The following is a 72,089-nucleotide window of genomic DNA, read 5'->3' on the forward strand; positions in this document are numbered from 1 at the left end:
AATCCACTATTCCAGTGCTCCTCCTCACCCCAGGATTGCCACCCAGTACTGTAACCCAGATCCAAGCAGGGCAAAGCAAGGGAATGCTGCCTTAGTACCAGCAAAACATCCCTGCAATTGTCCTCTGCTCAGTCATGATTCTTCCACCATCTGTGGGCCCAGCTCTCCAGTAATGGCCACTGCTGCTATGAACACCACTATCTCTGCCACCCCAGCACTGGGAATAAATGAAGCTCTTTCACCCAGGTCTCACAGAGGTTTCCCACTGACCTTCTATGATTTTTTTTGCCATATGTGGGTGGACAAGTCTAGAAACTGCCACAGTTACCAGTGATTCAGCCTCATGAGAGCTGTCCCATCCCTGTCTGTGCTGGCATGGCTGATGCTGTATTGTGATTCACAATGAACCCAGTGTGATAGACCCTTTCTGTCACTCTTCCAAATTGTCTTTTTTTTTTTTTTCTTTGAAGGGGGGGGGGGGGTAGGAAGGCAGGGTAAATGGTGTTATGTGACTTGCCCAAGATCACATGACTAGTAAGTGTTAAGTGTTTAATGCTGGATTTGAACTCAGGTCCTCCTGACTCCAGGACGAGTGATATATTCTCTGTGCCACCTAGCCACCCCTCCAAGTTGTCTTATGCTGGAGATTTTATTCCCTCTGTCATTTTGTGGGTTGTGTAGCTCTAGCATTTATTTAGGAACATTTTTACAGGTATTTGGAGAGGTGTGGGTGAGAGCTCAAGCAACACCCTGCTTTTATTTTGCCATCTTGGCTCTGCGCCTGGCTTGCTTTCTTTTACAACATGATTTTTTTTTTTCATTTTTCAAAAGCTTTATTAACTTCTGATTTACATCATTCATTTCTGCCAGATTTTGAGGTACAAATTTTCTCCCAGGTTTTCCCTTAACCATCACCTCAAAATAGAAGTCCCACAGGATATCCCCTCCTCCAATCTGCTCTCTCCCATATCTTCTCCCATACTCCCTTTGACTTTTCCAGTAGGGCATTGGTGGATCTCTATGCCCCAGTGTCTGTAAATCTTATTTCCCAATTACATGTAAAATAGTATTAATGATAGTGTATATACATTTTAAATATTTGATTTTAAAACTTTGAATTACAGATTGATACCCTTCCTACTTTATCACCCACACTTACTGGGGAGATAAGCAGTTCAGTATAGGTTGCACATGTGTAGCTAATGCAAAACATTAACATAGTAGATATATTGTAAAGAACTGACTATATTTCCCTCCCTCCTATCCCACCTCTCACTTGTTCTATTCTCTAATTTGATCCCGTCACATTTCAAAAGTGGGTGTCTCCAACTTCTCTCCCCCCCTAGCCTTCCTTCCCTTGCATCATCCCCCCTCTCATTCCCTTCCCCCCTACTCTCTTGTAGGGTGAGATACCCTATTTGCTGTGCATTTCATTCCCTCCCCAAGCCAAATTCAATGAGAATAAGGTTGACTCATTCCCTGTTGCCTTCCTATTCTTCCCCTCTATTGTAACCATTTTCCCTTGCCTTTTCTATATGAGATAGTTTACCTCATTCTGTCTCTCCCTATCTCCTCTCAGTATATTCCTCTCTCATCCATTAAATTCACCTTTTAAGTATCATCCATTCCTACTAAATTGGTCCTGTGCCCTCTATGTATGTATACCCGTAAATATATATACACACATTAACATATGTATTCATAGGCCCGTATACTCTCTGATATAGAGAGATATAAGTTTCTATTCCCTTCAACTATTTTTATACAGAGAAGTTTCATTAATTACGATTATTGGTTTTCTATGTAGGAATGTTAATAGTTCAACTTTGATAAGTTCCTTATGATTTCTTTTCCCTTTTTACCTTCTCATGCTTCTCTTGCTTCTTGTATCTGAATGTCAAATTTTCTATTCAACTCTGTTTTTTTCATCAAGAATGCTTGAAAGTCCTCTATTCCACTGAATGGCTATACTTTCCCCTGAAACATGATATTCAGTTTTTCTGGGTAGGTGATTGTTGGTTTTAATTCCAGCCCCTTTGCCTTCTGGAATATCATATTCCAAGCCCTTCGATCCCTCAGGGTAGAAGCTGCCAGATCATGATTTATCCTGATTGTGTTTCCACAACATTCAAATTGTTCTTCCTAGCTGCTTGTAATATTATTTCCTTGATCTGGGATTTTCAGAACCTGGCTACAATATTCCTAGGAGTTTTCTTTTTGGGATCTTTTTCAGGAGGTGATGTGTGGATTCTTTGAACCTCTATTTTGCCCTCTGGTTTTAAAACATCAGGGCAGTTTTTCTTGAGAATTTATTGGAGGGTGATTCCTAGGTGCTTTCTTTGATCATGGCTTTCTGGTAGTCCGATATTTTTTTTTAATTATCTGTCCTGGATCTATTTTTCAGGTCAGTGGTTTTTCCAATGAGATATTTTACTTTACCTTATATTGTTTCATTTTTTGGATATGTTTAATAGCATCTTGTTTTCTCACAAAGTCATTAGCTTCCATTTGCTCCAATCTAATTCTGAAGCAATGATTCTCTTCAGTGAGCTATTGAAATTCTTTTTCCATCTGGCAAATTTGGCTTTTTAAGGCACTCTTCTCCTCATTGCCTTTTTGAGCCTCTTTTGCCATTTGAGTTAGTCTATTTTTTAAGGTTTTATTTTCCTCAGTTATACTGTTGACTCTCATTTCATAATTTTCATGCCTTATTCTCATTTCTCTTCCCAAGTTTTACTCCACTTCTTTTATCTGCTTCTTAAGGTCCTCTGTGGCCTGTAACCAGCTCATATTTTCCTTTGAAGCTTTTGGTGCAGGAGTTCTAACTTCACTGTCTTCCTCCTGTTCCTAGCTTTGATCCTTTTTGTCCCCAAAATACGAGTCTAATTTTGGATTGCTTTGCTTGGTTTCCTTCCTTTGCCTACTCATTTTGATACACAATTACTTGACTCTTGAGCTTTTTGCCACAGTAGGACTCTTCTACCAGACAGGGAGCTTCATTCCAAACACTGGTGTTTTCTCAGGTTTGGGAGGTATTGGTTGGGTTCCCTCTCTGAAGCCTCCAAATATTCTGGCAAGCTGGTCACACAGCCCAGGACCTCTTCCCTAGACTGCAATCCAGATCCAAGGAGGTCAAAGCAAGAGATATTAACCCTCAGATTGGTCACTTGGTCCCCTTACACTCTGCAGCCCAGGAGTTGTTGCTGTCATTTGGTGGGGCTGTGCCACAGCCCTCAGCACCTTCTTGCCCCAGGGGAAAAAGCTAACACACTCCCAACTACTGGGTCCAAAATTCCACACTGCACTGACCTTTCCCTTTGTCCTTAGCATCTATTTGTTGATAATTCTGGACTACCACAACTGCTGGTGATCTGGAGTCCATCCATCTAGCACCTGGGCAGGCCTGCGTTGGGGCTGAAACCTCTGGTAGGGCTGGGCTCGGCTCCCAGAGTGCAGCACTGGGTAATTCCTGCTGTCCTTCTGGGCTGTCCTCAGCAGGAGGTTAGCTTCTCTGTGTCATTTTGTGGGTTCTGAAACTTCAAAGTTTTTTCAGAGTCCCCTTTTACATGGATTGTAGGTGGTGGGAGCTGGAGCCATGTGGAGGTCCGGTTTTTACTCTGCCATCTTGACTTCACCCCCCCTACAATATGATTAATACAGAAATATGTTTTGCATGATTACACAGGTATAACTTATATCAAATTGCTTACCTTCTCAACAAGGGGTGTGTACAGAGGAAGGGAGAAAATTCAGAATTCAATTTTAAAAGTTAATATTTAGAATTGTTTTTATATATAATTGAAAAGATAAAATGATTATATTTTTAAAATATAAAGAACCATAGGGTGGGTCAAGTGCCAAAAAATGTATTATGTATTTCCAAATTCTCTTCTTCCCCTCCACCTTTCCCCTACCATTAAGAAAGAAAGAAATAAGGAAGGCAGAGTAGAAGCACTACTTTCCTGCGGCTCTGTCTTCCACCTTCCCCAATAAATGTTAAAAGGGGGCTCTAAACAAACTTTGGAGCTGCAGGACCCACAAAATGACAGAGAGAAGCTAACCTCCCACTGAGGACAGCCCAGCAGACTGGCAGGAATCCAGCGCAGTGCTCTGGGAGCCGAGCCCAGCCCCACATCTAGGCTTTAGCCCCAGGGTGGGCCTGAACAGCCGCCGGCCAGAGGGACTCCAGATCAGCAGCAGCTGTGGCCATTTCCAGATTTATCATCACACAGATGCAAAGGACAAATTGAGAGGTTAGTGCAGTCTGGACTTTGGGACCAGTAAGTGGGAGTGTGTGGCTTTTACCTCCGGTATGAGAAGCCACTGAGACGCCGGCACAGCCAGCCAGTGCCATGGGGCAGCTTCATCTCCTGGACTGCAGAGTATAGGGGGACCAAGCATCAGTCTGAAGGGTAATCACTTTTGCTTTAACCTGCTTGGATCTGGATTGCAGTCTAGGGTGGAGGTCCTGGAGTGTGTGTCCAGCTTGCCAGAGCATGTGGAGACCTCAGAGAGGGCATCCATGTAATAGCTCCAGCAGCTGAGAAAACCCCAGTGTTTGGGGCAAAAGCTCCCCTGTCTGGTGGCAGAGTCCTACTGTGGCGAAAAGCCCAAAAGTCAAGTCATTGAGTGGCAACATGACCAGGCAAAGGAAACAAATGAGACAGAAGATTCCAAGAATACACTCCTATTTTGGGGACAAAAAGGAGCAAAGCATGGAACAGGAAGAACACAGTGAAGTCAGAACTCCTGCACCAATAGCTTCAAAGGAAAATACAAGCTGGTTACAAGCCATAGAGGACCTTAAGAAGGATTTTGAAAAGCAAATAAGAGAAGTTGAGGAAAAATTGGGAAGAGAAATGAGAACAATGGCAAAAGAGACTCAAAAGGCAATGAGGAAAAGAATGCCTTAAAAAGCTGAATTTGCCAGATGGAAAAATAATCTCAAAAGCTCAATGAGGAGAATCATTGCTTCAAAATTAGATTGGAGCAAATGGAAGCTAATGACTTTATGAGAAATCAAGATGCTGTTAAACAGATCCAAACAAATGAAAGAATAGAAGGCAATGTGAAGTATCTCATGGGAAAAACCACTGTCCTGGAAAATAGATCCAGGAGAGATAATTTAAAAATTATTGGACTACCTGAAAGCCATGATCAAAGTGAGAACCTAGAAATCATCCTCCAGGAAGTTCTCAAAGAAAACTGCCCAGATGTTTTAGAACCAGAGGGCAGAATAGAGGTTGAAAGAATCCACCGATCACCTCCTGAAAAAGATCCCCAAAAGAAAACTCCTAGGAATGTAATAGCCAGGTTCTGGAATTCCCAGATTAAGGCAAGAATATTACAAGCAGCCAGGAAGAAACAGTTTGAATATCGTGGACACACAATCAGGATAACCCAGGATCTGGCAGTTTCTACATTGAGGGATCAAAGGGCTTGGAATATGATATTCTGGAAGTCAAAGGAGCTGGGATTAAAACCAAGAGTCACCTACCCAGCAAAACTGAGTATCATGTTTCAGGAGAAAATATGATCATTCAGTGGAATAGATGACTTTCAAGCATTCTTGCTGAAAAAAAACAGTGTTGATTAGAAAATTTGACATTCAAATACAAGAAGCAAGAGAAGCATGAGAAGGGAAACAGGGAAAAGAAATCATAAGGAATTTATCAAAATTGAACTATTAACATTCCTACATGGAAAAACAATAATTGTAACTTATGAAACTTTTCTCAGTAGTGGAAGGGATTAGAAATATATATATATATACATACATACATACATATATATATACATATGAGGGTATATGGGCATATGAATACATATGTGAATGTGTGTATATATGTTTACAGGTATACATAGATAGAGGGAACAGGACCAATTCAACAGGAAGCGATGATACTTAAAAGGTGAAATTAAGAGATGAGAGGAATATAATGAGAGGAGATGGGGAGAGACAGATTGGGGCTAACTATCTCATACAGAAGAGGCAAGGGAAATGGTTACAATGGAGGGGAAGAATAGGAAGGCAAAAAGGAATGGTTCAACCTTATTCCCATTGAATCTGGATTGAGGAGGGAGTGAAATATACACTAAACAGGGTATCTCACCCTCCAGGAGAGTAGGGGTGGAAGGAGATGAGAGGGGGGATGATGGAAGGGAGGGCACACTGGGGGGGAAGGAAGTTGGAAGCACTCAAATTTGAAAAGGGACGGGATCAAAGTAGAGAATAGAACAAGTAGGAGGTGGGATAGGAGGGAGGGAAATATAGTTAGTCTTTTACAATATATCTACTATGTTATTTTTTGCATTAGCCACGTGTGTACAACCTATTCTGAACTGCTTATCTCCCCAGTAAGAGTGGGTGACAAGGAAGGAAGGGAATGATTTTGGAATTGAAAGTTTTAAACCCACATATTCAAATATATGTGTGTGTATTATATACATTAATAATAGTATATATAGTATTATTAATTCTATTTTACATGTAATTGGGAAATAAGATACGCAGGCACTGGGGCATAGAGATCCACTGGAAATGTCGAAAGGGGTATGGGAGAAAATATGGGAGAGAGCAGATTGGAGGAGGGGATATCCTGTGGGACTGATGTTTTGGGGCGGTGGGTGGGGGAGAAACGGGGAGAAAATTTGTAACTCAATATCTGGCAGAAAAGAATGATGTAAATCAGAAGTTAATAAAGCATTAAAAAAAGAAATATGATATCCATTATACATGTAAATCTTGTAATACACATTTCCACATTAAATATATTAGAAAAAAGGAAGAAAAATAAAGAGTAAAAATATTCTTTATTTTGAGCTCAGAGTCCATTAGCTCTCTCTGTCTCTCTCTCTCTCTCTGTCTTTCTCTCTCTCTGTCTCTGTCTCTAAGTTGATATCATTTTTCATTATGAGTTCTTTGTACCTGTCTTGGATCATTGTATTGATCAAAGTAACTAAGTATTTCACAGTTGACTAGCATTAAAATAAGGCTGTTACTGTGTACAATTATCTCCTAGTTCTGTTCATTTCATTTTTTTCAATTCATATAGGTCTTCTCAGATTTTTTAAACTATTCTGCTCATCGTATCTTATAGCAAAATCATATTCCATCACAATCACATGCCACAACTTGGTCAGTCATTCCTAAAAAGCTGGGCATCCTCTCATTTTCCAATGCTTTGCTACCACAAAAGAGCTGTCATACATAATTTTATATATATATAGGTCTTTTTTTCTCTTGGATCACTTTGGGACACAGACCGAGTGGTAATATTGCTGGGTGATAGATTATGCACAGTTTTTATTACCCTTTTGTGCATTGTTGCAAATTTTTTTTCTAGAATGGTTGAACCAATTCACAACTCCACCAATAGCATATTAATGATATTGCTTTTCTACATCACCTTCAGCATTCATAATTTTTTTCCTGAATGCCAGTCAATCTGATCAACATGAAGTAGTCTATAAATTGCTTAAAATTGCATCACCTTAATCAATAGTATTTTAGAACATTTAAAATGACTATTGATAGCTTTGATTCCTTCTGTCTGTTCATATTCTTTGAGCATTTCTCAATTGGGGAGTGACTCTTATTTTCATGAATTTGAGTGTGTTCTTTGTGTATTTGAGAAATGAGGCCTTTGTCAGAAAAAATTTCTATAATCCTCCCCCCCAGTTTCTTGCTTTCCTTCTTAATTTGGTTGCTCTATATTTGTTTGTGCAAGGCAGAGATGCTGTGTTCCTTAAATCTACAATATTCCAGTTCTTTGATATTACAAAAACTGATAATTTTACCATGGTTCAAGATAAATGACTAATGGCTTGACGATCCTCCTTTCTTCTCTTTTTATAAACAATGGGACCCTCAACTTCTCCAGATTTATGATACTTCTAGAATTTCCCATGAGCTTGCAAGTATTACTTACTGACTCAACATCTATACCAACACCCCAACCCATTATGTCAGTCCCCTGTGATGTAATTACAACTCATTAAGGGCATTCAAATAGGTACCCTGCTAGTATTTACATTCTGGTGTTATGTTTCAATTCTTTAATAGCCATTTTTTGTTTTGTCTTTTTTAGTCCAAAGATTATTTACCATGGTGAGGAAAAAAGATGTATATATAAAGACAAAAGGAATAATGCCATTTCCCTTCTTTAGTTCATTATCACTATTCCCTCTTTTCTGTAGGAGGCGATTCTATCCTTTTCTATCTTCATAGTTCTTCCAATGTAGATTAAAAAGTTCCTCATCTTGGTTTTAGCTTTTCTTGTCTTCCATAGCCAATTCTGAACTTTAGGGTTCTTGACACTTATTCTTACAGAAGCAATCCAAACCTTTGTATTCATCCTTCACCACTTGCTTTGTACTACATATTCTAGACATTAAAAAAAATAAATTGGTGCAATCAGTTCATGAGAAATAGTTCAAAGAGGATGAGGAATAGTGTGTTGAGCAAAGAGATAGGTGTTCTTCAGTTGTTCTCAGTTGTGTCTGACTCTTTTTAATCCCATTTGGGGTTTTCTTGGGAAAGGTATTGGAATGATTTGCCAATTCCATTTCTAGCTCATTTTACAGGTAAGGAAACTAAGGTAACAGGGTTAAGTGACTTGCCCAAGTTGGCATAGCTAGTAAGTATCTGAGGTCAGATTTGAACCCAGGAAGAGGAGACTTCCTAACTCTAGGCCCCATACTCTATCTACTGAAACATCTAGCTACTCTATATGATCAGATGGATGAATGGCAATTTCTTAAATTTGTTAAAAATTTCCCTGCAGTTGTAAGCTCTGGGAATATTAAATGAAGTCAAACTGCATATACACTAAGAAATAAGAGTAGCTCTTTTTGTTGTATAAAGTAACTAGAACAAAGGTGATATCTATCAATTGGATACATTATGTTACATGAATATAATGATTCTTTACTATGCCATAAAACATGGCTTATATGAAAAATTTGAAGACTAGAAACATGTAAATAAATTAACACTAAAATAATCAGAAGCGGAATAAAATATTCACAATGACCATAAATATCCATAATGTAAATACAAAGAATCAAAGAATAAAATTTAGATCTGAATGATACATAATTGTAGTGACTGGGTTTAATTCTAGAAGCGACTGTACTTCCATTCCTTGAAGAGGTGTAGAATTTTAGGTATGTAATATCATATATTGTTAGTCATAAATAAAGGTTGCTTTTTTTTTTTTTTACAAATTGCTTCCCATACTTTCTTTTTTAGAGTCTCTATTATAAGAGGTAGAAAAGAAAGAGGAAATGCTTTCATAAAAGATAATGTAAATGTAAAAGCTTTAATTTTTTTTTAATTAACAAGCTTACTTTAATCAGCTAAATATATATCATTTACCTAGTTCAGGGGAAGAAGGTCAGCACCCCAAACTTCAGAGTATACAGACAGATTATCAAGACAGAGAAACAGATCAAGTAGATAGGTTTCCAAAATGTCCAACCATTACATCCATACCAAATCAACATCTGAGTTTTTCAAAGCCGGGAGGCTCTCAACAATGGCTTCCCAGAGTCTCATATGATCAAATCACAGAACACTTCTCAAAGTGAGCCCCCAAAGCTTTAATTTTCAAAAAAAATATTTCTTTAATAAAAAAAGATAAATGAGAAACACAAAACTCCTGCATATTGATTATTTCCCTTTCCATCCGTAATCTTCCCTGTAATTAATTTCCCTCTTTGCTTCTTTTTTTTAAGGCAACTGGGGTTAAGTGACTTGCCCAAGGTCACATGGCTAAGTTAAGTGTTAAGTGTCTGACACTGGATTTGAACTCAGGTCCTCCTGACTCTTTGTAATCCCATTTGGGATTTTCTTGGCAAGGTACTAGAAGGGTTTGCAAATTCCATTTCCAGATCATTTTAAAGATGAGGAAACTAAGGCAACACCCTCCAGGGCCTCAGAACTTCATTTCACGGAATCTTGTCTATGTTTTTTATAAGTTATCAAGAATGTTCTTTCTAAAATCTAGGATGCCTTTTAGTCTCTGCTTGGTTTTCCTTTCCTTCTCTACTACAAAAGTGATCAAATTAGTTGTAACTTCCTTTCATTTCTACATTATCCAAAAGTTGTAAAGAATAGGCTCTAAAACAGGAATTTCCATTATTGGCTCTTCTACCTTTTGAAGGACAGAATTATCAATTAAGCAAGTAAAGAAATTTTCAGCTGTTATGCTTTGGGTAGAGAAAAATCTCTCAAGCAGATGTCTGGTTTATGAATGAAACCCAGAGAGGGAAAGTAATTTGTTTAAGATCACACAGCTAGTTAGTGACAAAGCTAGGGGACTACAATTATCCAGACATTCAAGTCAAATCAACAAGCATTTATTAAATGTCTTATGATTGTTGAATTCATTGAATGCCTAAATAGCTAGAGGCCTTCATCTCTGCTGTAGCATGCCTTCAAACCAGACTTGTGATCCATTTCTTGAACCATTTTCTCTTGTATTATTTCTTTCATTTCACTTAGTCTATAGCATATTTGGGTGATGACATTGCTTCTCTTACTGTATTCATTGATTTTTATTCAGTTGATTTCCACTTCCCTACTTAGCTTCTTGGATTTTCTTATGTGAATTTATTTTCTAAGCATACAAGTCTCTCCATTCTTTCCTCTCTTTTAAAAATCATCCTATCATGTTTGAATAAACAATACCTTTACAGACCCACATTTCTGATATAGTTTTCATGTCACCAAGTCGTATTGAATCTTCCGAATTCAATTTGCTTTCTTTTCTTATTTTATTTATTTTAATATTATTTATTTTTACATTTTGAGTTTCAAATTCTCTCCCTGTCACTTGTCCCTCACCTTCTGAAGACAAGTAATGTATCAATTATACATGTGAAATCATACAAAACTTATTTCCATTTTAGCTATAATGCAAAAAAAAAAAAGAAAAATAGAGTGAGAAAATTATCTTCAATTTGCACTCAGTGTTCATCTGTTCTATCTCTGGAGTTGGATAGCATGTTTCTTTATATGCCCTATGGAATTGTCATGGATCACTCTATTGATCAGAGTAACCAGATCTTTCACAGTTGATCATCATTACTACATTGCTGTTACTATGCACAATAATGTCCCAGTTTTCTCACTTCATTTTGCATCATTCACATAAACTGTTCCATGATTTACTGAAAAAAAAAACTCCCTTGCCATTTCTCATAGAAAATAGTACTGAATTTAAATCATATGCTGCAATTTCTTCAGTTATTCCCTAATTGATGGGCAGCCTCTAAATTTCCAATTCTTTGCCTCCCCAAAAGAGCTGCTATAAATATTTTTGTACATATAGATCCTTTTCCTTTAATTTCTTTAGGATACAGATTCAGTAGTGGTATTACTGGGACAAAATACACAATTTTATAGACCTTTGTGCATAGTCCTAAATTGTTCTCCAGAATGGTAGGACCAATTCAAAACTCCAACAAGAGTGCTTTAATGTACCTATTTTCCCTCAATCCCTCCAGGATTTGTCATTTATGATAAGAGTGAGATAAGTTCAGAGTTGTTTTAATTTGCATTTCTCTAATCAATCGTGACTGAAAGTATTTCCTGATATGACTATAGATTTCTTTCATTTCTTTTTGGAAAGGGGAAGGCAGGACTATTAGGGTTAAGTGACTTGCCCAAGGTCACCAGGTTAGTATTAATTGCCAGAGGCCAAATTTGAACTCAGGTCCTCCTGACTCCAGGGCCACTGCTCTATTTACTGTACCACCTACCCATCCCTGATTTCTTCTTCTATAGACTACCTGCTTATATCTTTTGATCATTTATTAATTGAAAAGTGACTCTGTTTATAAATTTTATTCAGTTGTATAATAAATATATATTTATAAAATAAGACTTTATCAAATAAACCTGTAACTGTAAACTTTTGTAACCCTCTGTGTGTCTTTTTTTTTTCAAGTATGTCTCTTATAAACCATATTTTTTAGATTCCAGTTTGTAATCCATTCTGCTATCTACTTTCATTTTATGAGTGATTTCATCTCAGTCACAGGTTAGTTGTTTTATGATGATATATTTCACATTTTCTTCTATTTTTCAATGTTTTGACTTTGTTTTATTGTTTCTTGATGTCTCATGAAATCATTAGCTTCTACTTGCCCAATTCTAATTTTTAAGAAATTATTTTCATCAGTGAAATTTTGTACCTCTTATATTTGACCAGTTCGATTTTTAAGGATTTCTTCAGTTAATTTTTAAACCTTTTTTTAATTAGCTTATTCTGCTTTTGTTGTTGTTGTTAAGTGATTTTTCAGGCATGCCTGATTCTTTGTGACACCCTTTTGGAGGAATTTTCTTAGAAAAAATAGTGAACTAGTGTGCCATTACCTTTTCCATCTCATTTTACAAATGAGGAAAAACCAAGATAAATGGGGTTTAGTTACTTGCTCAAGCTTTCAGAGTTAGTGAGTGTCTGAGGTCAGATTTGAACACAAAGCTTCCTGACTCTAGGCCTGGCACTCTATCCACTATGCCATCTAGCTGTCTATTCTGCTTTTTTAGTTCTTTTTTTCAACAAATTTTTGTTCTTCTCTTACTATTAGGACAATTCTGCTTTTTTAAGGTATTTTTTATTATTTTCTTTATTTTTTGTTCTCCTTTTACCATGCTGACAGTTCTCTTTTTAGAATTTTTTTTTCACCTGATCTATTTTCCCAGTTTTTTTCTCTAGTTCTTATTTCTTTATCTCTTTTAGGAATTTTTGTTGGTTTCAAGTCATTTACAATTTTTTCTTTGAAATTTTGTTGTAGCTGTTTTCACAAAGCAATTTTTCTAAGTTTGTCTTGGTCTTCCCTGGACCATAGTAGAATTTTATGTCCAAATTTTATTTTGTTATTTATTCCCAGGCCATTTCCTCACTGTGAATCTCATGTTAAAGTCATTCTTTGCTCATGTAGAAGTGGGTGGGCCCTGTCCTAAGATATAGGCTTTTTTTTATTCTGCTGTTTTCAGAAGTAGCTCTGAGGCACTACAATTTTTGGTGCTTACAAGATGGTGTGATCCTGGGACAGGTATGATCACTATTCTTCTACACTGTGCTGTGATTTTTTCTCAGGAAGAGCTCCTGCTCCCCTTCAATTGCAAGCGATAGCACTTTTCTTTGTCTTAGAACTGAGAGTTTGGCCCCTGCTCCCTTGTGGCTGATCACCCTAGAAATGCAACTCAGAATTATTTAAACAATAAAGTTGCCAATAAATACTAGCATTGTCCAGTGCCATTAAAGAGTCCTCTGTAATCTCTTTCTGAGCAACTGTCTTATCTCCTTACTTTTTCTGGATTGAGAGTTTTTCCATTTTGGTTTCTTTACATTAGGATCACTGGGTCATCTGCCTTGTTACCCATTTTTGTGGGTGTGTATATTGACATCTGAAGTCCCAGGTTTTATTTCCACTTTTAGGTGTTACTTTTTTCCCTACAAATTTTTGAAAAAGCCTAATTCCTATTTTACCTTTCAGCCTTTAAAATACTCGAAGATTGGGGCAGCTAGGTGGCCTAGTGAATAGAGTCCTGGCCCTGAAGTAAGAAAGACCTGAGATCAAATCTGGCCTCAGACACTTAGCACAAAAACTAGCCATGTGACCTTGGGCAAGTCACTTAACCCCAATTGCCCTACCTTCCCCCCTCCAAAAAAAAAGAAGAAAATATTCTAAGATAATTATCTTGTCTTTCATAAGTCTTCTCTTTTCTGGGGTAAAATTTATGAGTTTTTCTTCACTGAACCTTTTAGGACATGGTATGAAGTCCCCTCACCAGACTCACTGCCCTCCTATGGTTGTGCTATGATTTGTCAATATCTTTCCTTAGATGTTCTACAAGAACTAATCACAATACTCCAGATAAAATTCACTACACGACTGTAGCTTTGTTCACATATTCAAAACATAGAGCTTAAAAGAGCATTGGACAGAGTTAATACCCTAATGAGGCAATGTTTTATATGGCCTTGGATAAGTCACTTCCCTTGTGAGGGTTTTATATGTAAGAAGTATGACTAGATAGAATTTCAATCATTTTCAGAACTCTACAGTCTCTTCTAGTTCTGAGATCCTGCTCTGTGTTCTCAGATTCATTCCAATTCTTATGTTCTCTATCTTGGAGGGTCTTCAAATTATAGTACTCTACATTCAAAGGCCCATACAAGCTCTGGTTACTATGTTCCAGTATAATTACAGCTGTATTTTGTTAAACTAAAAATTACCTAGTGATATGTCAGATACACCTTCCAATATCTTTTGTTACCACTTTCATTTTTTAACATGTTTAACTCTGATAATATATTTTAAAGGCTGTCACTGGAAAACATAGATATTTAATTGCTGGTTTTCTTTTTATCTCTTACCTTGGATTCCTGTGAAATATTGAATTAATTGATCCCAGAAGCACAGTCAAGGAAGAATAATGACTTTTCATCAACTTCAGCCATACGCTGACAGCAACACTTCAGGGGTTAGTGATTGATTTCTTCGGTTTTCTTATATCATCATCTTGCTTTCTGGACTCCCGTCAGGAGATAGGGATAAGATTACTGTGTACCCTTGTTAATTCAGGGATACACATTGTAGCATAATCTAGAAGGCCCTGTGTCTATGAAAAGAAAGGTAACTAATGCTCCAAGGGTCAGCCTACTCATTTGCTTTTTATTCATGGGTTTATCTGGATTTGACTTATTGGAAACTAATGATGACATTTCTAGAGACAGTGAGATGCCTTTGATAAAGAGAGCTTATGTGGAAACAACATAAAACTGTAGAGTCTTAAAACTGAGGAAATTCAGATATGGAAAAGATTTTAGAACATAGATGATTAGAGATTGCCTTGGTCTTTGAGTATGATTATATGTTGTAGAAGGATGAACTAGAAGAGATCTCAGGACAATATAAAACACAAAATTTTCAAAGATCTAAGAGATGATCTACTTTATCCTTTTTAATTGTTTAATTTTCTTTCTTTAAAGCCTTTACTTTTATTTCACATTCATTACAGAATAAATTATTTCCCCATCTCCTGTGCAGCAAATTTTCTTTTGTAAAAATAAAACAGTTCAGAAAAGACAGCCAACAAGTGACCAAAAATGACTATATATACAATAATTCATACCTACAATTTCCCTCCTTTTTAATTAAGTAAGGGAGGTATATATTCTCAACTCTTCTCCAGAGTCAAAATTGCTCTCTATAATTAATTATACACCATTCACTTTTGTTTCATTGTCATTCCATTTAAATTGTGTTTGTTACATATGTTTTCTTATTGCTACTTACTTCATCTGTCATGAATTAAAATATAATTCCCTTATATCTTTGTATTCTTCATCTTCATTGATTCTTTTTTATTCCTTTGTTTTTACATTGACTGTATTTTTCTTTGCATATTTCCTATCTACCCAGTCAGAGAATCATACATTATAACAAATTATTTTTTTAAAAAAGAGGAAAAAATCAATATAACTGACCAATACATTGAAAAAAATCTGATGTTATAGCCAATATTCCATACCTACAAGTTCCAACCTATACCAAGGAACATGAGGGAAAGTGTTTTTCTGATCTCTTCTTTGGGGCCAAGATTTTTCTGTGTAATTTCACAGCATTATATTTCAATTTTGTTTTAATTGGATATCGATTTTTCCACTGGCATTATTGTGTCCATTCAGAATATTGTTTTACTGCCTCTTACTTTACTTTGAATCAGTTCCTGTAAATTATCTCATACTTCCCTGCATTTATTATATTTATTTTGAAACAAAATACTTCATAACATTAATGTCCAATTTATTTAGCATTCTTCAACTGAGGGACATCTACTTTGTTTTCAATCCTTTGTTGACATAAAAAGGGAAGCAGTTAATAATTTGGTATTATTTCGATTGATTAATTCTTTTTGTCAGTGATCTTGGAAATATGTGAGTAGCAGGTGAATATTTGGGTAACAAGGTTATAAACATTTGAGTAACTTTATTTCTGGGATTTTACATTATTTTTCAGAATAGTTGTACCAATACACAGCTCCTCCAAGCAAAATACTAGTGTGCCAGTGTTTCAGTAACCTCTTAAAATTGGCTACCTTGTCTTTTGTCGACTGATTTTTCTGGGTGAAAGGGAAAACTTCAGGGTTTTTTTTTGATTTGCACTGCTCTTATCTTAAAGATTTGAAGTGCTATTCAACCTATAATGACAACAATATACAATTACAATAAAAATATTTAATATTATTAATATTGTACAATTTTTCTTCTAAAAACTTTTTGATTTCCTGTTCATTAAAGAATGTTTTTAAGTCACATATTTTTGTTAGTTTCCCAAATATCAGATTTTTTCTGATATACTTATCATAATTTACTCAGTCAAGTATTTTCTAGTGTATTAATTTTGTTCAAGCAAAACCTTTTCAATTTTAGTAAAGTAGAAATGATTTATTTTATCTGTTCTAATTGTAAAATGTGGGTATGTGTGTGTTGCAAGTATGAAAGCTGGAAGAATCCTAATATGACTGACACACAGGAAATGAGATAGTGTGAGAGGGTGAAATGTGACCTCTTTTAAGGGCTACTGAATGAGTGGTTCTTTTCAACTTAGTGATCTTTGATAGACTGCCCTATTCTCCTACCCATAACACAAAGGATTAGGGACTGGTAAGGGAGTTGCTTTGTTCTATCAATGTATAAATATTGTAGTACTAAAACACTGCGTGCACACACACACATACACACACACACACACACACCACCACCACCACCACCACCACCACCACCACCACCACTACCAAAAGGGGAAAAGAACATTTTCAGTCCTATATCCCAAATCCACGTTACACTATTATAGGTAAAATATAGACAAAACAGATGTGATGTGATTTGAGATGGGAGGAAGATATTAAGAGCTAAGAGGTGAGGATTAGTACAGTCTTAAATTTTTTTTGAATGGTATTTTACTTTCTCCCCGGTTACACGTGAAGAAAATTTTTAGGATTGTTTTTATAAGATTTTGACTTCCAAGTTGTTCTCCCTTCTTGCCTCCCCTCCCTCATGTGATTATGGTAGGCAGTGTGATAAAGTTTAAACTGTATTACAATTTCAAAATATTTCCATATTAGTCATATCTGTGAAAAAAGAAAGAAATCAAAAGCAAAAAATATGAAAAATAATAAGGTAAATGAAAAAAAATCATGCTTTGATCTTCAATCAGAATCCATCTGTTCTTTATCTGGATGTATTTCTGGATCATTGTCCTCTATGAGTACTTTCTACTTGTCTCGGATCATTGTGTTGCTGAGAAGAGCTGAGTCTTTCATAGTTGATCATCACACAATGTTGCTGATACTGTGTACAATGTTTTCCTGGTTTTGTTTACTACACTTTGCATTAGTTCATACCTGTCTTTCTAGTTTGTTATTTTTCAGAAATTTGTCTGTTCATTTTTTTTTATTATATAACAGTATCCCATTACATTCATATACCAAAACTTGTTCACTCATTCCCAAACTGATGGGCTTTTCCTCAGTTTCTAATATTTTGTCACCATAAAAAGGGCTGCTATAAATATTTTTGCACATGTTGGTCCTTATTCCTTTTTCATGATCTCTTTGGTATACAGACCTAGTAGTGTTATTGCTGGATCAAAGGGTATAAATAGTCTGGTTGCCATTTGGGTATAGTTCTAAATTGTTCTCCAGAATGGTTAGATTAGTTCACAACTTGACCAAAAATGCATTAGTAATCCAGTTTTTCCACATCTTCTCCAGCATTTGTCATTTTCCTTTTCTGTCATATTAGCTAATCTGATAAGTATAATGGGGTAACTCAGAGTCATTTTAATCTGAATTTCTCTAATCAATAGTGATTTAGATTATATCATCTCTCTCTCTCTCTCTCTCTCTCTCTCTCTCTATATATATATATATATATATATATATATATATATATATATATAATTTCTTTCTTTTTTTAAAGAAATTTGTCTGTTGATTTTTTTTTTATTATATAACGGTATCCCATTACATTCATATACCAAAACTTGTCCACTCATTCCCAAATTGACAGGCCTTTCCTCGGTTTCCAATATGTTGTCACCATAAAAAGCGCTGCTATAAATATTTTTTCCACATGTTAGTAACTTGCTCAAGGTTACACTGCCAGCTATTTTTGTGTGGGTGCCAAGTATCTGAGCCTGGAACCAATCCCAGGTCTCTCGATGCTGGGGTCAGCACACTTACTCACTGTACCACCTGCCTGCCGCTAAGCAATTGGGGTTAAGTAACTTGCTCAAGGTTACATGGCCAGTTATTATTTTGTGTGAGTGTTAAGTATCTGAGCCCGGAACCAATCCCAGGTATCCCGACTCTGGGGCCAACGCTCTTACTCACTGCACCACCTGGCCGCGCCTATTTAATTTCTTCATCTGAAAACCACCTGCTCATCTCTTTTGACCATTTATCAGTTGGGTAATGATTTGCATTCTTGAAATTTAACTCAATTCTCTCTATATCTGAGGATTGAAAATTTTATCAGAGACACTTGCTGTAAAGATTGTTTCCCATCTTTCTGCTTTACTTCTAATCTTGGTTGCATTGGTGTTGTTTACACAAAAGCCTTTTAATTTGATGTAATCAAAATTATTTATTTAATATTTTGTAATGCTCTCTATCTCATTTGGTCATGAATTTTTCCTCTCCCCATAGATCTGACAGGTTGACCTTATGTCCTTTATGTGCCCCCCTTTATGTGTAAATTGTGCCAAAGGTCTGTTACATCTAACTTTTCTAATATCCCATTTGCCTCTTTAGTTTCTTTCTTCATTTTTTGGTTGGATTTATCAAGTTCTTAGATGGGATAGTTGAGGTTCCCCACTAATATAGTTTTGCTATTTCTTCTTGTAATTAACCTAATTTATCCTTTAAGAATTTGGATACTATACCACTTGATGCATTTGTTTAGTATTGTCATTGCTTTGCTGGCTACTAATTAGGTCTACTTTTGCTTTTACTTTGTCTGAGATCAGGATTCCTACCCCTGCGTTTTTCACTTCAACTGAAGCATACTAGATTCTTCTCCAGCCCCTTACCTTTACTCTGTATGTATGCCTCTGTTTCAAGTGCGTTTGTTGCAAACAAATATTATAGGATTCTGCTTTTTGATCCACTCTGCTATTCACTTCCATTTTATGTGAGAATTTATCCAATTCACAATACAGTTTTGATTACTACCTCTGTATTTCCCTCCATCCTATCTTTCTCCTGTTTGTCCTCTCTCTCCTTTCACTCTTAGTGTCTTCACCAGTGTTTTGTTTTTTGGCTGCCCCCCCAACCCCTTTACTTAATCTCCTCCCTTCCTACTTTCCCCAGTTGGGTAAGATAGATTTCTATATTTACCTGATTATGCATGTGATTCCCTCTTTGAGTCAATTCTGATGTGAGGTTCAAGAGATACTTGTTGCCCAGCTTTCTATCTTTTGCTCCACTTTAATAGGTCTTGCATGCCTCTTCATGTGAAAAGATGTATTATTCCATTCTACTTCTCCCTTTCTTCTACACCCAGTGTACTATTCTTTTTCATCCCTTATTTGTCATTCCATAAAATTCCATGACCTCCAATCTCTTAATGTTGCAGTTTCCCAGTCCTGTATAATCATGAATGTGACTCCCTGATATTTGAATTTTTTCATTCTGGCCATCTGAAATATTTTTTTTAGTGACCCTGATAGTTCTGAAATTTGCCTACAATGTTCCTTGGTGTTTTTATGATGGGATTTCTTTTCTGAGGAGATAAGTGAGTTCTTTCTTTCCTTTTTTTCTTTTAAATTTATTTGCAGTTAGTTGACAACATTCAGTTCAACAAGATTTGAGTTCCAAATATTCTCTTCTTCCCTCTCCTCCCTCTTCCTCCTGCCCATGGCAGCATGAAATACCATATGGCTTCTACATATTCCTTCACATTAAACATTAGTAAAGTTGTAAAGAAGAATTATAACCAATGGAATGAACATTGAGAAAGAAGGAATGAAACAAAACAAAATAAAAAAAGAAAGTAGTTTGCTTCAATCTACATTCAGGCTCTGTAATTCTTTCCCTGTATGTGGATTGCCTTTTCAATCATGAGTCTTTTGGAATTGTCTTATAACTTTGCATTGTTGAGAAGAGCCCAACATTAGTTATCACATATACAATATGTCTGCAATTGTGTGCAATGTTCTCCCCATTCTGCTCCCCTCACTTAGCTTCAGTTTATATAAGTCACTACAGATCATTATGAAGTCTGTCTGCTCCTCATTTCTTATGCCATAATAGTACTCCATTACATTCATATACCACAATATGTTTAGCAATTTCCCAATAGAAGGACATCCCTTTAATTTCCAATTCTTTGCCACCACAAAAAAGTGCTGCTATAAATATATTTGTACATATGGGTCCTCCTCCCACTTGTATTGGGATACAGCCCTAGAAGTGGTATTGCTGGGTCAAAGGTATGCACATTTTTATAACCCTATGGGCACAGTTGCAACTTGCTCTCCAGAATGGTTGGATCAGTTCACAACTCCACCAACAATACATTAGTGTTCCAATGTTCCCACATCTTCTCCAGTATTTATCATTTTCCTGTTTGGTCCTGACCAGTGAGATGTCATACTTAAGAGTTCTTTTGACTTGCATTTCTCTGATCAATAGTGATTTAGAGAATTTTTCATATGATTATAGATGTCTTTAATTTCTTTATCTGAAAACTGCCTGTTCATATCCTTTCACCATTTATCAATTCAGGCATGATTTGTATTCTTATAAATTTGACTCAATTTTCTGTGCATTTTAGAAATCAGGCCTTTATTAGAGACACTTGTAAATATTCTTTCCCAATTCTCTGCTTCCCTCCTAATTTCGGTTATGTTGGTTTTTCTTTATACAAAATCTTCTCAATATTATGTAATCAAAATTACCAACTTTGCATTTTATAATACTCTCTATCTCTTATTTGGTCATAAATTCTTCCCTTTTCCTTAAATCTGTCAGGTAAACTATTCCTTGCATTCCCCAATTGCTTATAGTATCAGACTTTTTATCTAAATTGTGAACTCATTTTGACTTTATTGTGGTTTATGGGATAAGATATTGATCTATGCCCAGTTTCTGCCATACTATTTTCCAGTTTTCCCAGCAGTTTTTGTCAAATAACTTGTTCTTGTCCCAGAAGTTGGAGTCCTTGGGTTTATAAAATAGCAGGTTACTATAGTCATTGAGTATTGTGTCTTGTGTACTTTATCTATTTCACTGATGCACCAATATATTTCTCAGCTAGTAAAAAGTAGTTTTGATGACTGGTTTTCCAGTCATCCGGGTTTTCCCTGAAGGTCTAGTGCAGTGGCTGCCATTACAACAGAAGGTGCTTCCTGAATTTTCCCCAATGTACACTCCTGGAAATTCACTCTTTTCCCTTCCCTCCCTATACAGAGAGGATCTAGTGGAATTGTTTGCCCTCTTGGCTTATGGATAGAATTGAAGGCTTTGGAAACAATTACATGTAAACAGTTTCATCAGATAGTCCACATAATTCCTCTATGTTATTTCTGCTTGTCAATGAAGGAGTTGTTCATTATTTTTGTTCATTTGTTTGTTTTGGTTTGGGTTCAGGATAAAGAAGAAAAGGTTGGTAGAATGGTATTGGAATGCAAAGAAGCTTCTTCTTTTTTTTTTTTTTTTTGAGGAGAGGGAACTTACCTTTAATTCTCTCAAGAATCCTCAGAGGGCAAAGGAGCAGATATTGTTTGCCAACTGGCCATGCTTCCTATTTAGGCAGACACTGGGAATCTATTAGGAACTAAATAGTCACCAGTTTCTGGGCCAGGTTTCTATGACTACCTGGTCAATATGTGACTGCAGGTGCATTTTAAGTTTCTTTTTACCACTAGGAATCCTTCACTGGTTTGAGGTATTATGTGCCCTCTCTTGCTTCCCTATGTATGTATGATTTTATGCTGTAAAGTTCTCAGATAATCATAACCCCTTGTCTGTATATGGATTTTAGAATCTGTAGAACATTTCTACATATGTTACATATGCTACTATCTATAACTAGAAGGTAGGTTGTAATTAGTGCTAATAAGAAAGCCCCCAGGAGAGGTCTCTTTTTTTGAAGTTGCGCTTCATATTTCCATTGGGTTAGAACCAATTACTACATTTTACATAATTATAACCTCAAATAGTGTAAATTCAAAGAGATGAAATCACTTAAAGGAATTAATTATACAATGAAATAATAAAAAATACTTATTAAGCACCTACTATATGTCAGGCACTGTGTTAAGAACTGGGAGTGGTCAGAAACTGTCTTTATTTCATATTTGGTTCACTTATTTATTTACATGTATATGTATATAATATGTATTTTGTATTTAATTTTTCCCTGGTTACATGTGAAAACAATTTTTAACAATTCTTTTTAAAACTTTGAGTTCCAAAATTCTCCCCCTTCCTCCTTCCCACCTCCCTCATTGAGAAGACAAGAGATTTCATGTAGGTTATATATGTGTAGTGATGCAAAACATGAGCATAATAGGCATATTGTGAAAGAAATACACACCAAAAATAAACCTCAAGAAAAATAAAGGAAGTTTAAAAAAACAAAGCAAAAGTTATTTCAATCTGTATTCAGACACAAACAGTTTTTTCTCTGGGGATTGGATAGCATTTTTTATTTCAAGTTCTTTAGAGATGTCATGGATCATTGCATTACTGAGAATAGCTAAGTCATTCACGGCTGATCATCTTAAAATATTGCTGTTACTTTGCACCCTGTACATTTAACTTTTCATCAACCCATGTATGTCTTTCTAGTTTTTTTTTCCTGAGAGAATCTTGTCCATCATTTCTTATAGTATAACAGTATTCTATCATAATTACATACAACAACTCATTCAATCATTTCCCAATTGATCAGACTCCCCTCATTGTCTAATTAATTATCTGAAGATAAGAGCTGCTGTAAACTGTTTTGTATGTGTTTATATATGTGTGTGTGTATGTATGTATGTATGCATGTATGTATGTATATGTAATTTACTTTTTGTTTTTAATCTCTTTGGGGATACAGACATAGTAGTGGTATTGCTATGTCAAAGGGTATGCTTGGTTTTATAGCTCTTTGGGTATAGTTCCAAATTGCTATATAGAACAGTTTAATCAGCTCACAACTCTGACAACAGTACATTAATGTCTCATTTTCCCCACATACCCTCCAGCATTTGTCACTTACATCTTCTGTCCTATTATCTAATCTATTAGGTGTGAGATAATACCTCAGAATTGTGTTTAACTTGCATATATATTTTTATTTTTTAAAAATTAACATTATTTTAAATTTCTTTTATTAATTTATTTATTTTAGTCTTCAACATTCATTTCCACAAGATTTTGAGGTCCAAATTTTCTCCCCATCTCTTCCTTCCCCCCACCCCAACATGGCATTCATTCTGATTATCCCTTCCTCCAGTCTGCTACCTACTCTATCACCCCATTCTGTCCCCCTCCCCTCACTTTCTTATTGGGCAAGATACATTTCTGTACTCCACTGCCTACACATCTTATTTACCACTTGTATGTAAAAACAATTTTAACATTTGTTTTTAAAACTTTGAGTTCCAAATTCTCTCTTCCCTTCCCACCCACTCTCACTTAGAAGACAAGCATAGGTTATCCATGTGTAGTGTAAAGCTATCTTGAAGACTGATGGTTGTTAACAGCTTTAGGGATCTAATTGCAGAGTATGGTAAGCTATCTATTTATTCAGCAATAAACTAAAGCAAAACAATAAAGAAACTGAAATACAACATTCACAACAATATAATATAAGAACTTATTACTAAGGTGGTAACATAGTCTTGAACAAAACATGTCATTCAATAAGTCATAATTTCCTCAATCAATATAGAATACCCACATCAAGTCTTCTTTCATGTTGACTGGAAGCTGGCTTCCAATCATCCTTAAGCCAATCATCCTTACGGAGTAATCATCATTATTTCAATAGTCCTTAAGGGGTAGCAGAAAGTGCAAACACCATCCACCCCAGGTCACAATAAGTTACAGTATCATCAGTCAGCACTGAGTACCCAGGTCAAGTCTCCTTTAATCTTAACTTGAGGATGACTTACAAAACCCATGGCTCCTCTTCCACACTCCTAGTTCTTGCCAGGATTCACCTGACTATTTACTGGATTCACAGGTAGGTAGCTCTCTGCTCCTCTTCCATATCACAGCTCATGGGGACTGCTCCAATTCAATTCTTCACAGTTTCTTTTTCTAGGAAAAGAAAACCAAACAGGGCTACAACAACATTTATACACATTGCAGGCACTATCATCTCAATTCATTTTCTGTCTGAGACATCAATATAAATAAACAGACAGAGTGCTTCTGTCTGACAAAGTAACATCAACAAAGGCAGAATAGATGGACAGATTGCCAGCACCACAAGCATTCTCCCTCTCAGTTCTGCTTGGTCCCAGCTCATTCTTGAGCTTTTATCTGCTATAATTCTTCCTTTTCCACACTTCCTGGTCCACTCTTTCAGCAAGCTCCTTGCACTGTGGGTCCCATGTGATGATGTTAGGCCTATTAAGTGCATGCGCATTGTCCAAACTCTCTTAGACCTATAAAGGGCAACACAATGTCTACTGATTCTAAGAAAAACTTGAGACAATCAAAGATGAAGCTCAAAGTCACTTTAATAGGTGAAACAAATAGAAAAGTACTACCTTGCTTGCCATTACATGTGGCTATACAAAACACTTCCATAATAAGCATATTGCAAAAAAAAAACAACTAATTATATTTTTTCCATCCTATCCTGCCCCAAATTTATTCTATTCTCTCCTTTGACGCTATCCCTTATCAAAAGTGTTTGATTCTAATTACCTTTTCCCCCAATCTGCTCTCCCTTCTAACATTCCCCCCTCTTATCCTCTTCCCCCCACTGCTTTCCTGTAGGGTAAGACACCCAATTGAGGGTGCATGTGATTCCCTCCTTAAGCTAAGTACAATGAGAGTAAGGTTCATTCATTCCCTCTTCCACCCTCTTCCTCTGCATTGTAAAAGTTTTTTTCTTGCTTCATTTATGTGAGATAATTTATACCATTCTATCTTTCCCTTTTCCATTCTCCCAATGTATTCCTTTCCTTACTTTTATTTTTAGATATCAAATATCATCTTTCCATGTAGGAATGTAAACAGTTCAACTTTAATAAGTCCCTTATGATTTATCTTTCCCATTTTCCTTTTCATGCTTCCCTTCAGTTTTGTATTGGAAAGTCAAGTTTTCTACTCAGCTCTGGTCTTTTCACTGAGGATGCATGAAACTCCTCTAATTCATTGAAGGTCTATTTTTTTCCTTCTGAATTATTATATTCAGTTTTGCTTGGATGGTGATTCTTGCTTTTAATTCTAGTTCTTTTGACTTCTGGAAGATCTTATTCCAAGCCCTCTGATCCCTTAATATAGAAGCTACTATATCTTGTGCTATACTGATTGTGTTTCCACAATACTTGAATTGTTTCATTCTGGCTGTTTGCAATATTTTCTCCTTGACTTGGGAACACTGGAATTTGGTTACAATATTCCTGAGAGTTTTCCTTTTGTTCACTTTTTTTGGGAGCTGATCAGTGGATTCTTTCAATTTCTATTTTGCCCTCTGGTTCTAGAATCTCAGGGCAGTTTTCTTTGATAATTTCTTGAAAGATGATGTCTAAGTTTTTTTTTTTCTGATGGTAAATTTCAGGTAGTCCAATAATTTTTAACTTATCTCTCCTGATTCTATTTTATAGGTCAGTGGTTTTTACAATGAGATATTTCATGTCATCTATTTTTTTTTCATTCTTTTGGTTCTGTTTTATAACTTCTTGATTTCTCGTAAAGTCATTAGCTTTCATTTGTTCCAACCTAATTTTGAAGGAATTGTTTTCTTTAATGGACATTTGAACCTCTTTTTCCATTTAGGCAAGTTTGTTTTTAAGGCATTTTTCTCCTCATTGGCTTTTTGGAACTCTTCTGCCATTTGGTCTAGTCTATTTGTAAGGTGTTATTTTCTTCAGTATTTGGGGGAAGGTCTCCTTTAGCAAGCTGTTGATTCATTTCTCATGATGTTCTTGCATCACTCTCATTTCTCTTTTCAATTTTTTTCCCTACTTCTTCTCTTCCTTGATTTTCAAAATCCTTTTTGAGCTGTTCCATGGCTTGCCACCAATTTGTATTTTTGAGACTGCTGATGTTGGAGCTTTGACTTTGTTATCTTCTTTTATTTGTATACTGTGATCTTCCTTGTAACCAAAGTAAGATTCTATAGTCTTATATTTTATTCTGTTTGCTCATTATACCAGCTAAACAATTGACTTTCAATCTCTTTGTTAATGTAGGACTCTGCTTAGGATGTCTTGTCCCAAATTTTAGTAGTTTTGTGCAACTGTTTTCAGAAATACTTCTAGATGTCTATAAATTTTCATCTCTTACAAGGTGGTATGATCAATGGAGAGGCATTTACTCCTCTCCTGGCCTATGCTTTAGTGTGCGAATGACCGCAAGTACTCTTTTCTGCCTTGGAAATGTGAGGAAGATTCCCCCTACACTGGACCACAACGTCCACAACACCAGAGCTCCTCCTTGCCCCAGGAGTGCCATCCAAGACTGCAAACCAGATCAAAGCGTGGGCAAAGAAAGAGAATCATGCATTAGCACTAGAAAAGAGGTCCCTACAATTATCATCTGATCATTTGCACAATTCCCACACTGTCTAAGGGGCAGGAGTTTTGGAAGCAGCTTCTGCTGCAGCTGCTGCCTCTGCTACCCTGGGGCTGGGGTGGGGTCAAGGTCCTTTCTCACCCAGGTGCCACAGAGTTTTCCTACTGACATTCTATGCTGTTGGGTTGAGAAGGCTGAAAACTGCCACAGCTGCCAATGATTCATTCCAATGGGGTCTTCTACCACCCATCTGTTCTGGCATAGCCCATGCTGAACTGTGCACTCCTACCAGACTGGTGTGATAGACCTTTCCAGTCAACATTCCAGGCTATACTGGATGAGAAGTTTGTTCCACTCTGTCATTTTGTAGGGTCCCTTTCTCCTTTGTCATCCACCTTACTGAGAAATAAGTAGTTCAGTATAGGTTGTACATGTGTAGCTAATGAAAAACATTGCCACAGGAGATATATTGTAAAAGACTGATTATATGTCCCTCCCTCCTATCCCACCTCCCACTTGTTCTATTCTCTACAACCCTTTTTTTTCATTCAATAAATTAACCCATTTATTGTTGGACTATGGGCTACAGATATTTGATAAGATTTTAGGGGTCTTTCAATTCCTTCAGTCTTCTGATGGCAGATTTGACTGTGACTGCAGAGGTGGTATTGTAGGTCCATGCACCAGCAACTACTGTTTTCATACAGGATCCACAGTGCCAGATACCCACAGCCTGTCCCTTCATTTTGGTCTTGCCACAGAAGAAGCAGGTATACTTGGCATGCTGGCTAATTTCAATTTTCTCCACCATTTTCCTAAGGGATGCACCATAACGTGTTCCATATTTACCAACAATTCCGACCTTTTTGGTACTTTTAGCCATGTTATCGGCGCTGGGGCTAGAGCTGGGAGAGGGATTCCATCCCTTTTCAAAAGTGGGTGCTTCCAACTTCCCTCCCCCCCAGCCTGCCCTCCCTTCCATCATACCCCCTCTCATGCCCTTCCCCCCTACTCTACTGTAGGGTGACATACCCTATTTAGTGTGTATGTCATTCCCTCCTGAGCCAAATTCAAAGAGAATAATGTTGACCCATTACCTTTTGACTTCCTATACTTCCCCTCCATTATAACTATTTTCCCTTGCCTCTTCTATATGAGATAGTTAATCCCATTTTGTCTCTCCCAATCTTCTCTCATTATATTCCTCTCCACCTCTTCATTTCACATTTTAAGTAACATCCCTTCTTATTAAATTGATCCTGCGGCCTCTATCAATGTATACCTGTAAACATATATACACACATCACATATATATTCATATGCCCATATACTCTCCAATATATATACATATATACATACATACATACATATATACACATACATACATACATATATATATAGACATACATATTCCCTTCACCTATTTTCATACTGAGAAAAGTTTCATCAGTTACGATTATTGTTGTCCCATGTAGGAATGTTAATACTTCAATTTTGATAAGTTTTTTATGATTTCTTTTCCCTGTTTACCTTCTCATGCTTCTCTTGCTTCTTGTATCTGAATGTCAAATTTTCTGTTCAACTCTGGTATGCTTGAAAGTCCTCTCTCCCACTGAATGATCATATTTTTCTCTGAAACATGATACTCAGTTTTGCTGGGTAGGTGATTCTTGGTTTTAATCCAAGCTCCTTTGCCCTCCGGAATATCATATTCCAAGCCCTTTGATCCCTCAGTGTAGAAGCTGCCAGATCCTGGATTATCCTGATTGTGCTCCCATAATATTCAAGTTGCTTCTTCTGGCTGCTTGTAATATTCTCTCCTTGATCTGGGAATTTCAGAACCTGGCTATAATATTCCTAGGAGTTTCCTTTTTGGGATTTTTTTCAGGAGGTGATCAGTGGATTCTTTCAAACTCTATTTTACCCTCCGGTTCTGTAAGGGTTATGGGATTTAAAGATCTTCCATGCCCCATTGGACTTGCTGATGTAGCAGGAAGGGGAAGAACAAGAGGAAGCGGAAGCCAAGCTAGAGTTGCTGCGGTGGCTAGCAGTGGCGGCAATGGCGGCAGCAGCAGCAGAGGCAGCGACAGCGCGAAGCCCTTTTTGAGTTAGGCTGAGTTTCTGCAAAGGACTCCTGCTGAGGACTTCCAGGGGCTGTAGCTACTGGGAGCACGCTTCCTGGACGCTGGGTGGTTGCTGTGAGTGGGGAGAGGAGGACCTTTGCCTGAGGTAGCCTGTTCTGTTTTAAAGGCTTGAGAATGTGGGTGTTTTCTACTTTATCTACCTGTGCCAATGTTTCACTTTCTGGTTTTGGGACTCAGTCTTTTGGTATTTTAATAAATTTTCTAGCTTATTCCCCCATATGGCAAGCCTGATGTATTTTGTGATGTATAATTATATCAGCATATCTGTAATTTCCATAGGCATTGTGAATATGGCATTGCTGATATATTTGGCGATGAAGATGGGATCACAAAATGTCAGGCCTCTATTTGGAAGCAGTGGGGCTTTAGAAGGAGAAATGGCTATTCCAGGATGGGAGGATTTGCCTTATTCCTCTCTAGCCAGAGAATGGGCTAAAAGCACAGGGCCCTGTGAAAACTGGGAACCAAGGCTAAAAGAGGGAGAACCTGGAGATTTGGAAAGATGTTTGAAAGCAATACCCATAGAACCAGGCAAAGAACTGGCAGGAGTGTGCAGGAGAGGCTGGGTGCTGCTAACAAGTTATCGCCTTATGTGTAAAAGTAGGGATAAGCTGCTGGAGGAAAGAGCTCGGATGGCTAGGGAGTCAGCTGGTTTGCCTGAGGATTCTTCTGTGTCACAGCACTCAGAAGACCAAACTGGAGGGACTCATGTGGTCCAGGAGCAAGCTACTGTTCATGTAGCTAAAAGGAAGCAAAAAACTAGCCGAAGGAATGTGCATGCAGCTTTTGTACAGGCTGGGCAGAGTTGCCCTGACAGCTTCCAGGAGAATGTGTGTGAGGAGAATGGAGCAAGGTTAGATGAGGAGTCTCCTAATGTAGAAGCTCTCCCCATACGAAGAAGAAGGCAGGAGAACCACCGAGGCAAAACAGAGTCCAGGGAGATAATTGAGGATTTCACTCAACAGGAGATCACTGATATATTGAGTAGATTTGCCCAAAGAATGGGGGAGTCTTTAGTGTCTTGGATAGTAAGAATCACTGATGAAAGCACCGGAGGAATAACACTGGACAATGAGGACTGTTTAAAATTCATAAGTATAAGTCAGAATCCTATTGTACACCAGGCTTTTAGGGATCACCATATGCAAGGAGGTAACAACAAAACTAATCTGCTAGCTTTAGCTGCAGAAGGTTACAAAAAGCAATATCCTATTGAATCTATGTGGCCTAGGGGAGATAGACCCTGGTACTCACTTAGAGACTGTATGAGAAAGCTAAAGGAGGAGGTAATGAAAACTGCTATCATAATTGGAGATGCAAATGCATATTATGATACCCCCCCTAGGAGTTCCTCATAGAAATATCATAGTGAAGATGGCTCCTCTTGCATATAAGAACCTAATTCTGACTCTATTAATTGGAGAAATAGGGCACTCTCTTTCAGAGGTGCTGGATAAGATTTCACAATTAAGAGATTTAGGAGAATAGGAAAAAGACAAATTGCCTCCAGAGAGAAGAGTAAACAGCCAGAGGATTCAGAGACAAAATAGACCAACAAGAAGGGAACTGTTTACTGCTCTATTGAGAGCAGGGGTGGACTTTAGAAGAATAGATGGTATTCCAGCTGAAGAGCTGCATAAGCTGTACCAAGAAAAGGTACTTAGCATTAGAATGAACAGGGAAGCAGGAACCACCCCTGCAGATACTTCTGAATCTGAATCATTGTATCCAAGTTTGCCCCACCTTCAGGGGGAATAGGAGATAGGCCAAGCCCCAGCCCAGATAAAAGAAATATGCAGAAGAGATTGCAGACCCCATATTGGTTTAACAATATATTGGAAGAATGGATCAACTACTGTGACTAGGGCACTGCTTGAGACTGGGGCTGAGGCCACACTTATCTATGGAAACCCTGATAAGTTAAAACATGGAACTCCTATTACCATCACAGGTCTAGGAGGCACTGAAATATCAGCCAAACAAGTTAAAATAACAATGAAAATTGGGCAGTTACCTAAGAAAGAATATACTGTGGTTATTGTACCCATTCCAGAATACATCATTGGAGTAGATGTATTGAGAGGCATGACTCTGAATTTACCTGAAGGGAGATACCAATTTGCTGTGAGGAAGATAGGAATTAATACAGTTTTAGTGGGAAACCTAAAAATCGACTCAATCACTTTACCTGAAACTTCTGAAGTAATTACTTTAAAACAGTATCGTGTGCCAGGTGGGCAAGATGAAATTACCACTACTATAAAGGAATATGTTGAAGCAGGAGTGTTAGTCCCTACAACCACAAGATGGAATAATCCTGTCTGGCCAGTAAGAAAATCAGATGGGACATGGAGAATGACTGTGGATTATAGACAGTTGAATAAGGTGACTCCTTCTTTGTATGCTGCTGTTCCAGATACCATCACCTTAATGGAAAGGATCCAGAAATATGATGGGACTTGGTATGCAGTTATTGACTTGGCAAATGCCTTCTTCACCATCCCAATAGGCCCTAAACAATGGGACCAATTCGCTTTCACTTGGCAGGGTAGACAATATACTTTCACCCACTTGCCACAAGGGTACATATAAAGCCCCACTATTTGTCACAGGATTGTGGCTGAACAGTTGGATGAATTAAAGCTATCTGGTATACAGCTTACCCACTACATTGATGATATCATGATACAGGGAAAAGATGCGAAAGAAGTGGAAAGGAGTTTGACCCTTTTAATTGAGCATATGAAAAGTAAAGGGTGGGAAATTAACCCTGAAAAGGTTCAAGGACCAGCTCAAAATGTGAAATTTTTGGGTATACAACGGGAGCTTCTTCCTCAAGCCCGACAAAAGATTCAGGATTTTCCTACCCCTACCAATAAGAAGGAGGCCCAAAAGTTCATAGGATTGTTTGGACACTGGAGGCACCACATTCCACATTTGGGACAGATTTTAAAACCTTTATATAGAGTCACACGGAAGAAATATGAATTTGATTGGGGACTTGAGCAGAGTAAAGCTTTTGAAGAAGCCAAGGCTGCCATACAATTGGCCCTAGATTTGTGGCCCATGCAAAATGGTCCAGTGGAATTGCAAGTGACTGTATAAGATGATTATGCAAACTGGAGCTTATGGCAAAAACAACAAAGCCGAAATGTACCTTTGGGATTTTGGTGTAGGAAACTCCCTTCATCTGGAGTCCAGTATACACCTTTTGAAAAGCAGTTGTTAGCTGCATATTGGCCTTGGTGGAGACTGAACAACTGACTCTGGGCCATGAAGTGATATTAAGACCTGGAATCCCAATTATGACCTGGGTTATGAGTACCCCAGCTTCTCACAGAATTGGACATGCCCAAGAGGCTAGTATAATCAAATGGAAGTGGTATATTCAAAATAGAGTGAAAACAGGCAAAAGCGGAGTCTCTGCTCTACATGAATCTGTAGCAAACATAGAAATTGAGAGGAATGACACACCCCCTGAGCCAAAGCATCAGTTGGTACAGTCCACTGTAAAATGGAATGAGGGATATGATGTATTAACTGAGGAACAAAAGAGACATGCATGGTTTACTGATGGGACAGCAAAATATTTGGGGCAAAAAAGACATTGGAAAGCAGTGGCCTATAACCCATGTACTAGAAGGACTTTGGAAAGGACTGGGATAGGTGCAAGAAGCCAATATGCTGAACTTATGGCAGTATATCAAGCTATAAAAATAGAACAAGGAGGACAGTGTCATATATTCACTGATTCATGGGCGGTAGCTAATGGGTTGGCTACATGGATGACCATGTGGAAAAATGAAAATTGGGAAATTCATGGCAAACAACTCTGGGGCAAAGAATTATGGGAAGATATCTGGAACATGTCTTTGGTCACTGACTTGTCAGTTTTTCATGTAGATGCTCACATGGCCCCCACCACACCAGAACGTGAATACAATGCTCATGCTGATCGACTGGCTAAGATTGCTACTGAACATATTGTCCCTACTTTGACAACAACTGATGATCCGGTATTAGCAAAATGGGTCCACCAAACAGGCCACACCCCAGTGGGCACAAGATCGAGGTATTACCATGTTTCCCCGATAATAAGACACTGTCTTATTAATTTTTTTTTGGACAGAAAAACACCAGAGGGCTTATTTTCAGGGGAGGGCTTATTTTAATGAACATTGACAGCAATTTTAATAAACAGGTAAATGTGAACAAAAAAAATGTACCAGCAAGTAAATCACTGGAGAAGAACAGGATGATGCAGCTCGGAGTACAGCGTGCGTTTCACGGGGGGGGTGGGGGGAATGGTGCATACAGAGGGTACCGTAATGTAGCGTGTAGCGCAGGGGATCACCTTCACTACAGTAGCAATCTCAATAGGGCTTATTTTCAGGGGAGGGCTTATTTTAGAGGAATCTTACACAGTAAGGGGAGGGCTTGTTTTCGGGATAGGTCTTATTATCGGGGAAACACGGTAGTATCTCTCATTCACTGTTAAAACAGATAGCAGAGGAATGTCATATATGTCAATTGGAAAAGGAGTGAACTGTTCCTTGGGTAGTAACTGGAGAGATAGCAAGAGGAAAAGTCCCAGCCCAAATCTGGCAAATAGATTATATTGGTCCACTACCATTGGATAAAGGATGCAGATTTATATGTACTTGTGTTGACACTTATTCAGGTGTACTAGTAGCTTGTCCTTATAAGAATGCAACCCAGAAAAACACTTGTAAAACTCTAGATCTCATAAGTCTATATTATGGAACCCCAATGCAGATTCAAAGTGACAATGGGTCACATTTCAAAGGCAATGAAATGAAGAAGTATTGTATACTAAACAATATAGAATGGATATATCGTATTCCATATTATCCAGAAGCATCTGGGTTAATTGAAAGAATGAATGGATTACTGAAAGAACAGTTGAGGAAGTTAAGTTCCAATAATTCATATCAACATTGGAAGGATAATTTGTTCATGGCTTTGCATAATTTGAATAATAGACCATTGGGACGAAGTACACTTCTAGCCAGAATGATGACCCCCAATCTGCAAATTAGAAAACAACAAACACATAAGATCCCAAATATTGAGTATTGGACCTTGAGGCCAGATGTCCCAGCACCGTACCCAGCAACACCTGGTTCGATGGGGTATGATTTACATTGTTTAGAGGACTTTTGGTTGGACAGAAAAGAAATAAGAAAAATCTCCACTGGGATATGCATAAGAATACCTAAAAATCACTTTGGACAGATTTTACCCAAATCAGGATTAGCAGCTCAAGGAATACATGTATTGGCTGGAGTAATAGATTCTAATTATCAAGGAGAAATTGTTGTAACATTCTATAATTTAGGTGAAGGGCCCATACAGATTCATAAAAATGATAGGATAGTTCAAGTGATTATTGTTCCTTGTAAAACAATACCACTTGTAAAAACTGACCCTCCTTCCAAAATAACTGTCAGAGGAACTGAAGGATTTGGTTCTATTGATAGAATAAAATCAGGAGCTAAAGTATGGGTAAAACGAAAGCCAGATGATGTTCCAAAAGCTGCAGAGATTATAGCACATGGGAGGGATAGCACTGTAACTATTGTTTATTCTGGAGATGATCACAAAATTGTACCCTTAACTCATTTATTCTACCATGAGTGAGGCTACAATAGTCTGGTTATTGTCTCTTTGCTTCTTCTTGATTTTTTGTCTGTTCACCTTGTTTGCTAGATTTGGTTCCACAGGCTTGGTACCCTCCATCTGTAGATGCCTGATAGCTTAAGCTGGATGTCACCCCCTGTCTGCAACTGTGATGTGTCACCCTTGGACCTGGCATCAAGCATATTAAGAACTGACCTCTCAGGACCCCTTAGGACAGGGACAGCTCTACATCCGATTTCAGCACCAAGTAGCCATAGAAGAAGAGACCTTCACCCCTTACCACAAGATTTTGGGGCCCCATTTGTTCAGGGTGGGGGTAATGATGGGGAGCTTGTGCTCAAGACCCACCCTAAAATATGGTTTTCTGTGTTTATTGTGTGCTATTCTTGTTATATTTTTGTGAAATTTTGTTGACACCAGTTATTCCTACTGTATTTTTGCCAAGTAAGGGACATGAAAGATCTTGGGGCCAAATGTAAGGGTTATGGGATTTAAAGATCTTCCATGCCCCATTGGACTTGCTGACGTAGCAGGAAGGGGCAGAGCAAGAGGAAGCGGAAGCCAAGCTAGAGTTCCTGTGGTGGCTAGCAGTGGGGGCAGTAGCAGCAGAGGCAGCAGCAGCGTGAAGCACTTTTTGAGTTAGCCAGATTTTCTGCTAAGGACTCCTGCTGAGGACTGCCAGGGGCCAGAGCTGCTTGGAGCATGCTTCCTGGATGCTGGGTGGTTGCTGTGAGTGGGGAGAGGAGGACCTTTGCCTGAGGTAGACTGTTCTGTTTTAAAGGGTTGAGAATGTGGGTGCTTTCTACTTTATCTACCTGTGCCAATGTCATAACTACTCTGATGGCTTTCACTTTCTGGTTTTGGGACTCAGTCTTTTGGTATTTTAATAAATTTTCTAGCTTATTCCCCCATATGGTAAGCATGATGTATTTTGTGATGGATAATTATATCAGCATATCTGTAATTTCCATAGGCATTGTGAATATGGCATTGCTGATACAGGTTCTACAACATCAGGGCAGTTTTCTTTGAGAATTTCTTGGACAATGATTTCTAGGTTTTTTCTTTGATCATGGCTTTCAGGTGGTCCAATAATTTTTAAATTATCTCTCCTGGATCTATTTTCCAGGTCAGTCGTTTTCCCCATGATGTATTTCACATTGCCTTCTATTCTTTCATTTGCTTGGATCTGTTTAACAGCTTTTTGATTTCTCATAAAGTCACTAGCTTCCATTTACTCCAATCTAATTATGAAGGAATGATTCTCCTCAGTGAGCTTTTGAGATTCTTTTTCTATCTGGAAAATTCAGCTTTTTGATGCATTCTACTCCTCATTGACTTTTTGAGCCTCTTTTGCCATTTAAGTTAGTCTATTTTTTAAGGTTGTATTTTCCTCAGTCAGGCTGTTGACTCTCATTTCATAATTTTCTTGCATTGTTCTCATTTCTCTTCCCAATTTTTCCTCCATTTCTCTTATCTGCTTCTTAAGGTCTTCTGTGTTCTGTATCCAGCTTGTATTTTCCTTTGAAGCTTTTGGTGCAGGAGTTCTGATTTCACTTTCTTCCTCCTGTTCCATGCTTTGATCCTTTTTGTCTCCCCAAAAGTATTCTAGTGTTGGATTGCTTTGCTTGGGTGCTTCCTTTGCTGGCTCATTTTGACACTCAATTATTTGGCATTTGAGCTTTTTGCCACAGTCGGACTCTGCCACCAGATGGAGGAGCTTCATTCCAAATGCTGGGATTTTCTCAGCTGCTGGAGGTATTAGATGGGTGCCCTCTCTGAAGCCTCCAAATGCTCTGGCAAGCTGGTCACACACCCCAAGACCTCCACCCTAGACTGCAATCCAGATTCAAGCAGGTAAAAGCAAGAGCAATTACCCCTTAGACTGGTCGCTTTGTCCCCCTACACTCTGCAGGCCAGGAGCTGAAGCTATAACATGGCAGAAAAAAATGGCTCTAAACACATTTTAGAGCTACAAAACCCACAAAGTAATAGAGAGAAACGAATCTTCTGCTGAAGGTACCCTGTAAGGCCAACAGGAAAGGTCAATCATACCAGGCTGGGAGTTTAGTGCAGTCCCATGTGAGAAGTATGGACCAAGATGCAGGGAAGCACTGACCAGCAGCACAAATTGGCTGGAGCATACATCAGGAGAGTGAATCACTAGCAGCTGTGGTGGCTTGCAGACTTCTCAACCCATAAATTCCAAAGAGAAAGTAAAAGGTCAGTGGAGAACTCAGTTGGAACTGGATGACAGAAAAGCATGGTCTGGAGCCTAACCTCCAGGATGAGAGGTACATGATGGCATAGCTGCCTCCTGAGCTCCTGGCCTGAAGATGGTATGGGGACCAAGTGCACATTCAGAGGGTAATCACTCTCACTTTGAACTGCTTGGATATGGGTTGCAGTCTTGGTTGGTGGTCCTGGGGTGAGAAGTGGCACCCTCCTCATAGCTCTGACAACAGCTCTTATAGTATTCATGAAAATTCCAACAATTTGGGACACAGCTCTTTCCACTATGGAAGCAGAGTTCTACCATGGCAAAGAGCTCAAACATCAAGTAATTGGCTATCAAGATGAACAAAAAAAAGGAAGCACAATCAGACCAAAGTGACTTTTTTTTTTTGGGGGGGGGCAAATGGGATTAAAACATGGAAGCAGAAGAAGACAACAAAGTCAAAACTCCTTCATCAAAAGTTACGAAGAATAATATAAACAGGTTGCAATCCATGGAGGCACTCAAGAAGATGAAAATCAAAGAGAAGTGGAGGAAAAATTGAGAAGAGAAAGGGGAATGATGTAAGAAAATCATGAAAAGTGAGTCAACAGCTTGACTGAAGAAAATAACACATTAAAAAATTACTAAATAAAATGGCAAAAAAAGAGAGATCCAAAGAAGAGAAGAATGCCCTAAAAAGCCAAATTGGCCATGTGGAAAAGGAATTGCAAAAACTCTTTGAAGAGAATAATTCCTTCAAAATTATATTGGAGCAAATGGAAGCTAAAGACTTTATGAGAAATTAAGGTATTATGAAACAGATTCAAACAAATGAAAAAAAAAAAAACCAGAAGGCAATTTGAAATATCTTGTGGGAACAACTGCTGACCTGGAAAATAGATCCAGGAGAGAAAATTTAAAAATTATTGGACTACCTGAAAGCCATGATTAAAAAAGAGCCTAGAAATCATATTTCAAGAAATTCTTAGGGCAGAGCCAAGATGGCAGTGTAGAATCAGGAAAACTACATGAACTTCCCCCATAACCACCTCATATGCCTATAAAATATGACTCTAAACAAACTTTAGAACTATACAACCTACAAAGTAACAAAGAGAAATAAATCTTCCATTGAAGGCAGCTTGGAAGGCTGGAAGGAAGGATCGATGCATCACAGCATGCTGGGAATCCAGCCCAGCCCTGTGTCAGGCCTCAGTTTTAGCCTCAGGGCAGTCCTGACTAGCAGTGGCTGGAGGGGACCTCAGGACAGTGCATCACCTGTAGCTGTGGCAGTTTCCAGAATTATCAATCCATAAATGTCAAAGCAAAGTAAAAGGTCAATGTGGACACTGTGTGAATAGAGAGTCTGAGAGCATGGTCTGGCCTCTGCTCTCTGGGGTGAGAAGGCAAGAAGTAGTGGAAGTGCTGCAGCCATGCAGCCACCATTTTATGGCTGCTTCAGTGCTCCTGGCATGCAGATCATAGGGGAAACAAGCAACTGTTCTGAGGGGTAATCACTCTTGCTTTAACATGCTTGCATCTGGATTGCTATCTTGGGTGGAGGCCCCGGGTTGTGTGACCAGGTGCCAGAGCCTGTGTAGGCTTCAGAGAGGGCACCCAACTAATAGGTCTGGCAGCTGTGAAACTTCAGCAATTTGGGGAAAAGCTATCCTCTCTGGAAGCAGAGTTCTACTATGGCAAAAAGCTCAAAAGTCAAGTAATTGAGTGGTAACATGAGCAAGCATGGAAGCAAAGCAGTTAAAGCTTGTATTCCTTTATTAGGGACAAAAAGGATCAAAGCATGGAATGAGAGGAAGACAACAAAGTCAGAACTCCTGCACCAAAAGCTTCCAAGAAAAAGATGGACTGCTTGCAGGCCATAGAGGAGTTCAAGAAGGATTTTGACAAGCAAGTAAGAGAAGTGGAGTAAAAGTTGGGAAGAGAAATGAGAATGATGACAGGAAATCCTGAAAAGAGTGTCAACAACCTAACTGAAGAAAATAACACCTTAAAAATCATACTAACTCAAATGGCAAAACAGGCCCAAAAGAGGCCAAGGAGCAGAAGAATGCCTTAAAAACCTGAATTTGCCAGATGGAAAAAGAATTTCAAAAGTTCACTGAAGAGAATAATTTCTTCAGAACTAGATTGGAGCTAATGGAATCTAATGACTTTATAAAAATCAAGATATTATTAAACAGATTCAAACAATTGAAAAATCAGAAGGCAATGTGAAATATCTTATTGGAAAAACCACTGACCTGGAAAATAGATCCAGGAGAGGTAATTTAAAAATATTGGTCCACCTTAAAGCCATGATTAAAAAAAAAGAACCTAGAAATCATTCTTCATGAAATTCTCAAGGAAAATTGCCATGATATTTCAGAACCAGAGGGCAAAATAGAAATGGAAAGAATTCACATATCACCTCCTGAAAAAGATCTCAAAAACAAAACTCCTAGGAATATTATAACCAGGTTCATGAGTTCCCAGATCAAGGAGAAAACATTACAGGCAGCCAATAAGAAATAATTTGAATATTGTGGAAACACAATCAAGATAACACAAGATCTAGCAGCTTCTACATTAAGGGATCAACGGGCTTGGAATACGATATTCCAGAGGTCAAATGAGTTAGGATTAAAACCAAGAATCACTTACCCAGCAAAACTGAGTATAATGTTTCAGGGAAAAAATATGGTCATTCAATGATATAGAGGACTTTCAAGCATTCTTGATGAAAAAGCCAGAGTTGAATAGAAAATTTGAAATTCAAATACAAGAAGCAAGAGAAGCATGAGAAGGTAAATGGGGAAAATCATAAGGGACTGCTCAAAGTTGAACTATTCACATTCCTACATGGAAAAATTATAATTGTAATTCATGAAACTTTTCTCAGCATGAGGATAGTTGAAGGGAATATAAATGCATATATATATGTGTGTGTGTGTGTATACATATATATGTCTATATAGGAGGGTATATGTTTGTATGAATTCATATGTGAGCATGTGTGTGTATGCATGTGTGTGTGTACAAGTATACCTAGACAGAATGCATAGGATCAATTGAATAGGAAGGCATGATATTTAAAAAAATAAATTTAAGTGGTGAGAGAGGAACATAATGAGAGGATGTAGGGAGAGATAGAATAGGGTAAATTACCTCATATATAAGAGGCAAAGGCAAACTGTTACAATGAAAGGGAAGAAGAGAAAGGCAAAAGAAAATGGGTCAACCTTACTATCATTGAATTTGGCTTAACGAGGGAGTAATACACACACTAAATTGTGTATCTTATCCTACAGGAAAGTAAAGGGAAAGGGGATAAGAGAGGACATGATAGAAGGGAGGGCAGTTTTAGGGGGAGGGTAGTTAGAAGCATGGACTTTTGAAAATGGACATGGTCAAAGTAGAAAACAAAACAAGTAGGGGGCAGGACAGGATGGAGGGAAGTTTTATATATTTTTTATATTATCAGTCTTTCTCAATATATCCACTATCGAAATGTTTTGCATAACTACACATGTACGACCTATATTGAAGTTCTTATCTTCCCAGTAGGGGTGGGTGATGAGGGAAGAAGGGAAAGAATCTGGAATTCAAAGTTTCAAAGTCAAATGTTTAAAAATTTATTATTATTATTGTTATTTTACATGCACTGTGAAATAAGATAAACAGGTACTGGGGTGTGGAGATCCATCTTACCGTACTGGAAAGTTGGAGGGGGAATGGGGAAGATATAAGAGAGACCAGATTGGGGAAGATTGGTAGTCACTAGGGTTGCTCTTCTGGGGGTGGTGGTTAGAGGTAAATTGGGGAGAAAATCTGTAATTCAAAATCTTGTGTAAATGAATGTTGTAAAACAAAAATAATTTTTTCTAAAAAAAAGACATTCTCAAGGAAAATTGCCCAGATATTCTAGAATCAAAGGGAAAAATAGAAATTGAAAGAATTCACTTATCACCTCTTGAAAAAGTCCTCCCCCCCCAAAAAAAAAACTCCTAGGAATATTGTAGCCAAATTCCAGAGTTCACAGATCAAGGAAAAAATATTACAAACAGTCAGGAAGAAAACAGTTGAGTTCTTTGAAACTACAATCAGGATACCACAAGATCTAGCAGCTTCTACCTTAAGGGATTGAAGGGCTTGGAATATGATATTCTAGAGGTCAAAGGAGCTAGGATTAAAACCTAAAATCATCTATGAAGCCAAACTGATTATAATGCTTCAGTGGAAAATATGGTCATTCAATGAAATAAAGAACTTTCAAACATTCTTGATGAAAAAAAAAAACAGAGCAGAACAAAATACTTGACTTTCAAATGCAAGAAGCATGACAAACATGAGAAGGTAAACAGGAAATAGAAGTCATAAGGAACTTATTACAGTTGAAGTATTTACATTCCTACATGGAAAAATTAAAAATGTAATTCATGAGACTTTTCTTTTTATGAGGATCATTGAAGAGAATATATATTACACACATATATTACATACATGTTCATATATTACATATATGTATGCACATATGTGTAAGTTTAGGTGGGTATGTGTGTATGTGTGTTTGTGTATGAGTTTACAAACATGGACAGATGTCACAGGGTGAGTTGGATGTGAAATGATGTTATATAGAAAATAAAACTAAGAGGTGGTAGAAATATATTTGGAGAAGGAGAAAGTGAGAGATAGAATAGGGTGGATTATCTCACATTAAGGAGGCAGGAGAAGGCTTTTACAATGTAGAAGAGCAGGAAGGTGAAAGAGAATGAGTCAACCTTATGCTCATTGAATTTAGCTTAAGGAGTGAATAACATACACACTCAGTTGGGTGTCTTAACCTATATGAAAGTAGGATTAAGGCTATAAAAGGGGGATATATCTTACAAGGGGGGGCAGATAGGGGGAGAGAGTAGATAGAAGAAAACACTTTTGAAAAGGGACAGGGTCAAAGTAGAAAACAGAGTAAGTGGGGAGTGAGATAGGATGGAGCAAAACATAGTTAGTCTTTCACAACAAAACTACTATAGAAAGGTTTTGCTTAACTACACATGTATAGCCTATATTGAATTGCATGTTCTCTCAGTGGGGTGGGTGAGGAAGGAAGAAGCAAAAGATCAAAAAATCAAAGTTCTAAACAAATGTTTAATGTTTTTTTTACATGCAACTGGGAAATAAGACATGCAGGCACTGGGGTAGAAACTCATCTTGCCCTTCTAGAAAGTTGGGGAGGCATAGGGGAGGACATAAGGGAAAACAGATTGGGGAGGAGGTGTTCAGTAGGCTCAATATCTTAGAGTGGAGGTATGGGAAAGATGGGGAGAAAATTTGTAACTCAAAATCTTGTGGAAATGAATGTAGAAAACTAAAATAATAATAAATAAATTGAAACTAAAAAAAAAGAATTGGAACCAATAGAATGAACTCCAAGAAAAAAGAAATAAAACAAATCAAATCAAAACAAAATAAAAAGGAGAGTGAGAGCAAATAGTATGCTTCAATCTTCATTCAAACTACATAGTTCTTTCTCTGTATGTCTACAACATTTTTCATCTTGAGTCTTCTGGAGTTGCCTTAGAGCCTCACATTGTTTAGAAGAGCTAAGTCTATTCAACTGAGTCATCACACAATGTGATTGCAACTGTGAACAATGTTCGCCTGGTTCTGCTTACCTCACTAGGCATCAGTTCATATAGATCTTTCCAGGCTTTTCTCCAGTCTGCCTGCTCATCATTTCCTATAGTGTGGTACTATTCTATCACATTCATATACCACACCTTGTTCATCCATTCTCTGATTGATGGGCATCACCTCAATTTCCAAATTTTGGCCACCATAAAAAAAAAGATTCTATAAATATTTTTGTATGTGTAGGTTCTTTTCTCATTTTTATGATTTCTTTGATATACCATCCCAGAAGTGGCATTGCTGGGTAAAAGTAAAAATATGTCAAAAAGACACATTTTATTGCCTCTTGGCAATAGTTCCAAATTGCTCTCCAGAATGGTTGAATCATTTCACAACTCAACCAGCAATGAATTAGTAATCAAATTTTCCTACATCTCCAACATTTACAATTATCTCATTTTGTCAGGTTAACCAATCTGATAGGTATGAGGTGGTACTTCAGAATTGTTTTGATTTGCATTTCTCTAATCAGGAGTGATTTAGAGCTTTTTTCACATGACTATAGACAGATTTAAATTCTTCTGAAAACTGCCTCTTTATATCTTTTGACTATTTATCAATTGGGGACTGACTTGTATTTTTATAAATTTGACCCACTTATCTATATCTTTTTGAAAAGAGACCTTTGTCAGAGACACTGGTTGCAAAAAATGTTTCCCCATTTTGTTTCCCTCCTAATCTGGATTGCATCAACTTTGTGCAAAAACTTGTTCAATTTAAATGTAATCAAAATTATTCATTTTGCATTTCATAATGTTCTCTATCTCTTGTTTGGCCATAAATTCCTCCATTCTCCATAAATCTGACAGATAAACTATTCATTGCTCCCTTATTTTGTTTATAATATATTATTAAATCTGAATTGTGTACCCATTTGGATTTTATTTTAGTATGCGGTATAAGATGTTGGTCTATATCCAGTTTCTGCCACACTATTTTCCAGATTTCCCAGAAGTGCTTTTTTTTTTTTTTATCAAATAGTGAGTTCTTATCCCAGAAGCTGGGATCCTTGGGTTTTTCAAATAGTAGATTACCATAATCACTGATTTTTGTGTCCTCGCTACCCAAATTATTCTCCTGATTTACCCCTCTATTCCTTATCTAGTACTGAGTGTTTTTGATGATTGATGTTTTATAATACAATTTAAAATCTGGTATGGCTAGGCCACCTTCCTTAGTATTCCTTTTCATTAATTCCCTTAATATTCTGGACCTCTTGTTTTTTTAGATGAATTTTGTTATTTTTTTCTATCTCTATAAATTATTTTTGGTAGTTAATTGTTATGGCACTGCATAAGTAAATTAATTTAGGTAGAATTGTCATTTTTATTATATTAACTTGACATGTGCACAAGCAACTGATGTTTTTCTCCAATTACTTAGACTTGACTATTTGTGTGAAAGGTGTTTGTAATTGTGTTCATAAATTCCTGGGTTTGTTTTGTCAGGTAGGTTCCAAATATTTTATAATGTGTACAGTGACTTTAAGTGGAGTTTCTTTACCTCTTGCCATTGGGTTTTGTTTTATACATACATACATATATGAAATTTTACTTGATTCTATATATGTAATTTTTACTTTATTTATATATGCATATACACATATATACATATACATATATATGTATGTTTTTTACTGAATTCTCTAGGATTTTCTAGGTATATTATCTTATCATCTGCAAAGGGAGATAGCTTTGTTTCGTCTTTGCCTTTTCTAATTGCTTCATCTTTATCTTCTCTTACTGCTAAAGTTAACATTGCTAGTGACATATTAAATAGCAGTAGTGATAATAGACATCCCTGTTTCACCCTCAAAGATAGATTTCTATACCCATTGCCTATATATCTTATTTCTCAGTTACATGTAAATCAATTTTAAAATTACTTTTTTTTAAAGCTTTCAGTTCCAATTTCTCTACTTTCCTCTCTCCCCACCCACCCCCATTGAGAAGGCAAGCAATTTGATATAGGCTATACAGGTGTAGTCATGCAAAAAACTTCCATAATAGTCTTGCTGTGAAAGACTAACTCTATTTCCCACCATCTTATGCCCCCCCCCCTCATTCATTCTATTCTCACTAGAGGTCTTCAAGTGAAAGCAAAGATAACCGCTGCATCAACTAATCACCTTATGAAAGCAATCCCAAAATGAAAACTCCCATGGATATTGTAGCCAAATTATAGAGCTCTCAGGTCAAGGAGAAAATATTGCAAGTAGCCAGAAAGTAAGTATTGTGGAGCCACAGTCAGGATAATGCAAGATTTAGCAGCTTCTACATTAATTGATTGGAAGGTTTGGAATATGATATTCCAGAGAGCAATAGAGCTAGAATTACAACCAAGAATCACCTACTCAGCAAAACTAAGTATAATGCATCAAGAGAAAAATCAATATTCAATGAGATAGGGAACTTTCAATTATTTTTGATGAAAATACCAGAACTGAATAGAAATTTTGACTTTCAAATATGAGAAGCATAAATAGTAAATAGGAAAGGGAAATTATAAGGGATTTGATAAGGTTAAACTTTTTATATTTCTACATGGGAAATGATACAACTCATAAGAACTTTCTCATTCTTAGGCTAGATTCAAATTTACATAGACAAAGGACAAAGGTGTGATTTGGACATGAAGGGATATTATCTGTAAAAATAGAATTAAGGAATGAAAGAGGAATGTACTGGGAGATAGGGAAAGGGAAAATTAGAAAGAGAACATGGGTGGTGGTGATATAAGGGATGGAAGTTTAGGGGAGGTGTAGTCAGAAGCAAAACACTTTTGAGGAGGGACAGAGTGAAAGGAAAGAGAGAATAGAATAAACTAGGGTGATAGTATGGAGGGAAATACAGCTAGTAATAACTGCAAAAAATTTGAAACAAGTTTCTCCTTTAAATGCTTCATTTCTTATATATGTAGAGAACTGAGTCAAATTTATAAAAAAAAATTAAGAGCCATTATCCATTTGATAAATGTTATGAATAATTTTCAGAAGAAGCTATAAAAACTATAGTCATATGAACAAATGTTCTAACTCACAATTGATTGGGGAAATGCAAATTAAAACAATTCTGAGGTCATCTAATTCATAATACCTATTATTTTGGTTAAAAGGATAGAAAAGGAAAATGACAAATGGTGGAAGGGATGTGAGGAAAATGAGACATTAATGCACTATTGGTAGTTGTGAATGGATTCAACCTTTTTATAGAGCAATTTAGAACTGTGTAAAAAGGCTACAAAACCATGCATACCCTTTGAGTTAGGAATACCACTACCACATCTGTATCCAAAAAGAGATTTAAAAAAGGAAAAAGACCTATTTGTACAAAAATATTTATAATAGTTCTTTTCTGGTGGCCAAGAATTGGAAATTGAGGAAATGTCCATCAACTGGTGAATTGCTGAACAAATTTTGGTATGTGATTATGATGGATTACTACTGTGCTATGAGCAGGCTACTCTAAGAAAAATCTGGAAAGACTTGCATGGGTTGTTGCGAAGTAAAAATACTGGGTATAAAGTAACAACAATATTGGAAGATAATCATCTGTGAAAAATTTAGTTATTCTCAGCCATACAATGATCCATGACAACTCAGAAGGACTTATGATGAAAAATGCTGTCCATCCCGAGAGAAAGAAACAAGAGTGTCTGAATGCAAATTGAAGCATACTTTTTTCTTATTTTCTTTATTTTTCTTGAAAATTTTGTCTATTTCCTTTCACAATATGACTTTATGGAAATGTTTAGCATGACTACACATGTATAACCTATATTGAAATTCTTGCCTTCTCAAAGAGGGGGGTTGGGGAAGGAGGAAGGGAGAGAATTTGGAACACGAAGTTTTAAAAACAAATGCTAAAAATTGTTTTTACATGTAACTGGGGAAAGATAAACTACTATATATATTTGCTTTTTGGAGGGGGGGAAGGCAGAACAATTGGGGTTAAGTGACTTGCATAAAGTCACACTTAGTAAGTGTTAAGGGTCTGAGTCTAGATTTGAATTCAGGTCCTCCTGACTTCAGGGCCAGTGCTATATTCATTGCGCCACCTAGCCACCCCCTAAATAAATTATTTAAAGGATGACCACTTCTGGGAATTTTAGGTACACCTTGGAAGAGATGGTTTCTGAGGACATTTCTAACTCTGAGATTCTATCATACTGTAGTTTTTAGATTCCTTGAAAGAATATGCCCAGCTGAAATGTCCCCGCTAACAGCAAAAGTTTCATTTTATTAACTATAAGCTATAAGATAGATTTATGCACAATAAAATCCTATGCTTGACAGTATTTTATTGCTCTACATTTCAGTTTGTATGGAAAGCTGATAATTCTTCTCAATAGGCTATTCTTTTCCGAATGTATTTCATCAGTGATAAGAGAGAGAGAGGGAGGTGGGAAGGAGAAAGGGTGGTGGTGAATCTATATCAGCTTTAGAGAGTGATTGTAATTTTATTTTCTATATTTAAAGTTAATAGATCCTTGGCGAATAAAATTGACTTGACAGACCTTAGGGAAAGCTCTTGGTATGTGTATGTACATCACAGTCTAAGAGTCAATTTTAGAGAGCCTTATAAGCAGGAATATATTAATGCATTGACAAAGTTTGTGGTTACCTAAATAATAGAATCTGATGAGTGTAAAGTAATTCCACTGCTCAAATCTGATGCCTTAAGTTCTACCATCAGGAACTGAATCCTTTAGGGGAAAGTATTGACTTCATTTCTTTCTAGTTTTATTTTTAATTGTTGATATCATCTGGTTTTGTTTCACTTTGTTTTGTTTTGATTTCATCTTCATTTCCAGATATATTTGTCCCTTCCTGTCTCTCCCAGGGAGTCAAAATTTCCTTGTAACAAAATGTTTTAAAAGGAAAAAAAAGTCCAACAAAATCACTTTGTATTTTATATAGCGAGCATATCATAGAATCTTAGAACTATAAGGGACCATAAAAGATATCTTGTTCAACTCTCAACTAGGACAGAAATCTTCCCTCTAGCATCCACAAGAACTATGTCTCCAGGTTCTGTTTTAAAATTTCAGTGATGAAGGAGCCACTTTTTTAATAAACTCTTCTCTTCATTTTTGTAAAATTCTAATCGTAAGAAAGTTCTTTTTGACATCAGCTTCCCTGTAATGGAATTCCATTTGTCTTCTCTACCAGATACTACCTCTAATAATATCCCCTCTTTTGCTAATTTTGAATCTCACTCTCTCTATCTCTGTTGCCCTGCTGCCTACAAGAATATACATGTCTATCTCATTCTTGAACAAAAACCCCTCCCTTTATCCATCCGTCTCTGCTTGTTATTATACTTTATCTCTCCACCCTTTCAGGACCAAAGACTTTAAGAAAGCCATTTGCAGTGACTCAATCCATTTCCTTTCTTCAAACTCTTCCTAATTCAAAACTGCTCTGTCAAAATTTACCAATGATAACTTAACTGGGATATCTAATGGCCTTTTCTCCATTCTTATACTTCTTGACTTTTGTATAGTTTTTATACTGTCCATAAGCCTCTTTTTCTTTATATACTTTGTGGGAATTCATTATACTGCTCTTTCCTTGTTTTCCTACTACTCTACTATCCTTCTCAGTCTCCCTTGCTAGATCTTCATCTAGTTCATAACTACTAACCAGGGCTCTTGCCCAATCTATGTATTTGGCCCTCTTCTCTTCTCCCTCTATGTTATTTCACTTGGTGATATCCTCTCCTACAATATAAAAAATTATGGTCTCTATGTATATGATGCTCAGATCTATTTATCCAGATCTGACTTCCAGTCTTAGAACTCCAGCTGCCTAGTGGACATACTAAACTGAACATTTCATAACATCTTAAGCTCAATGAATCAAAAACTGAAATCATCCTCTTTCTACCCAACCTTCTCCTCCATTCTTAATAATGTCAGTAATACTGTTAAGGACACCATTATTCTACAGATTCCCAAGGGACACAATATAGGTGTCATATTCCATTCCTCTTTCTCTCTCACTCCCATATTCAATTAGTTGCCAAGTCTTGTTGTTTCTAACTTTGTTACTCTCTTATATAAAGTTCCCTTTTCTCTGCAGACAAGGCCACTATCCAAGGTAGAAGCCATCATTACATCATGCTTAGACAAATGGAATAGCCTTTTTGGTTGGTCCCCCTGCCTCACTTCACCTTCTTCAAATTTAACTTCTTTAAGTGTAGTTCTGACTATGTCACTATCCTATTAAAAACTCCATTAACTCCCTATTATGTCCTATTTCATAAATAAAATCCTCTTTTTAAGGTTTTAAATCCCTTTATAATCTGACTCCTTTCTACTTTCCAGTCTTCTTACTCTTTACTCCCCATACTCTGTCGTCAAGCTTTCTTGATGCTCCTTGAACAAAAAAATTCCCTCACCAACTCTGTGTAATGTCATAGGCTCTTTCCCATGCCTAGAATACTTTCCCACATAGGCTTCAACTCCTAGATTTCACTAACTTCAACTCCCTACGATTGTCCTACCTTGTGTATGAAGCCTTTCCTAGTGCACCTTAATGCTTGTGTCTATCTTCTAAAATAACTTCTAGATTATCCTGTATATATTTTGTATGATTTGCTTGTATGTTTCCTCTCTCATTAGAATGCTATCTCTTTTATTGCAGGAACTGTCTTTTGCCTGTCATTGTGCCACAAACATTTAGTACAATGCCCATCACATGGTAAGCTTTTAATAAATGCTCGTTTATTGACTGTTGATTTACTGACTATAATGCTCCCCCCATTGCTTCTAGTTCTGTTCAGTGAGACTGAACATTATATATATATATATACATATATATATAAGCTCTTTTTTATGTGCTAACTTTTAAAATAGGTGAAGACAATGACCATCATGGCACCCTAAATCTTCTCTTTCCCATGCAAAATACAGTCAGCTATTTCACTTCATCCTCATATAACATGGTTTCAAGTTCTTTCTTCAGTATGATCAGTCTCCTCTGGAAATAATCCATCTTGTCACTGTTCTTCCAAAAATATGGTGCCCAGAAATGTATCCATTTCAACAGATATTAAATAACTACTTGGTTCAAAACAATGTGCAAGGCACCAGAGCACTTAGTGCATTAGCAATCTAATGAAGGGAAAGCTTGTAGATGCCATTCCTGTAGGGGAAAGAGTGATACATTCAAAGAGGGGTCCAAAGAAAGGAATTTTAACAATTTAAGTATGGAGAGATGATTTCCAGTTTGGGATAGGGTGGAGGTAGAATAGTAGGGAAAGTTTCATGTAGAATGTGGTACCTGTGGGCCTCAAAGGAAGAGACATGCTTCAACTAATAGAAGTTGGTTTTGTTCAGGGGTTTTAGACATCGATGATGGCAGGAGAAAAAGCACAATGATGGAAAATATCTGGAAATAAATGGAACAGAGAGTAGTATTCCAGTTTGGTCCTGGTGTAGTGGACCTGAAGGATTCTAAAGGGGAGAAAAGGCTGGGAAAGTAGGCTAGATACATACAATAGTTTTCATTCACAGGATGACTTATCATACTTTATTTGGTTGTTAATAAGAAATAACTGAAAGATTTGGAGCAGAACACTGCAGAGTAAATAATCAAGGAAATGAAAGATCTACTGGATAAGGATAGAGTAGAGAAGGAAGGACCTGAAATTAGAAATGTGAGTTAGGGAGGTGGAGCCAAGAACGTAGAGGAGGGAGTACATCCTTGCTGCTCTCAATATCCTCCATAAAGAAACTTTAAAATAGCATGTCTAATCAAATTCTGGAGTTAAATAGTCAACAAAAAGTTGGAGTGAGACATTTTTTCTAGCCCAAGAAAACACAGATTGTAAGAAGGATAGATCCTTATGATACTTATGGCCAGCCTGGTGTGGAACAAGGCAAGGCAACACTAACTATGGGCTTTGAAGGCTGTGACAACAGTGGCAACAGCAGCAGAAGCAACAACAACATCTCTAGGAGCTCTTACTTCCCAGAGATGATAAGAGAATTCGACACCTATTCAGAAATTGATTATAGGATACCAATGCACTAACACTGGGTGCAGTTCCAGGATGGAAAGGAGTACTTGTGGTCACAAGGAAAGAGTGGCTTGAGTCATAGTTCCTTCCAGGGAGGAAAGAAGAGGCAAATTAACTTCCTAAGTAAATACCAGAATGCAGATCAAGAGGGCAGTGGTCACACCTCACCCTGAATCACACCACCCACTAAGCACTGAAAACTTACTAACTCCTGACACAAAAACAAAACAGAACAGAGCAAAAAGAAAGCCTGAAGCTTGGGACAATGACACTCCCCCAATATCCAAGTTCATTAGAGTTTAACTCTCATAGAAAGTCCAAAGTCAAGAAATAATATGGGATAATAAGCAAACAACAGCAAAAATCCAGACTACAAAAATTTATTATGGTGACAGTGAAGCTCAAGACAAAAACTCAGAAGAAAACAATGATATGGAAACATTTACAAGTAAAGCCTCAAAGACAAATTACACACCAGACAAAATTCCAAAAATAATTCATAGAAGAGAATTCATTAAAGAGAATTCATAGAAGAGAAAGTTATTTTACAAGGGAAATGATGGTTTTACAAATAAAAGAGCAGTAGAGAAAAAATTGTGAAAAGAAAGAAGAGCAATGAAGGAATATTATGACAAGAGAATTAACAACTTGGTAAAAGAAGCACAACAAAGAGGAGGAAAATAATTTCTTAAAAAGCAGTATTGGCCAAATGTGAAAAGAAATAAAAAAGTTAACTGAAGAAAATAATTCCTCAAAAATAGCATTCGGTCAAATGGAATTTAATGACTTCATGATACATCAGTAAAATAAAATATAATTGAATTGAAAACATAAAAATAGAAAAAAAAAGTAAAATATTGGGGGAAATAACCTGGAAAGTAGATTGAGGAGAGCTCATTTAAGAAGTATTAAGTTACCTGAAATCCGTGAGCAAAAAAGAGATGGATATTATGCTTCAAGAAATTATGGAGAGGGGGCGGAGTCAAGGTGGCATAGTAGAAGCAAGATATCTGCTGGGCTCTGGCTTCCACCTTCCCTAATCCATGTAAAAAGGGGACTCTAAACAAATATTAGAGGTGCAGAACCCACAAAATGACACAGAGAAGCAAACCTCCTGGTGAGGGCAGCCCAGCAGGCTGGCAGGATTTGAAAGAATTGGCCATCGCAGCACTCCAGGAGCCAAGTCCAACTCCATGCCAGGGCTTGAGCCCCAGGGCTGGCCTGATCAGCTGCTGGATGGAGGTACTCCAGATCAGCAGCAGCTGTGGCCATTTCCAGATTTATCAACACATAAATGTAAAGGACAAAGTGAGAGGTCAGTGCAGGCTGGACTTTGGGACCCAGTAAGTGGGAGTTCATGGCTTTTGCCCCCAGGGCGAGAAGCCACTGAGACCCCAGCACAGCCAGCCAGCGCCACATGGCAGCTTCAGCTCCTGAACATCAGAGTTTAGGGGGACCAAGCACCATTCTGAGGGATAATTGCTTTTTTTACCTTGCATGCATCTGGATTGCAGTCTAGGGTGGAGGTCCCGGGGTGTGTGTCCAGCTTGTAAGAGCATGTAGCTGAGAAAACCCCAGCATTTGGGAAGGAAGTTTCCTGTCTGGTGGCAGAGTCCTACTGTGGCAAAAAAGCCCAGGGGTCAAGTAACTGAGGGGCGACATGACCAGGCAAAGGAAACAAAGCAGAGAGAAGATTAAAACATTATACTCCAATTTTGGGGACAAAAAGGAGCAAAGCATGGAACAGGAGGAAGACAGTGAAGTCAGAACTTCTGCACCAAAAGCTACAAAGGAAAATACAAGCTGGTTACAGGCCATAGAGGACCTTAAGAAGCAGATAAGAGAAGTGGAGGAAAAAATGGGAAGAGAAATGAGAACAATGCAAGAAAACTACAAAATGAGAGTCAACAGCCTGAGTAAGGAAAATAACACTTTAAAACACAGATTATCTCAAATGGCAAAAGAGGATCACAAAGGCAATGAGGAGAAGAATGCCTTAAAAAGCAGAATTTGCCAGATAGAAAAAGAATCTCAAAAGCTCAATGAGGAGAATAATTGCTTAAGAATTAAATTGGAGCAAATGGAAGCTAAAGACTTAATGAGAAATCAAGATACTGTTAAACAGATACAAACAAATGAAAGAATAGAAGGCAATGTGTAATATCTCATGGGAAAAATGACTGACCTGGAAAATAGGTCCAAGAGAGATAATTTAATAATTATTGGACTACCTGAAAGCCATGATCAAAGAAAGAACCTAGAAATAATCCTCCAGGAAATTCTCAAGGAAAACTGCCCTGATGTTTTAGAACCAGAGGGCAAAATAGAGGTTGAAAGAATCCACCAATCACCTTCTGAAAAAGATCCCAAAAAGAAAATTCCGGGGAATATTATAGCCTGGTTCCAGAATTCCCAGGTTAAGGAGAGAATATTATAAGCAGCCAGGAAGAAACAATTTAAATATTGTGGAAACACAATCAGAATAACCCAGGATCTGGCAGCTTCTACACTGAGGGATCGAAGGGCTTCGAATATGATATTCTGGAGGTCAAAGGAGCTGATATTAAAACCAAGCATCACCTACCCAGCAAAAAGGAGTATCATGTTTCAGGGGAAAATATGGTCATTCAGTGGAATAGAGGACTTTCAAGCATTCTTGCTGAAAAAAAAAACAGAATCGAATAGAAAATTTGACATTCAGATGCAAGAAGCAAGAGAAGCATGAGAAAGTAAATAGGCAAAAGAAATCATAAGGAACTTATGAAAGTTGAACTATTAACATTCCTACATGGAAAAAACAAGTATTGTAACTTATGAAACTTTTCTCAGTGGTTGAAGGGAATATATATAATGTCTGTATTTGAGGGTATATGGGCATATGAATACATTTGTGAGTGTGTGTATATATGTTTACAGATATACATAGATAGAGGGCACAGGGCCAATTTAACAGTAAGGGATGATACTTAAAAGGTGAAATTAAGAGGTGAGAGAGGGAATGAGAGGAGATTGGGAGAGACCGAATGGGGTAAACTATCTCATATATAAGAGGCAAGGGAAAATGGTTACAATGGAGGGGAAGAATAGGAAGGCAAAAGGAAATGGGTCAACATTATTCCCATTGAATTTGGCTTGAGGAAGGAATGAAATACACAATAAATAGGGTATCTCACCCTCCCGGAGAGTAGGGGGGGAGGGGAATGAGAGGGGGGATGATGGAAGGGAGGGCAGGCTGTGGGGTGGGAAGTTGGAAGCACCCACTTTTGAAAAGGGATGGTATCAAAGCAGAGAATAGAACAAGTGGGAGCAGGGATAGGAGGGAGGGAAATATAGTCAGTCTTTTACAATATATCTATTATATTATTGTTTTGCATTAGCCACACATGTACAACCTATATTGAACAGCTTATCTTCCCAGTAAGGATGGGTGACAAGGGAGGAAGTCAATGAATCTGGAATTCCAAGTTTTAAAATCAAACATTTACATGTATATATATACTATTTTCACGTAATTGGGAAATAAGATATACAGGCACTGGGGCATAGAGATCCACTGGAAAATCTAAATGGTTATGGGAGCACATAAGGGAGAGAGCAGATTAGAGGAGGAGATATGCTGTGGGCCTGCTATTTTGGGGTGGTGGGTAGGGGGAAAACAGGGATAAAATTTGTAACTTAAAATCTGGTGGAAATGAATGATGTAAATCAAAAGTTAATAAAGCATTTGAGAAAATATGTAGAGATACAGTCCAGATATTTTAGAACTGGAAGACAAAATAGAAATTGAAAGAATTCACTGATCACTTCGTGAAAGAATTCATAAAATGAAAACTCTCAGAAATATTATAGCCATATTGTAGACCTCCCAGATCAAGTAGGAAATATTGCAAGTAGCCAAGGAAAAATCACTAAAATATTTTAGAGTATCACACAGTATTTAGTAACTACCACATTAAAGGAGCAGAGGTTTTGCAATATATGGTGGAAGACAAAAGGAGCTAGGATTACAACCAAGAATACCCTGCAAAGCAAAACTGAGTAAAATTCTTCAGAGGAGAAAGAAAGGCCATTTAATGAAAAAGGGGAGTTTCAAATATTACTGACGAAAAGACTAGATGTGAATAGAAAAAGTGACATTCATACATAAAATTTAAGAGAAGCATAAAAAAAGTAAAAAGAGAAATCAAAAGGGACTTAAGGTTAAACTGTTTACTTTCCCATATGGGAGAATGATAAATGCATACTCTAAGATAAATTACTAATTTATCATTAGTAGGGCAACTAGGATGACTCTGCATAGACAGAGGGCACTGTAGTGAGTTGATTCTGTTGATATTATCCTTAAAAAGAATGGAAGGATTGAGAAAGAAGGATGCATGGGGAGAAGGGGGAAGGGAAGAGCAAGAATGGGGGAAATTATCTCATTTTAAAGAGGCACAAAAAGAAGACCTTTAAAGAAAATAATGGATGGGAAATTGGTGTTGACAAGACTTAAAGCTCACTTTTATGTAAACTTATTCGAAGAGGGAAGACAAAGTAAAAGGAAAAATACCTACTTTAAAAAGTTATCATGAGTATTGGAAACTCCTGGGTAATTAAATTCCCACTGTCAATGTAACTCAGTCACTTCTCTGCAAGGTATAGTGTTAAAATGATGTGTTAAAACACATCATGGTGTTAAGAAGTTTCCTATGGGAGACTTCAAGGGGGCAGAGACAAGGTGGCAGAGTAGAAGAAGCACTCAGAAAAGATCTGTAACCCCAGGCACTAGCAGCTTTCCAGAAGAATGCTACTGTGAACAGTTTTTCAAGGTTCTGATTACATAGTATAGTGAACACTCTATTTATTCAATAACAAATCAGAGCAAAACATTCACGGAAAATCAAGGTACAGTATTCACAATGTTAAAATTTATCACAGATAATCAAAATACAGCATTCACAACAACTTATCACAGAAAATGGCCACATAGTTTTCACCATGGTAGTCATAAAATTTTGAACAAAGAACAATCATTTAGTAACTCAATCAATAGATCACCTCAATCATTCAATCATCCTTAAGGAGGTTTGCTTTCTTAAAGGACACCAAGTACAATAGTCAAATTTCTTCACATATGGGGTACAACAAGTTACAAATCAATTGCTTATTCAGTCATTATTCAATTCAATCATCAGAGAATTCACAAGCCCTCCATCCCTAGATCATTAGTAAATTACAATTTCTGAGTCAGTACACAGTATCTAAGTAAATTCTTCTTTTAGCTTGACTTGGGGTGGTCTCTCAGATTCCCTGGATCTCCTTCCATGGTCCCAGATCCTACCTGGATTCACCAAACTGTCAACTGATTTCAAAGGGAAACAGCTCCCAGCTCTCTGTGCACTTACTGTTCCACGCTGAAGCTTACAACATCCAGTCCACCTTAAATCCTTCTGAGTCTCTGATCTCGGGAAGTCAAGGCTCAACAAAGCCACAAACAGGTTTATGCAAAGTACCAGTATCACAGACATGCTTCTTCAGTCTTCAGCAGCTCCTCCTGGCACTTGGAAATCCCCAGGAGCAATTCAGCAAGTCCAGCTGGCCCTCAGCTCTGACTGACCCTTGGAAATCCTCAGCAGCTCTGGCTGGCCCTCAGATTCAGCAAAAGTTTCAGCTGGTTCCCAGAATCAAAATCACTTCAACCAGGTTCTCAAAATCAAAATCATTCTCTACAGCCTGGCGGGAGAGGGGCACTTTCCTCTTCAGCATCCCCAGGGACAACAGCTTCTGCCTACATGAAGCTTGCTCCAATAAGATCTGTCTGAACCAGCAGGGACTACTCCTTATATACACATGGCATTGGCTTCATGTTTCAGCCATTTCCTGCTTCAACCCCTTCTTGTTACATCAGCAGCAGGGTTCATACCTTCTGTTTCTTTAACAGAGGCTTGATTAATTACTAAGCGCTATGTACCTCTCACCTTAGTATTACAAAAGGAACTTCAAATTTCATTGCTATTACAAGGACTTCCTACAGTTTCCTCCAAACAATCCTCAAATAACACCTCAAATCTAGTTCTGTAGTGGCAAAGACACAAAAGGTCAGAGTGGGATATTCTTCCTGCCCAAAAGAACCTAAGAGGATTAAAAGAGAAGTGGGTGACACAGAGGGAGGTAGACGTTGTGCCCAAGGGCATGAAACACCAGTGATCGGACTAGGTGGTGGCAACAGAAGCAATAGCAGCAACTCTGGAAGCACTCAATTCAGAAATAATCGCCAAGGTGGAAACACTGAAAAATCACAAACTCCAGAACTAACGATGAAAACAGTAGTGTGAAAAAGCCTGGAGCCTGAGACAATGCCACTCTCCTTCATGATGCCAGGAATTCCTGGCCCCTGATACCAGACCCCAATATTAATATATAGTACAAAATTTTAAAATAGAGTAGAAAAGTGAGTAAACAACAAAAAAGAACCCAATCATAAATAGCTACCATGATGACAAGAAATATCAAGTCATAAAATGAGAAGAAGACAATAAAGACAAAAACATCTAGAAGCAACACCTCCCCCCAAAAAACAACAAGGTGAATTTGCACAAAAGACCAACAAGAATGCCTGGAATAGCTTAAAAAGTAATTTCCCGAATCAAATCAGAAAAGACTACAGATTGGGAAAAGAGGCACAAAAATACTGATGAAATAACTCTTTAAAAAGCACAACTGCTGAAATGGAAAAAGAGATATAAAACTCCCTGAAGAAAATAATTCTTTATAGATTAGAAATGAGTGAGTGGAAACCAATGACTCCATGAGATATCAAGAACGAAAAAATAAACAGAAAATATGAAATATTTCATCAGAAAAACAATTGAACTGAAAAATAGATGGAAGATAGATAATTTAATAATCATTGGATTACCTGGAAGTCATGATCAAAGAAAATGACTTCACATCATATTTCAAGAAATGATCAAGGAGAACTGTCCAAATATCATATAAGCACAGATTAAAATAGAAATAGAAAGAATCCACCATCATCCTCTAAAAGAGACACACACACAAGAAAACTTTCAGGAATATTATAGTCAAATTTCAGAGATCCCAGATAATAGAAAATATTTCAAGCAGCATGGAAGAAATTATTCAAATGTCATGGAACTATAGGTGAGATCACATAAGATTTTGAAACTACCATATTAAAGGAGCAGAGTATTTGGAATAGGATATTATGGAAGGCAAAAGGTCTGGGATTTCAATCAAGAATAAACTACATAGCAAAATTAAATATAATTGTTGAAAGTAGGGGCCGAGTCAATATGATGAAGTAGAAACAGAACTTCCCAGGGGCTCCAGCTCTTACCTCGTCCAATTCATTTAAAAGGTGACTGAAGAAACTTTGGAGCTACAGAAACCACAAAATGACACAGAGAAACAAACCTCCCACTGAGGACAGCACGGCAGGCTGGCAGCAAGTGGCCAGTGCAGTGCTCTGGGAACCAACACCAGGCCTGCAAGCCTGAGGTTTTACCCCAGGGTGGGCCTAACCAACCTATGGCTGCAGGGATTTCAGATCACCAGCATCTGTGGTGGTTTCCAGAATTATCAACACATAGATGCTAAGGACACAGTGAGAGGTAAGTGAAGTGTGAACTTTGGGATCCAGTAGGTGGGAATGCCATCAGTCTCTGCCCCCATGGTGAAAAGTTGCTGAGGTGCTATACAGCCACCACCACGTGGCAGTTTCAGCTCCTGTCCTGCAGACTATAGGGGGACCAAGCAACCAGTCTGAGGGGTATTCACTCTTGCTATAATCTGCTTGGATCTGTATTGCTGTCTAGGATGGAGGTCCTAGGGTGTGTCACCAGTTTGCCAGAGCATGTGGAAGCTTCAGAGAGGGCACACAACTACACTTTGGTAGCTGAGGAAACCCCACCATTTGGGATTAAGTTCCCCTGTCTTGTGGCAGAGTCCTACTGTGGTAAAAAGCCCAAAAGTCATGTAATTGATTGGCAACATGAGCAGGCAAAAGAAGCAAACCAAGTAGAGCAATCCAACTTTACACTCCTATTTTGGGTTCAAAAAGGATCATGGAAAAGGGGAAAAAAGTGAAATCAGAACTCCTGCACCAAAAGATTCCAAGAAAAATAAGAGCTGTTTACAGGACATAGAGAACTTTTAAAAGGGTTTTGAAAATCAAATAAGATAAGCAGAGGAAACATTAGGAAGAGAAATGAGAATGATGCAAGAAAATTATGAAATGAAAATCAACAACCTGACTAAAGAAAATAACACCTGAAAAAAATTGACTAACTCAAATGGCAAAAGAGGCTCAAAAAGGCAATGAGAATAATGCCCTAAAAAGCAGAATTTGCCAGATGGAAAAATAATCTCAAAAGCTCACTGAAGAGAATCATTCCTTCAGAATTAGATTGGAGAAAATGGAAGCTAGTGATTTTATGAGAAATCAAGATACTATTAAACAGATCCCCAAAAATGAAATAATAGAAGGCAATATGAAATATCTCATTGGGAAAACCACTGACCTGGAAAATAGATCCAAGAGAGATAATTTAAAAATTATTGGCCTACCTGAAAGCCATAATCAAGGAAAGAACCTAGAAATCATCCTTCAAGTAATTCTCAAGGAAAATTGCCCTGATGTTTTAGAACCAGAGGGCAAAATAGAGGTTGAAAGAATCTACCAATCACCTCCTGAAAAAAGATCCCAAAAAGAAAACTCCTAGGAATATTATAGCCACATTTGGAAATTCCCAGATCAAGGAGAAAATATTACAAATAGTCAGGAAGAAACAATTTGAATATTGTAGAAACACAATAGGGATAACCCAGGATCTGGCATCTTCTACACTGAGGGATCAAAGGTCTTAGAATATGATATTCCAGAGGTTCAATGAGATTGGATTAAAACCAAAAATCACATACCCAGCAAAACTGAGTATCATAGTTCAGGGGGGAATATGGTCATTCAGTGGAATAGAGGACTTTCAAGCATTCTTAATGAAAAAAAAACAGAGTTGAAAAGAAAATTTGTCTTTCAGATACAAGAAGTAAGAGAAGCATGAGAAGGCAAACAGGGAAAACAAATCATAAGGAACTTATCAACTTTGAACTATTTACATCTCTACATGGAAAAACAATAATTATAACTTATGAAACTTTTCTCAGTATTAGAATAGTTGAATGGAATAGAAATATATACATATATATACACACATACATATATATGTCTATATAGGAGCATATATGGATATATGAATATATATGTGAAGGCATGTATATATGTGTACAGGTATACATAGATAGAGGACACAGTACCAATTTAATAAGAAGGGATGATACTTAAAAGATGAAATTAAGAGGTGTGAGAGGAATATAATGAGAGGAGATAGGGAGAGACAGAATGAGGTAAACTATCTCATATAGAAGAGGCAAGGGAAAATGGTTACAATGGAGAGGAAGAACAGGAAGTTAAAAGGGAATGGGTCAACCTTATTGTCATTGAATTTGGCTTGGTGAAGGAATGTCATGCACACTATATAGGGTATCTCACCCTACAGGAGAGTAGGGGGTAAGGGGATGAGATGGGGGATGATGGAAGGAAGGATGAGGGGGAGGGAGAAAAGTTGGAAGCACCCAGTTTTGAAAAGGGACGTGGGATAGGAGGGTGGGAAATATATTCAGTCTTTTGCAATATATCCAGTATGGAAATGTTTTGCATAGCTACACATATAGCTACAACCTATGTTGAATTGCTTATCTTCCCAGTAAGTTTGGGTGATCAGGGACGAAGGGAATCAATCTGGAATTCAAAGTTTTAAAATCAAATGTTTAACACACACACGCACACACACATATATAAATATGTGTGTGTGTGTACACATATACTATTATTAATATTCTTTTACATGTAACTGGGAAATAAGACATGCAATCACTGGGGCATAGAGATCCACTGTGCCCTACTGGAAAGTCAGAGGAGGTATGGGAGAAGATATGGGAGAGTGCAGATTTGAGCAGGGGATATTTTGGGGTGGTGGGCCTGGGAAAAACAGGGAGAAAATTTGTAACTCTAAATCCTGTGGAAATGAATGATGTAAACTACAAGTTAATAAAGCATTTGATTAAAAAAATAGAAAAAAAAAACAAAGTAAATAAAGAAATTGTTCAAGGGAAATGAATATTTAATGAATTAGGGGACTTTTAAGTTTTCCTGATGAAAAGACAAGAGCTGAATAGAAATTTTGACTTCCAAATAAAATACACAAAAGAAGCATAAAAAGGTAAACCAAAACCATAAGTTATTCAGTAGTGTTAAATCATTAACATTTCTTACTGGGAAAATATACATGTAATTTTTAAGAAATTTGTATTTGGTGGAGCTAAGATGTTGGAGTAGAAGCACAAACTTGACATGAGATCCAGCTCCAATCACATCCAATACATATAAGAAAATGACCCTAAACAAATTTTAGGCCTGAAAATCCACTGCCTGGAGGGACTCCAGATCAACAGCAGCTGTGGAATTCCGGAATCATCAACACATAGATGCTGAGGACTAAGTGAGAGGCAAGTGCAGTGTGGACTTGGGGACACAGTAGTTGGGAGTGTGTCGGCTTTTGCCCCCAGAAAGAAGCCACTGAAGTCTGTGGTAGCAGGCAGCGCCATATGGCAGCTTCAGCTCCTGGCCTGCAGAGTGTAGGAGGACCAATCTACTAGTCTGACAGGTAATTGCTCTTGCTTTAACCTGCTTGGATCTGGATTGCAGCCTAGGGTGGAGGTGCTGGGGTGTGTGAACAGCTTGCCAGAGCATGTGGAGGCTTCAGAAAGGGCACCCAACTAATATCTCCGGCAGCTGAGAAAACCCCAGCATTTGGTACGAAGCTCCCCTGTCTGGGAGCAGAGTCTTCCTGTGGCAAAAAGCCTAAAAGTCAAATAATTGAATGGCAACATTACCAGGCAAAGGAAGCAAAGGTAACAGAAGAATCCAACATTAGACTCATATTTTGGGGACAAAAAGGATAAAAGCATGGAAGAGGAGGAAGACAGTGAAGTCAGAACTCCTGCACCAAAAGCTTCGAAGGATAACACGAGCTAGTTACAGGGCATAGACGACTTTAAGAAGCAGATAAGAGAAGTGGAGGAAAAATTGGGAAGAGAAATGAGAACAATGCAAGAAAATTACAAAATGAGAGTCAACAGCCTGACTGAGGAAAATAACACCTTAAAAAATAAACTAACTCAAATGGCAAAAGAGGCTCAAAAAGACAATGAAGAGAAAAATGCCTTAAAAAGTCGAATTTGCCAGATGGAAAAGAGTCTCAAAATCTCACTGAGGAGAATCATTACTTCAGAATCAGATTGGAGAAAATGGCAGCTAATGACTTTATGAGAAATCAACATGCTGTTAACAGATCCAAACAAACGAAAGAATAGAAGGCAATGTGAAATACCTCATTGGAAAAACCACTGACCTGGAAAATAAATCCAGGAGAGATAATTTAAAAATTATTGGACTACCTCAAAGCCATGATCAAAGAAATAACCTAAAAATCATCCTCCAAGAAATTCACAAGGAAAACAGCCTTGATGTTTTAGAACCAGAGGGCAAAATAGAGGTTGAAAGAATCCATTGATCACTTCCTGAAAAAGATACCAAAAAGAAAACTCCTAGGAATATTCTAACCAATTTCTGAAATTCCCAGATCAAGGAGAGAATGTTACAAACAGCCAGGAAGAAACAATTTGAATATTGTGGAAACACAATCAGGATAACTCAGCATCTGACAACTTTTCCACTGAAGGATCCAAGGGCTTGGAATATGATATTCCGGAGGGCAAAGGAGCTGGGATTAATATTAAGAATCATCTACGCAGCTAAACTGAGTATCATGTTTCATGGAAAAATATGATCATGCCATGGAATATAGAACTTTCAAGCATTCTTCATGAAAAATACAGAGTTGAATAGAAAATTTAACATTCAGATACAAGAAGAAAGAGAAGCTTGAGAAGGTAAACAGGGAAAAGAAATCACAAGGAACTTACCAAAGTTTAAATATTAACATTCCTACATGGAAAAACGATAATTGTTACTGATAACACTTTTCTCAGTATGAAAATAGTTGAAGGGACTAGAAATCTATCATTCTCTCTCTCTCTCTCTCTCTCTCTCTCTCTCTCTCTCTCTCTCTGTCTGTCTGTCTATATAGGAGGGTATTCGCACGTATGAATACATATGTGAATGTGTATATGTACGTTTACAATTATACATAGGTAGAGGGTACAGGACCAATTAAATAGGAAGGAATGATACTTAAAAGGTGAAATTAAGAGGTGAAAAAGGAATATAATGAGAGGAGATTGGGACATACCAAATGGGGTAAACTATCTCTTATAAGAGAGGTAAAGGAAAATGGTTACAATTGAGGGGAAGTATAGGATGCCAAAAGGGAATGTGTCACCCTTATTCTCATTGAATTTGGCCCTGGAAGGGAATGAAATACACACTAAATAGGGTATCTCACCCTACAGGAGAATAGGCGAGAAGAGGATCAGAGGGGGGATGATGGAAAAGAGGGTTGGATGGGGGGGGGGAAGTTGGAAGTACCGACTTTTGAAAAGGGAAGGGATCAAAGTAGAGAACAGAACAAGTGGGAGGTGGGATAGGAGGGAGGGAAATATGGCCAATCTTTTACAATATATCTACTATGTTCATGTTTAGCATTAGCTACACATATACAACCTATACTGAATTGCTTATCTCCCCATTAAGGGTGGATGACAAGGGAGGAAGTGAATCAATCTGGAATTAAAAGTTTTAAAAATCATATGTTTTATATAATATATATATATTAATACTATTTCACATGTAATTGGGAAATAAGATATACAGGCACTAGTGCATGGAGATTCACCATGCCCTACTGGAAAAGATGAAGGGGGTATGGGAAAAGATATGGGAGAGTGCAGATTCGAGGAGGGGATATCCTGTGGGACTGCTATTTTGGGGGTGATGGATAGGGGAAAAGCGGGAAGAAAATTTGCAACTCAAAATCTGGCAGAAATGAATGATGTAAATCATAAATTAATAAATATTTAAAAATGAATAAAAAGAAATTATCAAGCAATATTGTCCCAATATTCTAGAACCAGAGCGAAAAATAGAAACTGAAAGAATTCATTGATAACTTCTTGAAAAAGATCCCCAAAATTAAAATCCTAGGAATATTATAGCCAAATTTCAGAGTTCCCAGGTGAAGGAGAAAATACTTCAAGTAGTCAGAAAGAAAATTTCAGTATGTGGAAACACAATCAAGATAACCCAAGACCTAGAAGCTTCTACTTTAAGGGATCAAAGGGCTTGGAATATGATATTCTAGAGGTCAAAAGAGCTAGGATTAAAACCAAAAATCACCAGCCCAGCAAAACAGAGTATAATGTTTCAGGGGAAAATATGGTCATACAGTGGAATAGAGGACTTTCAAGCATTCTTTCTGAAAAAGCCAGAGTTGAATAGAAAATTTGACATTTAGATACAAGAAGCAAGAGAAGCATGAGAAAGTAAAAAGAGAAAAGATATCATAAGGCACTTATTAAAGCTGAATTATTTTTAAAATTTTTCAAATATTTTACTAACTTCTGAATTACATCATTAATTTCTGCAAGATTTTTGTGTTACAAATTTTCTCCCCGTTTTTCCCTAACTCACCGCCCCAAAATAGCAGTCCCATAGCATATCCCCTCCTCTAATCTGCTCTCCCCAATATTTGCTCCCATACCCCTTTTGACTGTTTTTATTGGTTCTCTATGCCCCAGTGCCTGTATGTCTTATTTCCCAATTACATGTAAAATAGTATATATATATATATATATATATATATATATATATATTTGAAACTTTGATTTTAAAACTGTGAATCCCAGATTCATTACCTTCCTCCCTTGTAACCGCCATTACTGAGAAGATAACAAGTTAAGTATAGGTTATATATGTGTGGCTAATGCAAAACAATAACATAGTAGATATATTGTAAAAGACTGACTATATTTCCCTCCCTCCTATCCCACCTCCCACTTGTTCTATTCTCAACTTTGATCCTGTCCCTTTTCAAAAGTTGATGCTTCCAACTTCCCTCCACCCCAGCCTACCCTCCCTTCCATCATCCCCCCTCTCATACCCTTTCCCCCTACTTTCCTGTAGGGTGAGATACCTTATTTAGTGTGTATTTCATTCCCTCCCTGACCCAAATTCAGTGGGAATAAGTTTGACCCATTCCCTTTTGCCTTCCTATTCTCCCCCTCCATTGTGACCATTTTCCCTTACCTCTTCTATATGAGATACTTTACCCCATTCTGTCTCTCCCCATCTACTCTCATTATATTCCCCTCTCACCACTTAATTTCCCTTTTTAAGTATTATCCCTTCCTGTTAAATTGTTCCTGTGCCCTCTATCTATGTATACCTGTAAACATATGACCATAAACCCTCATATATAGACACACACACATATAAATATATACACACACACATATATATATATATACGTATATGTATATATATATATATATATATACACACATATACATATTCCCTTCAACTCCTGAGAAAGGTTTCATAAGCCACAATGATTGTTTTTCCATGTAGGAATGTTAATAGTTCAACTTTGATAAGTTTCTTATGATTTCTTTTCCCTGATTACCTTCTCATGCTTCTCTTGCTTCTTGTATCTGAATGTCAAATTTTCTATTCAACTCTGTTTTTTTTTCATAAAGAATGCTTGAAAGTCCTCTATTCCACTGAATGACCATATTTTCCCCTGAAACATGATACTCAGTTTTGCTGGGGAGGTGACTCTTGGTTTTAATCCCAGCCCCTTTGACCTCCAGAATATCATATTCCAAGCCCTTCGATCCCTCAGTGTAGAAGCTGCCAGATCCTGGGTTATCCTGATTTTGTTTCCACAATATTCAAATTGTTTCTTCCTGGTTGCTTGTAATATTCTCTCCTTAATCTGGGAATTCTGTGACCTGGCTATAATATTCCTAGGAGTTTTCTTTTGGGGATCTTTTTCAGGAGGTGATCAGTGGATTCTTTCAACCTCTATTTTGCCTTCTGTTTCTAAAACATCAGGGAAGTTTTCTTTGAGAACTTCCTGGAGGATGATTTCTAGTTTCTTACTTTGATCATGGCTTTCAGGTAGTCCAATAATTTTTAAATTATCTCTCCTGGATCTATTTTTCAGGTCAGTTGTTTTTCCATTGAGATATTTCACATTGCCTTCTATTCTTTCATTTGTTTGGACCTGTTTAACAGCATGTTGATTTCTCATAAAGTCATTAGCTTCCATTTGCTCCAGTCTAATTCTGAAGAAATGATTCTCCTCATTGAGCTTTTGAGATTCTTTTTCCATGTGGCAAATTTGGCTTTTTAAGGCATTCTTCTCCTCATTGTCTTTTTGAGCCTCTTTTGCCATTTTAGTTAGTCTATTTTTTAAGGTATGATTTTCCTCATTTGGGCTATTGACTCTCATTTCATAATTTTCTTGCATTGTTCTCATTTTTCTTCCCAATTTTTCCTCCACTTCTCTTATCTGCTTCTTAAGGTCCTCTATGGTCTGTAACCAGCTCCTATTTACCTTTGAAGCTTTCTGACTTCACTGTCTTCCTCCTGTTCCATGCTTTGCTCCTTTTTGTCCCCAAAATAGGAGGGTAGTGTTGGAATCTTCTGTCTGCTTTGTTTCCTTTGCCTGGTCATGATGACCCTCAGAGACTTGACCCCTGGGCTTTTTGCCACAGTAGGACTCTGCCACCAGACAGGGGAGCTTTCGTTCCAAATGCTGGGGTTCTCTCAGCTGCCTGGGGTATTAGATGGGTGCCCTCTTTCAGGCCTCCACATGCTCTGGCAAGCTGGACACATACCCCAGTACCTGCACCCTAGACTTCAATCCAGATCCAAGCAGGTTATAGCAAGAGTGATTACCCCTCAGACTGGTGCTTGGTCCCCCGACACTCTGCAGGCCAGGAGTTGAAGCTGCTAAATGTTGCTGACTGGGTGTGCTAGCTTCTCAGAGGCTTCTAACCCAGGGGCAAAATCCCTGTGCTCCCACTTATGGGTCCTAAAGTCCAGACTACATTGACCTCTCAATTTGTCCTTAGCATCCATGTTTTGATAAATCTAGAAACTGCCACAATTGGTGACAATCTGGAGTCCCTCAAGCCTGAGTCTTCTCAGGCCTGTCTTGGGTGTAAAGCCCAGGTGTGTAGCTGGGCTCGGCTTCCAGAGCGCTGGGCTGGCTGATTTCTGCCGCCATGCTGGGTTTTCTTCAGCAGGAGTTTAGCTTCTCTGTGTCATTTTGTGGGTTCTGCAACTCCAAAGTTTGTTTAGAGTCCCCTTTTTACATGGATTTGGGAAGGTGGAAGCCAGAGCAGTGGGGAGGTCCTGCTTCTATTCCTCCATCTTGACTCCCCAAAGTTGAACTATTAACATTCCTACATGGAAAAACAATAATTGTAACTTATGAAACTTTTGCTGGTATGAAAATAGTTGAAGGGAATAGAAATATATATGTCTATATATGAGGGTATATGGGTATATGAATACAGAGGTTAATGTGTGTATATATGTTTACAGGTATACATACGTAGAGGGCACAGGACCAATTTAACAGGAAGAGATGATACTTAAAAGGTGAAATTAAGAGGTGAGATAGGAATATAATGAGAGGAGATGGGGACAGCCATAATGGGGTAAACTATCTCATAAAGAAAAGTCAAGGGAAAATGGTTAAAACGGAGGGGAATATAGGAAGGCAAAAGGGAATACGTCAACCTTATTATCAGTGATTTTGGCTTCATTTCCATTGAGTGGGAATGAAATACACACTAAATATTGTATCTCACCCTATAGGAGAGTAGGGGGGGAAGGGGATTAGAGGGGGGATTATGGAAGGGAGGGCAGGCTTGGGGGGAGCGAAGTTGGAACCATCCACATTTGAAAAGGGATGGGTTCAAAGTAGAGAACAGAACAAGTGGGAGGTGGGATAGGAAGGAGGGAAATATAGTAAGTCTTTTACAATATATCTACTATGCTATTGTTTTGCATTAGCTACACATGTACAACCAATACTGAACTGCTTAATTTCCCACTAAGGGTGGCTGACAAGGGAAGAAAGTAATGAATATTTAATTCATCGTTTTAAAATCAAATGTTTAAACACACACACTATTATTAATACTATTTTACATGTAATTGGGAAATAAGATATACAGGCACTGGGGCATAGAGATCCACCATGCCCTACTGGAAAAGTCAAAGGTGTATGGGAGAGAGAAGATTGGAGGAGGGGATATCCCGTGGGAGTTCTATTTTGGGGCCGGGGGTCGGGGAAAAATGGGGACAAATTTTGTCACTCATAATCTGGTGGAAATGAATGATGTAAATCAGTAGTTAATAAAGCATTTGAAAAATGGGAAAAAAAGACATAGAGCAGGAATATTTGGGAATCTGCCTGCCAAAACAAACCCAGGACCTATATAAACACAACGACAAAACACTTTTCACACCAATAAAGTCAGATCTAACTGATTTTAAAAACAATTGTTTGTGACTGGGTTGAGCTAATATAAGAAAAATGACAATTTTACCTAAATTAAATTACACCTTTAGTGCCATACCAATTAATTTACAAAAAATTAATTAATAGGACTAGAAAAAATAGTAACAAGATTCATTTGGAAGAACAAATGATCTAAAATATTAAGGGAATTAATGAAAAGAAATATTAGGGAAGGTGGCCTAGCTATACCAGATTTTAATCTGTATTATAAAGCAGCAGTCATCAAAATTACTTGGCACTGGCTGTGGAATAGAGCACTAGATCAATGGAATAGATTGGGAACATGAGACTCAGAAGTCAATGATTATAGTGATCTACTGTTTGATAAACCCAAAGACCCCAGTTTTAGGTATAAGAACTTTCTCTTTGACAAAAACTGCTGGGAAAACTGGAATATAGCATGACAGAAACTGGGCATAGACCATTATCTAACACCATATACCAAAATCAAGTCTAAATGGGTTCATGATCTATGTGTAAAGGCTGATACTGTAAGCAATATGGGAAAGCAAGGAATAGTTTACCTGTCAGATTTATGGAGAGGGGAAGACTTTATGACCAAACAAGGACAAGAAAGCATTATAAAATGCAAAATGGATAATTTTGATTACATGAAATTGACAAGTTTCTGTATAAACAAAGCCAGTGTAAACAAGATTTTGAGGAAAGTGAGAAATTGGGAAAGAATTTTTACAAGCAATGTCTCTGATAAAGGCCTTGTTTCTAAAATATACAGAGAACTGAGTTAAATCTATAAAAATACAAGTTATTCCCCAATTGATAAATGGTCAAAGCATATGAACAGGCACTTTTCAGAGAATGAAATTAAAGATATCTATAAGCATATGAAAAAAATGGTCTAAATCACTATCCATTAGAGAAATGCAAATCAAAATTACTCTGAGGTATCACTTCTCACCAGTCAGATTGGCTGAGATGACAAAACAGGAAAATGACAAATGCTGGAGAGGATGTGGAAAAATTGGAACACTAATGCATTGCTGGTGGAGTTGTGAACTGATCCAACCATTCTGGAGAGCAATCTGGAATTTTGCCAAAGGACTATAAATAATTTCATACACTTTGACCCAGCAAAACCACTTCTAAGGTTGTATTCCAAAGAGATTATAGAAGTGGGAGGAAGACCCATATGTACAAAAATATTTATAGCAGCTCTTTTAGTGGTGGCAAAGAATTGGAAATTAAGGGGGTGCCCATCAATTGGGGAATGGCTGAACACGTTGTGGTATATGAATGTAATGGAATACTATTGTACTATAAGCAGCGAGGAGCAGATGGACATCATATTTACCTGGATAGGCTTATACAAACTGATGCTGAGTAAGAAGAGTAGAACCAGGAGAAATTTGTACACAATTACAGACACAAGGTATGTGTGACAACCAATTTTGATAGACTATACTCTTCTCAGCAATGCAGGGTTATAAGTCAATTCCAAAAGACTCATGATGGAGAGAGATGTGTACATTCAGAGAAAGAACGAGAAAGAACAGAGTTTGAATGCAGATTGAAGCAAACTACCTGCTCTCTGTCTTTTTTCTTGTTTGGTTTTGTTTCCTCTTTCCCATTGTTCATTCCATCTGATACAATCCTTCTTTATAATCTGACTAATGTCTAATGGCAAAGTATTTGCAGATCCTATACTTGAGTTTATGCTGCCATGGCAGGGGTAGGGTGATGAGGAAGAAAATTTGAAACTTGGAATTGTGGAATTGAATCCTGTAACCTTAAAGTAAAGAAACAAATTAATAAAGATTAAAAAATTAAAACAAAAAAAACCAGACATAGAGCAGGATGGGAAATCCTCCCTTCCTAAATCTCCAAACCATTGCATTTCCAAATCAACCTTTAATTTTGTTTTAACTCATTTTATCTTCAAACATAATAATTGATTATTGAAAATATACTGTAGATAAGCCTTCATGTACTAGATCAGCACTGAAATATATACACAATTCTCACTCCACTAATATGCTTCTTAAATCAATTGGTATTTAACCTGTGATAACTGCCTTTTGAAGTCTTAATGAAAAGCCTATTTTGAGAACCTTAATTTGAAGCATGGTGTGTTTTTTTTCTCCCTATATTAGGTGTTACTGATGCATGTTTTTAATCAGGAATGTCAAGGGGAATTCTTCCATATTCATCTTCAGAGATATTGCCCCTTGAAAGGAAACCGCCAATTCAAGTTTGAAAAACATAATTACTTTCCTTCTCCTCAGTGAGGACACTAAAGGGGTTCAAATTGAGTGGTTTGAACTGATTTCTCATTCACTTGGGCCACTTGAGATGAAGATGACAAATTATGGAACATAAAAGACAGTCAGGATCAGTGACCAAGGGATGAAACCCTGGAGTCAATTATTTGGACCTCTAAAGCAACTGTGAGGCAACAGGAGTATAAAGGAAGGAAAGCTAGATATCATGAGCATCCTATGCATTCAAGTAGTGCCGTCAATGCTTACTGTCTATATATAACTTTGGGTAAGTCATTTTTATTATCTTCTGTTTCCCCATTTGTCAAATGGAGATAATAGATTTACTATTTAGCTTATAAATCCCTCCCTTCCTCTAATTAGAAAGAATAAAGGATGGATATTATAGAGGTCCTCTAAATCCTCCACTTACGGAGGCAACAGGACTAGGCATCTCTTCATTTCACACCAGCCTGCACTTCTCTGAAATTCTATACTGCCCTCCCCCCTCAGCTTTCTTCTATGTGTTGTCTTCCAGCATTAGATTGTGTACTCCCTAAAAAGCAGGAAGTGTCTTTTTTTCCCTGATTCTTCTTTTCTAACACTTTTTTTTAGCATTTTTTGAATTCCAATATTTTTTCTCTCTCCAGTCACTCCTTCACCCACTGAGAAAGAAAACAACATAATAATCATCATGTATGTGAAGTCTTGCAAAACATCTCCATGTTAGCCATGTTGCAAAAAAAGAAAAAAAAACATAAAATAAAAAAATGATTCAATCTTTACTCATAGACCATCAGTTCTTTTTTCTGCAGGTGGATAGCATTTTTCAGAATGAGTCATTTTAACTTCCCTGGAGCATTGCATTGGTCAAAGTAGCTAACACTTTGACAGTTGATCACCATTACGATATTTCTGTTATTGTGCATAATGGTCTCCTGGTTCTTCTAACTTTTTACTTCGTATCACTTCATATAAGTTTTCCCAAGCTTTTCTGAGACTATTCTCATTATTTATTTATCAATAACATTTGATCATGATCAGAGATTGAAACTTTGTTCACTCATTTTCCAAATAATGAGCTTCCCCTCAATTTCTAATTCTTTGCCACCATCAAAAGATCTCCTAATTTTTTTTTTACATGTGGGTCCTTTCCCTTTTTCTGTGTTCTTTTTGAGATACAGACCCAGTAATTATGTTGCTGGCCAAAAGGTTTACATAGTTTTATACCCCTTTGGGCATAGTTCCAAATTGTTCTCGAGAATGGTTGGCCACAGCTCCACCATCAATGCATTAATGTGCCCAATTTTCCATCTCTCTTGCAGTATCTGTATTTTCATTTAATTTGCATTTCTCTTATTATTAGTGATTTAAAATATTTTATATGTTTTCTGATAACTTAGATTTCTTCTGCTGAAAAAGCCTCTTGGGAGTAAAAGCAGGGACTTGCTTGAGTTGTCTCCTAAACTCCTCCAAATACCTATGAAAAAGACTCTAAATAAATTCTAGAGCAAGAGAACACACAAAATGATAGATTAAAACAAATTTCTGGCCCAAAACCACCTGGAAGGTAAACAGGAAAAGTCTGTTGCACTAAACTGGGATATAAGGAGAGTCTAGAGAAAATACCACAGTAGAGACCTGCCTGGGGCAGGCCTCAGGGGATTTCATTACTGGCAACTGTGGCAGTTTCCAGACTTCTAACCCCACAAACATCAAAGACAGCATAGGTCAGTGGGAAAGGTGTATG

The sequence above is a fragment of the Petaurus breviceps genome, unplaced genomic scaffold (genome assembly GCF_028583685.1).
Source record: "Petaurus breviceps papuanus isolate PSGF00001 unplaced genomic scaffold, PetGlider_PUasm1.0 551, whole genome shotgun sequence".
Classification (NCBI taxonomy): Eukaryota; Metazoa; Chordata; class Mammalia; order Diprotodontia; family Petauridae; genus Petaurus; species Petaurus breviceps.